This window comes from Papaver somniferum, chromosome 7, assembly GCF_003573695.1.
Source record: "Papaver somniferum cultivar HN1 chromosome 7, ASM357369v1, whole genome shotgun sequence".
Classification (NCBI taxonomy): domain Eukaryota; kingdom Viridiplantae; phylum Streptophyta; class Magnoliopsida; order Ranunculales; family Papaveraceae; genus Papaver; species Papaver somniferum.
In genome coordinates, this window is record NC_039364.1 from 38,129,910 (window position 1) to 38,201,998 (window position 72,089).

The 72,089-nt window shown below is 36.7% G+C and overlaps 3 protein-coding genes and 1 long non-coding RNA gene across 8 annotated transcripts; all 4 read left to right on the forward strand.

Annotated features, from left to right (window-relative positions):
• The first annotated feature begins 30,374 nt into the window (after nt 1-30,374).
• Nucleotides 30,375-33,495, forward strand: LOC113297015. Of its 3 annotated transcripts, none has more exons than XR_003333248.1 (5): nt 30,375-30,776; nt 31,398-31,775; nt 31,876-31,900; nt 32,070-32,141; nt 32,217-33,495. It is a non-coding gene; the product is annotated as an uncharacterized LOC113297015 (long non-coding RNA). The 3 variants fall into 3 exon arrangements; XR_003333249.1 differs by having other exon boundaries at nt 31,879-31,900; XR_003333247.1 differs by lacking the exon at nt 31,876-31,900 and having other exon boundaries at nt 30,376-30,776.
• A 10,617-nt stretch (nt 33,496-44,112) lies between these two features.
• Nucleotides 44,113-53,423, forward strand: LOC113294535. Its single transcript, XM_026542929.1, has 3 exons — nt 44,113-44,225; nt 46,595-46,870; nt 53,126-53,423. Exons 1-3 carry the CDS (start codon nt 44,113-44,115, stop codon nt 53,421-53,423), a joined length of 687 nt encoding a protein of 228 aa, XP_026398714.1.
• Nucleotides 53,424-58,500: 5,077 nt separating this feature from the next.
• Nucleotides 58,501-59,752, forward strand: LOC113297016 (putative HVA22-like protein g). Its single transcript, XM_026545398.1, has one exon. The coding sequence runs from the start codon at nt 58,761-58,763 to the stop codon at nt 59,571-59,573; it is 813 nt and encodes a 270-aa protein (XP_026401183.1). The 5' UTR covers nt 58,501-58,760; the 3' UTR covers nt 59,574-59,752.
• Nucleotides 59,753-61,985: 2,233 nt separating this feature from the next.
• Nucleotides 61,986-68,797, forward strand: LOC113297017 (SCAR-like protein 2). 3 transcript variants are annotated; one of them, XM_026545400.1, is made up of 9 exons: nt 61,986-62,355; nt 63,220-63,383; nt 64,317-64,440; nt 64,519-64,651; nt 64,827-64,882; nt 65,051-67,442; nt 67,589-67,648; nt 68,135-68,242; nt 68,483-68,797. In XM_026545400.1, the coding sequence occupies exons 1-9, from the start codon at nt 62,192-62,194 to the stop codon at nt 68,531-68,533; spliced, it is 3,252 nt and encodes a 1,083-aa protein (XP_026401185.1). In that variant the 5' UTR covers nt 61,986-62,191; the 3' UTR covers nt 68,534-68,797. The 3 variants fall into 3 exon arrangements, with proteins under 3 accessions (XP_026401185.1, XP_026401184.1, XP_026401186.1); XM_026545399.1 differs by having other exon boundaries at nt 61,988-62,355; nt 67,550-67,648; XM_026545401.1 differs by lacking the exon at nt 61,986-62,355 and having other exon boundaries at nt 63,253-63,383; nt 64,306-64,440; nt 67,550-67,648; nt 68,483-68,754.
• Nucleotides 68,798-72,089: the final 3,292 nt, after the last annotated feature.

Consider the following 72,089-nt stretch of genomic DNA (forward strand, 5'->3'; position numbering starts at 1 on the left):
TGATGGAAGATAGAATGAATCCTTGTGTATTCCACAGTATTGATCTTTACTGATCCATATTTTATGTAATACTGTGAGGCTCCGTAATGTGTCTTATGTTGAGCACTAAACAACCAAGTTGATTATTTTTGATTGGCTTTGTTGTTGCTTCGTAAGGTACTATATGTCGAGCATTATGAACTAAATTAATCATCTTGTTTGGTTATTTAGTTATTACTCCATAAGTTTTTCTTGCGTTGGGCATATGAATGGTTAATCTAATCATTCCTTATGGTTAAACTTAGTCGTAGCTCCGTAAGTTTACTTATGTTGCGAATAATCAATTAAATTGATCACTTTTTGTGTTTAATTTGGTTGTGTATTCCGATTAAATTAATCATGGGTTTACTTGTGATTAATTTGATTGAGTTTTTGGATATAAAAATCATTCTTATGGTTTTGGTGCCAATAGAAATCCTTCTTTTCTTTTGAAATTAAGGTCGCTCGTTGTTGTTCTCTCGGGAATGACATCATATGGGGGAGAGTTCTTTTTGAACTTGCGCTTAATTGCCATATCTTTGTGGGGAGTGCGGCTGTGGAATATTATAGGTGTTATCCTGTATCTTTATAAACTCCTTGATGAATGCATTTAACTTCGGCTTTATAATTGCATCTAAAGAACAAGTTGATATTTTTGCTTTCTTTTGGTCATGAAATGTCTCTTTCAGAAATTTCATTAGGATCCCGTTCTTGTATCTTTGCCAATTTTATTGACAAAAAAGGGGAGAATTAATATGTAGTTCATATTACAAATACATATGGGTTTCGGATCATTATGTAAGGGGGAGTGGTTTCCATGTGAGATGGAGTATTAACTAAGGGGGAGTGATACATATCACCATAGTATTGTTGTTGAAGTTGTGATACAATTGAACTTTGACGCTATATACTGATACTATGACACTGTATAACAATGATGGAGAACTATTGTTTTCTTGTTGTTATAGCTACGAATTTTCAACAACGATGATGCTAAACTTACAACCTTTGGGATCATTAGAGTACTTGGAAGTGACGAAGATTTCGAGTAATGTTGAAGATTAGGCATGTGGAATAGGAGTTACAAAAGTTAATTTATTTATTTTTTGTATTTCATATGTATTAATAGTTTTTCCACTAAAATTGACAAAGGGGGAGATTGTTAGATCATTGCTCGGTCGAACTCGCATGCGTTGCTATCTCAAGCATGTTTGTCAATATTAGTGATCAAAACTATAAGTCTTGATTTCTATCCTACATAGCTAAAGGTCTCGGACTAGGATAGAAAGTGTAGTTGAGCTTAAGAACTCCATGGCAATCATCATACAAGACGAAGGACTACTCAAGGAACTGGTGGATCTTCATCGACTAAAAGATATGTGGAGACTTGAACTTATCTGTCACTCAAAAGTCTATCTATTCTATCTCCTACTCTTGAGACAAAAGTTGTTTTCATATATAGACTTTCTTCATGCACATTTGCTATTTCGAGTCGAGTTTATCTCGCCTATCTATTTCTCGAAATATGTGGTGGTAAGCTTTCGCTTTAGCCGAATTCATCTTTACTTAGTGTCGGAAGTCATGTTATGTTTCAATCACTTTGAAAATTTCTCTGACGAAAAATGGTTTGTGAATAACGGCTATATCCGTCCTCTGAGAATGTTTCAATGATTGAAATGAGAGTTTAGATTACATAACCATTGGTAGGATATAAGCATTGTTGTGGAAACACATAAATGTATAAGTCCTTATTCCTTGAACCAAAGCTTGCGAACTTTGTTGATCAAGAAAGTTGGAAGTGGCGTGAGCCAAGTCCGCGAACTTGCGGAACTTCTCGGCCCGAGATTTTTGGCTGGAGTTCGTTTACTCCTTCCATGAGCTGAAGTCCGCGAACCCAGTCCGCGAACTTGAGCAGGTTATATCTAAAGTCGGTTGTTCTTGAACTAATATTTAAATAAACTAAGGAATGCTTTTGCAAACCGTGACTATAAAGTTCATGAACCGATTCTAGTGAATCAAACCGATTTTGCTTCAATTGTGTCTTGTGTAGTTACATTTTGCAATTGAAAAACTCTCTAACTAGTTAATTTGAGTCATTTGAACTAATTATGGTGAAGAAGAATAAGGTTGATATGAGAGAAATCATATGGCTAACCATTTGGTTGACTTGTTGAACCAACAAATGTTAATGTTTGGGTACGGTTCATAAACCCAAAATTGGACATTTCATTTGTGTGTGACAAGCTAAGTTTTCGATCTAACGGTTGAGAAATATTAGCTTGAATCTAATCAGGTTGTCATCTAACGATGAATATTGAATGCTTTGTTACTAAGATAACACTGATTGCAAATCCTGATTTGAAAGTGTATATAAGAGAGAACTCTAGCAACTGGTAAACCTAATCCCCACACATTCTATGTGATACTAGTTGTGCTAAGCTAGAGTCGATTCTCCTTTAACCTTTGGTTTCTTCTTCTAAATCAGGTTAACGACTTAAAGACTTCATTGGGATTGTGAAGCCAGACTGATACTACTTTTCTTGTAGTTGTGTGATCTAATCTTGCATCTTCTATCGTACGAGTACAATTGAAATAATTGGCTTGAGATTTTATATCTCCGATAGGCAAGATAGAAAAGTAATCATAAACAAACTTCGTCTCATCGTTTGTGATTCCACAATATCTTTTTTCAATGCTTCGATTAAGATTATTGTGAGGTGATTGATAATACTAAGCTGTTCTTCGGGAATATAAGTCTGGTATTATTGATTGGTTCTTGTTCACCTTGATTTATCAAAAGACAGAACAAAACTCGTAGGTATATTCGTGGGAGATGGATTTATCTATTACCGTAGACTTTTCTTTGTGATACATATTTGTTTATTAAAGTCTTCGACTTTGGGTCGTAGCAACTCTTAGTTGTGGGTGAGATCATCTAAGGGAATCAAGTGCCCAGTATCCTGCTGGGATCAGAGGCGTATGAGCATAATTGTACCTTGAATCAGTGTGAGATTGATTGGGGTTCAACTACAGTCCAGATCGAAGTTAGTTTGGAGTAGGATAGTGTCCGTAGCGGCTTAATACAATGTGTGTTCAATCTGGACTAGGTCCCGTGGTTTTTCTACATTTGCGGTTTCCTCGTTAACAAAATTCTGGTGTCCGTGTTATTTCTTTTCCGCATTATATTTGTTTATATAATTGAAATATCACCGGTTGTGCTTTTTTCAATCAATTAGAATATCCGACCTTTTTGGTTGTTGATATAAATTGATTGACACTTGGATATTGGTCTTTGGTACCATCCAAGTTATCTCTCTTTGATAAAGACTCGCAGATCTCTATTTGCTTGAGTAAAGATCAAATCGAGAGATTGAAATATAAACTCTTTGATATACTTTTCATTGATTGAGTCTAACTGTTTAGTTGATTTTCATAAAAATATATTGGAGTTTGTCCATACAGATTGCTAAGCGAAATATTGTGTGTGGTTGTTAGACCCCCGCTTTTTCAGATGTTGTCTGCTAAGTGCACAAATGGGTATCCCTAGATGTTCACTATTTTTAAATGTTGAAGACGAGAACTTCATAGTGTACTGTAAAAATAACAATTACTCAAACAATAAACTTTGATGTTACAAAGTTCATTAGTTGTCTGTACAAATTATTTAGATGTTAATTTTAGGCTTTTGTTAGCCAAAAAAATGGAAACCTCTTTGAACCCACCAGAGTAAAATTAAAATTAATGGACTTTAATATCTGGTCGTCGATTACCGAATTGAATCAAATTCAAGTTTCTGCCAAACCGTGCTACAACTATACAAACCAATTTTACTATATACATAAGATAATAAGAATATTTGTCTTAAAATTGTTTGCAATCTTGTATATATAGTGGAATAAGAATTAAAAAAAATGCAAACCAAATTTAGACCAAATCAAAGTCGAGGAAAGGATTATATCCTCTAGTCTTAAGACAGATTCACCCTGCACAGGTGCTTACAGATTATTGACGTATATCTCCCAGGATACAACGACTTTCCCTTCGATGTAGTAGCACTCCAAACTTTGAGAAACGACGAACCAAATCTTAAGTGATGAACTCTCTTAATTGTAAAAAACTTAATCAAGGATTTCTAGTGAATGCGATATGATAATTATTATTTTTCTAATTTTAATATTAACTTAATTGAGTGCATGGTATTTATAGACATTACTAGTACCTCATCAATAAAGAGTCATGATGCTTCAAGTACCTCTTCAATAAAGAATCATGATGCTTTAAGGATTTTTCCAAGGTTGAGTCTTTTGAATTCCCTTCACGTTATTTGATTTTAGGTTTCGCTTAGTTTCAAATGTAAAACTGAAACTAACTTAACTTAACTGACAGGCCAAAATAAGATTAAATCCAATCCATTTTGTACAACCCAACACCCAAATCCAAACCGGTACTAGACCAAGGATTTTCCATTCATATATATAGGAAAATTGTATTCAAATTTCCAACAATACCTTTAATATCATCTTCATGACAACGTGGGAAAGCTTTACATCCTTTTCCTTCTTTAAAGCAGTCCAAATTCCAATGAACTCTCATTCACATACAAATGGATGTGTAAAGACCCGTAATCTCGTCAACACTATTGGACCGGTCAAGATATGATTTAACCGTTAATGACTTGATTAATTAAAATATAAATATTAATTAATAAAAATTAAAAAACAATAACTTGGGCATGAAACTAATACTAATGGATAGATTTTGAAAATATACTCAAAATAGACTACTTAAAAGTGTCTTTCGGACACCGGACGAAGAAGAAATCATTTAATTAGTAAGTAGTTTTCATCTAATTACCACGCCTAAGTCTAAGTTTATCAACCAAAATTAAAAATTTTACGGAAATATTCTTAAAAGGTGTAACAAGTTTTAGATCATATGTCAAAGCCATAATAACATGACTCAAACATAATTCAACTGACATATAACACTACTCGGTGGAGGCATATACATACTTAATTTTTATTCACAATCTGGCAATGAATCAAATCAAAAAGAACTAAAATTTGACTAGTAAAAAGGAATAAATTATGAACATTAGCTTCTCTTTGGTTTTCATTTAAAATATAGAAACTGGTTGGGATTCTCATTAGATTTACTGCTTCAATATACAATCAATTGATTTACCCCTATACAAACAAGTGGTCACAACCTACAAACAAATAAAATATTATGTCTCTGAAAAGACGAGGGTACCCAAATATACCTCAATCTAAAACTTTTCAACCTATAAATCCTTTCTTGTCTATGGACTGAGTCGAGACAATACAAAGAATCGGTTCACACTTCGTGTGATCGTCTATGGATACAAGATCGAGACAATATGACAACAAGATAACTTGTGTGATTAACTATGGATTCAAGATCGAGACAATACAACAACGAAGTATGATTACTTGATATTAGGTTCGGACTTAACCAAATATTATAGGATTGCTATCAGGTAATTAGGAACTAACGTTTGTGTATTTTACTTCTAATTATAATAAAAACAATTATAATTGCGGAAATAGAAAAGTAAAAGACATAACAAGATTTTGTTAACGAGGAACCGTAAATGCAGAAAAACCCCGGGACCTTGTCTAGAATTGAATACTCTCGAATTAAGCTGTTGTACAAAATCTAAACCAACTTCGGATAGTTGAGACCAAGCAACTAAACCTATAGTTCACCTAGTTCCCTCAGTATCCCTGCGCCTTGATAAGTGCATAATTCATATGATTTTAGTGTCCATTCCATACTTGTTTTAGCTATTATTCTTGCATGTATTCGTGTTATTACTCTTGTTTTCTCTTATTTGCCTCTTGTTTTGGGGTAAAAACTGTTTTTGTTGGTTTTGGTAATTTGGGTGTGTTGATGAGAAACGAATCTAAACCTTAAACAAATGCACTGCACGGGAGTACTTTAGATTCGAGAGATCAATCTGTACAATCCTGGCCTAAACCAAGAAATGGTCGTTCCAGTCTTGCTCCGGTCATAAAGTGAAGGAGAAGGGTTGGTCTTAGGGAGGGAAGCGAATAAGGTGTTGAGACCAGGATGGTTAATTCTGAAGGTGTGGCTATTTTATGACTTGTATCAGAATGCAGAACAGGCTTTCGGAATATAAGCTATCAGTTCTTTTGTGTTTTTCTGGATACTTGTGTTGTTGTTAACCAAAATTGTTGTCCTTTAGTCGAAATAGGTAGAAACCTATTTATACAAGTCATAATTGAACGCACCCTGATCTCATAGGAAGTGGGAGTGGTTGAGTGATGGAGAAGTGGGGTAATGTGTAAATGCTAGAAACCACGTCCCCACTTGTTGATGGTGGATTTTCAACAAAGAACAAAACCGTAAAATCATGATACTGCATGTTTCTGAGTTGGCTTCAGGAATGTGACGATTCATATTTTATGAAGCCATGATGAATATGTTTCCTGAAAGGCCTCCACTAGCTGAGCGTTCAGTGCCACGCATTTCATCATGTCCTCTATGTAGAATAACATAATTGGGCGGTTCTCCGTAAGATTGAGAGCAACAATGCCTTCAGAACGTCGGTGACACTCACTGTTCCCTGACTACATGAGAGAGACCCGCCTCTACATAAAAGAACGATTGGGCGGTTCTCCATAGATTGAGAGCAACAACGCCTTCAGGACGTCCGTGACACTCACTGTTCTCTGACTATGTAGAGAGACCATGTATAGATCCAGGAGGTTCTCCGTAGATTGAGAGCAACAACGTCTTCAGGACTTCGGCAACTCGCTGTCTTCTGACTATGCACCTTCGGAATGGGTATGGCGTTTTAACTGCTAATATCCCTTCTGTAATAGGTTAATTATGTCGTGACATTTACCACTGAATTCCCAGAATGATCTATTATTGCTCCTATTCCATGGTCGAATCCACGGCCTGATCCCATGGAATGGCAATAACAATTGCTCCTATTCCATGGTCGAATCCACGGCCTGATCCCATGGAATTGCAATAACAATTGCTCCTATTCCATGGTCAAATCTACGGCCTGATCCCATGGAATGGCAATAAACAATTGTATCATCTCATTATTCGGATTTCATGATCGAATTCACGGCTAATCTCATGGAATGATAATAGATAATTTTATTACTCCGGTTTCATGATCGAATCCACGGCTGGTCTCATGAAATGGTAATATTTAATTACTCCGATTCTATGGTCGAATCCACGATCCCATGGAATGGTAATATTCGACTCTATTATTCCGAATTCATGGTCGAATGCACGGATGATCCTATGGATTGATAATAAACAACTACTCACTTTTATTACTCTGTTTCATGAATCATTCTCCACCAAATTTCATAAATCAGTAATAAATAATCAATAATCGGGCATCTGGATCATCACCGAGTAAGCCCCACAAAAATGGTGTAAGTGTACTCGACAATGATGCACGACTGAGCACCCGGATGCACAAACGAGCATTCAAAAATATGGACAGATGAGGAATCCTACGCAACAGGAGAAAAATAAGAAATAATAATAAAATAATAAGAGGCGCTCAGGGTCGGGCCCACCGGCCGGCCGGTCGTGCCCTGGCCGTGGCCAGTCCCATGCCTCTTCCATTATTTTTCCTATTTTGTTATTTTCATGAACTCATGAAAACTCCTTGATTTTAGCAACTTTCCTTGTTTGAGCAAAACTCATGAATTCTCCATAACTTCATGGATTCGTGAAAAATAATATCATAAAATAGGGAAAGGTGTGCGGGACCAGGCAACCTAGCCGTCCGGCCATGCCCAAGCTGTGGCCGGCCCCATACCTCACAATCCCTAGTTTTTTATAATTATTATTCCCTAAACTCATGAAACTTCTTTGTTTCAACGAAAACTCATGGATTCTCCATAATATCATGGTTTCATGAAAAAATAATAATATAAAATTAGGGAAAGGCGTGCGGGACTGGGCAACATAGCCGTCCGGCCATGCCCTAGCCGTGGCCGGCCCCACTCCTTGTAATCCCTAGTCTTTTATAATTATTATTTTCTTCAATTCATGAAACTCCTTGGTTTGAGCAAAATTCATGATTCCTTCGTATTTTCTCAAATTTTGCTCGAATCATGGAAAACCAAAAGCCAACATGGTCACATGACCGGCTAGCCTCTCACGACAATTTTAAATGTTAAAATACTCTTATTTTAATATTTACAAAATACTGATCAATTGAGCATACATGCTCATTCCAACAAAAATCAAGAATTTCAGTTAAGATGAAACTCTTCTGAAAATTCACAATGTTGCTCGAACGCACGTCATAAAATACTGAAACTCTCAGTACAGAGACATGGACACCACGACAACATGTGCATGCCTTCATGACCGACCAGAGTCATCCCTAGGGCTTGCACAAATCCGGTCCCACATTATTTCATAATTCTGACCTAATTTGCTATTGGGCCCAAACTCTCTCCAACCAACCTGAGGATTGCTCAAACGACCAACAACTGGTCCTGTGACCACCAAGACCCGGTCCCATGCTATCTTGGTAGGTCCCCATCTCACATACCTAGGTTTTATCACCTAATGTTGAACCCAACAATATTTCAGTAAATGATGAAACCGACATTAATCATCATTCCTTCACCGACTGGTCAACTCAAGACCCTGGTGCACGCTAACTCGAGCATTCAGGAACCACACGGTCGTCCATCATCCCATGTGGTCGGTCCCTCTTCACTCATGACCAATTTTCAGCAATTCCTCAATTGATGAAGGATTGATCAAAAAATTAGGGTTTCGAATAAATGCTCCACGAATCATCATTCTGAGCAAGATTCAAACACTAATGAATTTATGTTGATTCAACAATCAACATCTGAATTAATCATATAATATTTGGTAATCTACCACTATTTTAATATTTTATTGGGTCACGTCACCAATAAATAATTCGTCGAATTGAGCAATACTTGTTTAGTTGCTCAAATATTGATCTAGCTATCAATATTTAGTAATTTATCAGTAATTCGTCGAATGTTCAGTTTCTCAAATATTGATCTAGCTATCAATATTTAGTAATTTATTAGTAATTCGTCGAATTAAGCAATACTTTCTCAGTTGCTCAAATATTGATCCGGCTATCAATATTTAGTAATTATCAATAATCATTAATTTGTCGAATTGAGCAATACTTGCTCAGTTTCTCGTCAAATTCTCAATATTCAGTAATTCGCCGAATTGAGCAATACTTACTCAGTCGCTCAAATACTGGTCAATATTTCATCACCGAATCTATAATATTGACATCATTTCAGAGAACTACATGTTCGATCCATGAATCGCTGAGCATTCATCACTCATGCTCGATTCAACAAAACCTAGACTCACTGTCTAATCAGTCAACAACTGACTAATTAATACACGTCTGTCATGCAGACCCCACGATTTGTGAGACATTAATCACGTCAAATTGGGGGATATCAATTAGGGTTTTGGTATGGAGGCCTACAACACGTGGATTCATCCACAACGAGAAATGTGAGTAAGTCGTTTCAACGGTTGAAGGAGTTAGCAAAGTAGTGGGTAAATGATCAACCAAGTCTCCGCACAATCTGGAACTGGTTTCACCATGATCTCCCACTTTTCCATTATTTCACTCAAGAAACCGTCACAATTACAGGGATCAAAGTGTTCACGACTCTGACAATATAAATAAGTCTCTGAATCCATGATTGAAGACGGCAAGGGATCACTAGCTATCAGCAATTGTCGAATTTCTCAAGTAACTACTCTCAAGAATTCATCAATCTATCAGAACTTATTCGAACTCATCAGTTCACCAAAATTTGCAAAAACCTTCAACACATCCACAATCCTTGATCATCACTGATCCCACATAATTCTCAGCTTCCCTCCTACAGATCAACCCATCTCCCTCTTTGCGACCGAATTGACTCTGTAACGGCCATTGACTTGGCTTAGGCCGGAGTCCTACAGATTGATCTCTCGAATCTAAGCACTCCCTTTGTAGTGCATCTGTGTGAGTTTAAGCAGTTCGCTCAGTTGAGGAGTCTCGGCAACACGCTCGTCTGCTCAATTCCGTAAAAACCAGCGAATCGTTTTTCCCCATCTACAGATTGGCGACCACAGTGGGAGATTAATCTCTTGGTTGCAATCTCACATTTTCACAAAATGCCTGGTCTTATTCTGGGTTAGTTACAAATGCGAACGACGCTATCACTAGCAACAATAAAAATGATGGCATTCCAGAAAGCGTTCCTGCTTCCAACAATGGTGGTGACACCACTCCTCCTCAAACCAATATCGAAAATCATCCTCTCTTCGGCCGACATCCTGAAGAAGTCAGAGAAAATCCACCCACCATCGCCGATCTCATGAGATTCCAGGAGGTTCTCGCCAAAAATCAAATTGATATGGCTGCTACTCAGAAGGAGCTATGCAATCATCTCAAAACACTGGCAGACAAAATGTCAGAGAAAACTAAGGAAGGGTCAGAAAAGGGAAAAGCCAAAGAAGTCGACCCTGAAGTTTCACCAATCCATGTGGTAGATGATGATGAAGTCTGCAGAACTGCAGAAAATCCACCAGAGAAGGAGTCTGCAGGTTTCATCACTCGTGAAGATTTGGAGCGTTTCATGGAGACTCGCGGAAAAAGCAACGCGCCATCTGTTCATCGTCATCAACCTCCATACCCAGATGTTACGCAAAGGATCCCTCTCCCAAAAGGATACACCTCTCCAACGTTCACACTCTACAATAGAACGGGGAATGCTCGGGAACATGTCTCTCGGTTCTTGAAAGCATTAAGAGAGCATGAACACAACCATGTTGTCCGTATGAAAGAATTCTCGAAATCTCTGACAGGCCGAGCATACACCTGGTACGACAACATTGCACCTGGGAGCATCGCTAACTGGGGAGAAATGGTTAACGCCTTCAACAGGAAGTACTTCTTCGTCTCTGAGCAGATTACTCTTTCTGACTGAAGAAGGATGGATGAGAAGGACAATGAACATCCGAACGATTATGTGAAGAGGTTCAGAATTCACGCTTTGGATTGCCATGATCCCAACGTTACTGAACAACAACTGGTGGATTTTTGCATCAACGGGATGATCCCAGTCTACAGAGCTTTGCTGGAAAATCTCCGGTTCCATACTTTATCAGAACTCCATGAAGCAGCAAAGCGATCAACAACTACTGCACCTGCTTTACTAGAAAGCGAAAAGTCTGCAAGGTCGAGGAATCTCGAAGCATCCGACGCCTAGTCAAAAATCACTACAATCTCCAACCTTCCATGAACGTTGTTGCTGGACGGAGCAAAAGGAAAGCCGAGCCACCACAACACAAGCATGCTTCTCAAATCTCTCAGGTTTACCCGGAAGCGCAAAGAGAGGATGAACAATCCTGAAATGCACAATATTCAACCCTACATCAACAAATGGGGAAATGATCAGACAGACTCAAATTTCTCTCTTCTAACCGAAGAAGTGATCGAGTTACTGGAAGTCTAGATTAAAATTATGCAACCAAATTTCCATTCACCAGGAGAGAGCCGACCGAAGAATAAATGGAGAATCATAGAACTTTAATCTCTCCGAACAACCTTCCGACGAAGCGGTTCAATCATTGATCGAGCACATCTGCGAATTGATTTATCTGTCAAGAGCTCAAAAGAAAGACATGCTCACAACTCTGAATCACATCGTGTCACCAAATCCATTCCGGAAATACTTCCTGAGCCTTTAGCCACAGACAAAGAGATGTACGACTGGGGACTACTTACCGCAGCCAATCTCCAAGAAAATGAATTTGAGAGAACGTTGATCGATGATGTCACTTCTATCAACACTATTCCACTGAAAACCCTCAGAGCCGCAGGCATCACTCGAAAAGAAGCTACTCGCCATCCCATCATCAGAACACTTGGAGAAATTTCGAACTTTGACGAGGTTGAAGCAAGAACCTGCAAAAGATGCATAGACATTCATCAAGAGGTTCCTCACTCAGGCAAGTCTCATTCCTTCTGTGTCTATGTCATTTATTTCCTCACATGCTATCCTAGCATGGGGACTCAATTCTGCTAGCAACTCTGCAATACATTATAAATGGTAGATTCACCGCATTAGTATTTCACCAAGTGGTTGAATCTGACATCACTTCGAATCGAGCATCTCACCGAGATATTCACTACTGAGAGATGAAGAAGCATGGAAAAGAACACTTTGGGAATTTCTATATAGACTTGTAGGAACGTCCACGAGTATCAGCTATCTCTGATGTATGCACAAGTGTTGAATCCCACTATCGCAGCGGAATGCCGAATCAACAGAAGATACACGGCAATACGATCAAGCCTAAGATATTCGACGCTTCAGCGCTCAAGCATATAAGAAGCCTTCGAATTATACTCCCAATCAAAGAGTACACCTTCGATGATAGCGCCTCTAGCTTCAACACAATATCTCGATGGTGACACACTGGTTCAACACCGACACGATCAAAGTGCAGCTGAATTACAATCGATAAGTCTTCACTATCCAATGGTAAGACTTCTGAAGCAGATGCAACATCATTCATTAATGGACGCTACAAACTCCTTCAACTCTGCTAAGTGGATGAGGGATGCACTGGGGACTTGATTTTATTAGAAATATCAATTCAATATATTTCAATAAATGTTATCCACAGAACAAGTCATTACAACCTAATGTGTTTACATGAAACCTCATCAAACGAAACCTCTCTACATCACAAGCCCCTGCACGACTGGGGAACTTCCTTTCTTCACCAATCATATCCAGAATGAAGACTGTTGCTTCCATTTACCGCGCAACAAGATATATTCCATGACGAAGCCACTTCATAGTAAAGTCATATTCAGGAGAATTTGGGTTGAAATCCTAGTAGACCTTCATCTTAGGAATGCTCAACTCACCAATTAGTTCGTGCATGTAAAGGCTCACTGGATGGAAGACCAAAGACTATCATCTTCGGTCTCTGTAGCAACTCCAACCATAGTATCGGCATCAACAAGGATATGTGTAGGAACTCCATTCATGGTCTCAGCATCAACAAGGATTTCTGGAGAAAATTTAATTGTGATCTCAGCATCAGTCTCAGGCGCAACATCCGGCTTCATCAACTATCCATTCTCTGAAGCGTTACTCTATGGATTACTTCTTCAAGCCCTAATGATTCATGGTACAAGAGATTGTTTCCACATGCTCCGACCTGGATGAATTAGTAAAGTGGAGAAGTATTCATCACTTATCAGTGGCTCTATCCTTTGCAGGATGTCAGCGCATAATTTTTTGGCTTTTTACAATTTTAGCCTTAAATGAAAATCCACCATCAACAATGATCCACAAAGATTGTCTGGAAGCTCTGAAAAATCTCAGCAATGTTATTTGGTCAGAAGTCCTTTGGAAACACTAATGGTTTAGGATTTAAAAGCAAGTGTGCATGCATTTTCAACCCCGTTGCTTCTATTGATCAGGGAAAAATAAAAGTTTACTATTGTGTTAAGCAGAAGGTACCTCAACAAGACAAAGAAGCCTTGATCTGCTCGTTTTGTGGACACGCAAATCATGTTCAAAGTACGTGTTGGAGATTCATAAGGAGCAATAAGAATCTCTCTAAACTGCAGAAGAACATGCAAAAGATGAGTCTAGATAATCAACGTGGCTCCCATAAAACCAGTGTTTCCAGAATCAAAAGAGGTAGGAATTCTGTTTACACAACAAACCTTGGTAAATCACTATGTGATAAACAAGGAGAGAGTTCAGCTCACAACGCCTCTATCTAATACGAGAGACGTTCGCATCCTCATTTTTAACTTGATAAAATGGGGCTCTGCGTCTTTGTGGCTCAAATAGTGTGTTTATTGTTGTTAAGAAAATATTCTCCTAACAATATAGATATTGATTCTCTAAACTACGGAAGACTTGTTCTTCTAGGGTTTAGACGCTCTCTAGTCTATTTATTTCATTTGTATACTTTTTTCCTTTCTTTCATAAAAAGATACAACTTTATGGCTCCTGTAACTAGAGGCATCACAAGCAGAGATGCAGTCGAAGAAATCAATGTGTATCTTTGTAAGGGAATCTCTTCCTCAAGGGTGAAGAAAGTGAAGACTACAAATTGTGCATAAGGTTCTTCCTCTAACTACCTCTTGTCATTCTATCAACTTTATGATAACTTCAGGGGTTTGGTGAAAGATTTCATCAACAGAAGAAACAATTTAAAATCTCAAATTGTTTCGCCTTTAGAAGAGATAGCTCACTATGAACAAATGTTGTCTCCTTCAAAGAACACCTTACGAGAGCTAAAGAGAGAACTTAGTGAGTTAACTGATATATCTGAAGATTTGGAAGAATTGAACGATCCCATAATCAATGGGTTTTTCAATAATGAGAAGGAATTCTCTGTAGAGGCTCTGAGAAAGATCTACAACGATTAGTAAGTCTTCGGATAAGAATTCTATTTTTCTTGTTTTTATTAGAAGAATAACTAGTGTTTGAAATAGCCTTTATTGTGATTACACATAGCTATGTCCAACGTTTTCATCTTCATGTTTTTAAATTTATTGGTTTAAATTCTAAACTTGTTTGGAAGATGATTTTTGTAGTATTAATCTTTATGGTTTTATATATTGCAAATTTATGGGATATGTGTGTTTAGTCTGTGAACTATGATTGTCCCATACATTGTTAAAAGTAAAGTCTTTCGTATATCGATATGCATGTATTGATAAAAGAATGAATAGACTTTTGACAAATACAAAAGTTAAGCCTATTATGTCAATTATTGATGGAAGATAGGTTAAAATCTTTTGTTTGCAAGGATTATGTCTATTGAATGTCGTTATGCGAATAGTGATGGAAAATAGAATGAACCCTTGTGTATTTCGCAGTATTGATCTTCCCTGATCCATATTTTATGTACTACTGTGAGGCTCCGTAAAGTGTATTATATTGAACATTGAACGACCAAGTTGATTATTTTTATGATTAGCTATGTTGTTGTTCCGTGAGGTACTTTATGTCGAGCATATTCAACTAAATTAATCATCTTGTTTGGTTATTTAGTTGTTGCTCCGTAAGTTTTCTTATGTCGAGCATGACCAATTAAATTGATTACTTTTGTGATTAGTTTGGTTGTGTATTTCGATTAGATTAATTATGGGTTCTCTTGTGATTAATCTAATTGTATGTTTTTAAGTCTCCATAAGTTCACTTATGTTGAGCATTTGTCGATTAAATTAATCATGGGTTCTCTTGTGGTTAGTTTAATTGAATATTTTTGGATTCAAATTCATACTTGTATGAATTTGTTATGTCCAAAGAAATCCTTCTTTTCTTTCGAAATTAAGGTCGCTCTTGTTGTTCCTTTGGGAATGACATTATATGGGGGAGAGTTCTTAATTGAACTTGTGCTTAATTGCCAAATCTTTGTGGGGAGTGCGGTTGTGGAATATTATCGGGGTTATCTTGTATCTTTACAAACTCCTTGATAAATGCATTTAACTTCGGCTTTATGATTGCATCTAAATAAGATGATATATTTTTGCTTTCTCTTGGTCAAGAAATGTCTCTTTCGGAAATTTCATTAGGATCCCGTTCTTGTACCTTTGCCAATTTTATTGACAAAAAGGGGGAGAATTAATATGTAGTTCACACTACAAATACATATGGTTTTCGGATCATTATGTAAGGGGGAGTAGTTTCCATGTGAGATGGAGTATTGACTAAGGGGGAGTGATACATATCACCATAGTATTGTTGCTGAAATTGTGATACAATTGGACTTTGACGTTGTGTAATGATACTATGACACTGTATAACAATGATTGAGAACTCTTGTTTTCTTGTTGTTATAGCTATGGATTTTCAACAACGATGATGCTGAACTTACAACCTTTGGGATCATTGGAGTACTTGGAAGTGACGAAGATTTCAAGTAATGTTGAAGATTAGGTGTATGGAACAGGAGCTACAAAAGTTAATTTATTTATTTTTTGTATTCCATATGTATTGATAGTTTTGTCACTAAAATTGAAAAAGGGGGAGATTGTTAGAGCATTGCTCGGTCGAACTCGCATGCGTTACTATCTCAAGCATGTTTGTCAATGTTAGTGATCAAAACTATAAGTCTTGATTTCTAGTCTACTATAGCTAAGGTCTCGGACTAGGATAGAAAGTGTAGTTGAGCTCAAGAACTCCATGGAAATCATCATACAAGATGAAGGACTACTCAAGGAACCGGTGGATCTTCATCGACTAAAAAGGTATGTGGAGACTTGAACTTATCTATCACTCAAAAGTTTATTTATCTCCTATCTTGAAACAAAAGTCGTTTTGCTATATAGACTTAGATTATACACATTTGCTATTTCGAGCCGAGTTTATCTCGCTTATCTATTTCTCGAAATATGTGTTGGTAAGCTTTCGGTTTAACCAAGTTCATCTTTACCTAGTGACGAAAGTCATGACAAGTTTCAATCACTTTGGAAATTGCTTACTTTGACGAAAAATAGTTTGTGAATAACAATAATAGAATATCAACGTCCTCTAAGAATGTTCCAATGATTGAAACGAGAGTTTAGATTATATAACCATTGGAGGATATAAGCATTATTGTGGAAACACATATATGTATAAGTCCTTATTCCTTGAACCGAAGTTTGTGAACTTTGTTGATCAAGAGAACCGGAATAGTTGTGTGATCTAAGTCCGCGAACTGGCGAAAGTTCTCGACCCGAGAAATTCTGCTGGAGTTTGTGAACTCCATCCGGGAACTTAAATCCGCGAACTTGAGTAGGTTATATCTAAAAACGATGTTTGTGAACTTATTCTTATACAAACTAAGGAATGCAAATGCAAACCGTGGCTATATAGTTCATGAACCGGTTCAAGTGAATCAAATCGTTTTTGCTTCGATTGTGTCTTATGTAGTTACATAAGATTTCCTTGCAATTGAACGACTCTCTAACTAGTTCATTTGAGTCACTTGAACTAGTTATGGTGAAGAAGAATATGGTTGATATGAAAGTGATCATATGGCTAACCATTTGGTTGACTATTGTTGAACCAACAAATGTACAAGTTTGGGTACGGTTACACAAGCCTAGAAACGTGCATTTCATTTGTGTGTAACAAGCTAGTTTTCGATCTAATGGTTGAAAGATATTAGCTTGAAACTAAATCAGGTTTTCATCTAACAATAAATATTGAATGCTTTGTTACCAAGCTAACATTGATTGCAAACCCTGGTTTAAAAGACTATATAAGGGAGAACTCTAGCAACTGGGAAACCTAATCCCCACACCTTCTGTGTGATACTAGTTGTGCTAAGCTAGAGTCGATTCTCCTTTAACCTTTGGTTTCTTCTTCTAAACCAGGTTAACGACTTAAAGACTTCATTGGGATTGTGAAGCCATACTGATACTACTTTCTCGTAGTTGTGTGATCTGATCTTGTTGTTTCTATCGTACGAGTACAATTGTAATAATTGGATTGAGATTGATATCTCCGATAGGCAAGATATAAAAGAAATCACAAACACTCCGTCTTATCGTTTGTGATTCCACAATATCTTTTTTCGCTGCGTCGATTAGGATTAGTGTGAGGTGATTGATATTACTAAGTTGTTCTTCGGGAATATAAGTCTGGTTTATCAATTGGTTCATGTTCACCTTGATTTATCAAAAGACGGAACAAAACTCGTAGGTATATTCGTGGGAGACGGATTTATCTATTACCCTAGACTTTTCTGTGTGATACAGATTTGTTTATTAAAGTCTTCGACTTTGGGTCGTAGCAACTCTTGGTTGTGGGTGAGATCAGCTAAGGGAATCAAGTACGTAGTATCCTGTTGGGATCAGAGACATAGGAGCATAACTGTACCTTGGATAAGTTTGAGATTGATTAGGGTTCAACTACAGTCCATACCGAAGTTAGTTTAGAGTAGGCTAGTGTCTGTAGCGGCTTAATACAGTGTGTGTTCAATCTGGACTAGGTCCCGGAGTTTTTCTTTCTTTGTGGTTTCCTCGTTAACAAAATTATGGTGTCTGTGTTATTTCTTTTCCGCATTATATTTTGTTATATAATTGAAATATCACAGGTTGTGCTTTGTTCAATCAATTAGAATATCCAACCTTTTGGTTGTATTTAAATTGATTGACACTTGGATATTGGTCTTTGGTACCATCCAAGTTATCTCTCTAGTATTTAATAAAGATTCGCAGATTTCTATTTTCTTGAGTATATATCAAATCGAGAGATTGAGATATAAACTCTTTGATATGCTTTTTATCTAGATTGAGCCTGACTGTCTAGTTGATTCTCTAGAAATTATATTGGAGTTAGTCCATACAGATTGCTAAGCGAAATATTGGGTGTGGATGTTGTACCCCCACTTTTTCACTTACCAACACGTATTTTGAGAAATAGATAGGCGAGATTGTTAGAGCATATCTCGGTCGACCTCGCATGCGTTGTTATCTCAAGCATGTTTGTCAATGTTAGTGATCAAAACTATGAGTCTTGATTTCTTGCCTACATAGCTAAGTCTCGGACTAGGATAGAAAAGTGTAGTTGAGCTCAAGGACTTCATGGTGATTCATCATATAACGACGAAGATATACTCAAGGAACCGTGGAACTTCATCAACAAAAAGGTATGTGGAGACTTGAACTTGTCTATCACTCAAAAGTCTATCTCTTCTATCTCCTACTTCTTATGAGACAAAAGTCGTATGTTATATAGACTGGATCATACACATTTGATATTTCGAGCCGAGTATATCTCGTCTATCTATATCTCGAAATCATGTGTTGGTAAAGCGTTTCGCTTTGATCAAGTTTATCTTCACCTAGTGACGAAAGTCATGAAAAGTTTCAATTACTTTGAGAATTGATCTGACGCGAAACGCTCTGTGAATAACGGCTATATAACGTCCTCTGAGAATGTCTCAATGATTGGAATGATAGTTTAGATTACATAACCATGTATTCCTTAATCCGAAGTTTTCGAACTTTGTTGATTGAGAGAAACCCGAGGAATTGGCTTTGCCAAGTCCGCGAACTGACGGAAGTTCTTGTTCCGAGAATTTCTGCTGGGATTTTCCAAAAACTCGTTTGCGTGTAAGTCCGCGAACCTAGTACGCGAACTGGCGAAAGTCTCTTTGCCGAGATTTTCTGCTGAGTTTCGAAAACTCCACCAGTTGTCTTAAGTCCGCGAACTTGTTTGTGAGCTTAAGAGGTTATGATCTAAAGATGTGCTCTGAACATGAAACTTAAATTACTAAGGAATGCTTTATGCAAACAGTGGCTATAAAGTTCTTGAGCCGATTCAATCGAATCGAATCATCTTTGTTTCAATTGTGTCTTGTGTAGTTACATAAGATCTCATAGAAATTGAACAACTCTTTAACTAGTTCATTTGAGTCAATTAAACTAGTTATGGTGAAGAAGAACAAGGTTAATATGAAATGCTCATATGGTTAACCTTTTGGGTTACTATGTTAAACCAACATACACGTACACTTTTGGGCATGGTTTTCACAAACCAAGTAAACGTCTACCCAAGTGTGTGTGACAAGCTAAGTTCTCGATCTAACGGTTGAGAAATATTAGCTTGAATCTAAATCAGGTTTTCATCTAACGGTGGATATGGATTGCTTTGTAACTAAGGAAAAACCCTGATTTTAATATTATATAAAGGAGACATCTAGCATTGTGCAAAACTAATCCCCACACGTCTGTGTGATACTAGTGCGCTCACTAGAGTCGATTCTCCTTTAACCTTTGGTTTTCTTATCTAAAACCAGGTTAATGACTTAAAGACTTCATTGGGATTGTGAAGCCAGACCGATACTACTTTTATCGTAGTTGTGTGATCTGATCTTGCATCTTCTATCGTCCGATTACAATCTTTGATTGGCTTGAGATCGTGAGAGTTCTCCAATAGGCAAGATAAAGAAGTCACAAATATCTTCGTCTCACTTTTTGTGATTCCTCGACAAACTACCTGTGTAGTCAGGAAGGATTTTAGAGAGGTGATTGATTAATCTAGACTCTTCTTCGGGAATATAAGACCGGATTATCAAATGGTTCCTGTTCACCTTGATTTCATATCTTAAAACGGAACAAAACCTAGGGTTTACTTGTGGTAGACAGATTTATCCTTTGGTAGACTTTTCTGTGTGAGACAAATTTGTTTATTATCAACTCTGCGATTTTGGGTTGCAGCAACTTTTGGTTGTGGGTGAGATCAGCTAAGGGAATCAAGTGCGCAGTATCCTGCTGGGATCAGAGGCGTAGGAGTACAAATGTACCTTGGATCGGTGGGAAACTGATTGGAGTTCAATTATAGTCCAGTCCGAAGTTAGCTTGGAGTAGGCTAGTGTCTGTAGCGGCTTAATACAGTGTGTATTCAATCTGGTCTATGTCCCGGGGTTTTTCTGCATTTGCGGTTTCCTCGTTAACAAAACTTCTGGTGTCTGTGTTATTTCTTTTCCGCATTATATTTTATATAATTGAAATAATATAGGTTGTGTGTTCGTGATCATCAATTGGAAATCCAACCTTTGGTTGTTGATTGATATTGATTGATCCTTGGACATTGGTCTTTGGTACCGTCCAAGTTATTCCTTGTATTCGATAAAGACTCGCTATTGATTTTAGCTTGCGTAAAAATCAAATCAAGAGAGGGATATTAACTCCTTGAGATACTTTTATCTATATTGAGTCTGACTGTCTAGTTGATTCTCTAGCAAAGTATTTCGGAGTTAGTCCATACAGATTGCTAAGCGAAATATTGGGTGGTGATGTTAGACCCCCGCTTTTTCAATTGGTATCAGAGCAGGCAAACACGTTTAAGACCTAACAAGTCTGTGTTTGTAGCGATCTGACTCTATGGACATAGGTGTTATCTCTATTAACGTACTACCAGTCTTCGATGGCTCCAATTACTTATGGTGGAAAATTGTCTTGGGAGCTTTTCTTCAATCGCGTGATTTTCAATCATGGGTATATGTGGTTAATGGCTATGATGCTCCCGTTGTGGCAGTCGGTGATGTAAACGTTCCCAAACCTATTGGTGAATACACCGTTGTCGAGATAACAGTTGCAAAGTAAAATTCCGACAGTTTGAATGCTATCATACATGCCATTACCCCAAATCTTCAGCATCACGTGACAAACTGCACTAGATCTAAAGATGCTTGGGATATCTTAGAAACCGTATTTGAAGGCAACTCCAGTGAAAAGGATGATAGGCTTCAAAACCTTAATTCCGATTGGGAGAATCTTCGTATGGCAGATGAAGAAACATTTGATGAGTTTAATCACAAAGTGTCTGAAATTGTTAATGCATCTTTTGTATTGGGTAAGACTATTCCTGAAAAGGACACTGTGATGAAAATTCTCAGATCGCTGCCATCTAGATACGAGTCTAAGAAGCATGCCATCGTTGAGGGGAATAACCTCGATAATCTTTCCAGAAACACCTTGGTTGGAAAGCTTAAGATCTTTGACCATGAGCATACATCCAAAGTCGGTAAGGATGTTGCCTTTAAAGAACCCGAAGAACACTAAATTACTAGTCAAAGGTAAGAGTTTTCATGTCTCTGAGGATGATCAGTCTAAGGATGATTTTTCATATGAAGATCTTGACAAATCAGTCTCCTTGATCACAAGACAGTTTAGGGATCTTCTGTTGAATAAAAGTAAACGGTTTTCAAGAGACAAACCTAAGTCATCAGACAAACCTCACGGTCGCGTACCTCCTAAAAACAAGGATGCTGACGAGGCTGATGACGAGGACATGCCTCAATGCTTTAACTGTAAGGGTTTTGGCCATTTTGCTAACGAATGCCCAAATCGTAGAAAATACACTGGGAACAAAGGTCTAGCTGTAACACTTGATGAAATGTCTGAAACCTATGATTCCGATGAAGATAGGAAATCAAGTGTAGGGCTTCTTTGTGAAAACATCGATTTTGATACTTGTAGCAATACATATATCAACCTCAATGGGTTCGAAGAAGAGGGAAACCCAATCAAGCTGGAAGATTCGTTGAATCCGATAACTGGAAACCCTGTCAGTGATGTTTCAGGATCAACTGTATGTTTGTCTGCTTGCACATCTCAGATGCCTGAATACTATCCAAGTTTGACGTGCTCGTTTTGTTCGATGAAGGGACACGAACTATCAAGGTGTTACAAATACAAGCACCAAATAAGGCACGCCAGCAAACTTCAACGAAGAGCAGATCGATTAGCAAGGAAGCTGAAACTTGCTCAGAAGACCGCCGAGGTATGTAGGATCTTATCTTCGTCTAAGAAGTTGGTTTCCAAGGATAGAATAAGACCATTTGAAAAGAAAATATGGTCAAATCGTTTTGATAGACAAAGATCAGAGGATTCCTCCCATGAGGAAAAAGATGGACAAATCGTTGTTCATCGCAACACAACTTGATTGTGTTGTTGGGAAAATCTTGTCTCATGTGCCTGTTCGAAAAGAGACAAGATTGAGTGCTGATCCAGGCTTCAGAAGAGTTTTTCCTTTTTCTTAGTTTGTTATTTTTTGTCTATCAAATAAAAGAAAGGGTTATTATCGACAATTCTACTCTTTATAGGGTTTTAGAGTTGGGCGTATACGAACCTGTCAATAGGTTTCGAACCCTACATTCCTTTTTCCTTTGACATCCTATAAGACTGCTTGTTGAGTTAAGTGATTCAATCACACAAATCCAGTTGTTATAACTGTTCTCAAAGCACTATGTCGTCAGATGGAAAGGATGTCAACATGATTGTTAAGTCTTCAATCAAGGAAAAAGAAAATCTCTTCTAAGTCCCTGAAAAGAAAAAGAAGGAATACAAGAAAACCCAGGGTTGTTCCTTCTAACTCTCAGAAGTTTTCCGATGTTCTTGATGAGTTAAAGGAAATAAGAAGGGAGATTTATGAAATAAAGACGTTCGTGTCTAAATCTTTGGAAATTCAGAGGACCCTAATTCGACCTCTTCAGCCAAGACAGTTCGTGGGTATTGACACTTATCTCCGTGAACCTTATGTCCCGATGGTTGTCGATAACAAGGAGTTCGGGAATGATAAAGAATTTCTCAAAGGAATTGTTGCCTAGTAATCTTTTTTGGATTAGTTGGAAGAATAACTAGTGCTTTCAATAGCGATGATTGTGACTACACATAGCTTTTTGTTTTCATTCTTATGTTATTTTTTAGGTTTATTGGTTTTTAAATTCTAAAAATATTTGGAGGATGATGTTATTGCAGTATTGATCGTTATGATTTTGTGATATTGCAATTTTTATGGGATATGTATTGTTTGCGTCCGTGAACTTGAAGGTCCCATATGTGTCAAAAGTAAAGTCGTTCATGAATTGTATTCGTATTGATGAAAGGACGAATGGACTTTTGACAATTACAAAAGTTATGCCTATGCAGTCATGTATTTGATGGAAAATAGGATAAAATCTTTTGTTTGACAAGGATAAAGTCTATTATGTCATATGATGGAAAATAGAATAGATCCTTGTATGTTATCCACGGTATTGATCTTCATTGATCCATTTTGTTATGTTTTACCGTGAAGGCTCCATTGTGTGTCTTATGTTGAGCACGATACAACTAAGTCGATTATTCTTATTGGCTTGTTGGTTGTTCCATAAGATGCTATATGTTGAGCATTATGAACTAAATTAATCATCTTGGTTGGTTATTTAGTTATTTGCTCCGAAAGTCTTCTTTTGTCGAGCAAATCTTTGACAATTAAATTGATTATTTGTGATTAGTTTGGTTGTTTGTATTCCAATTAGATTAATTATAGTTCTCTTGTAATTAGTCTAGTTGAGTTTTCATATATTCCACAAGTTCTTGTGTTGAGTATATGAACGGCTATACTAATCATGTTCTATTGGTTGATGTAGTCGTATATTCCGTAAGGTTTTCCTTATGTTGAGTATGTGAACGATTAAGTTAGTCGTCTCCGTATGATTACTTAGTCGTAGCTCCGTGAGTTTACTTATGTTGAGCACTTCAATTAAATTGATCACTTTTGTGGTTTGATTTAGTTGCGTATTCCAATTAAATTAATCATGGGTTTTCTTGTGATTAATTTGGTTGAGTTTTGGATATAGAAAATCATTTCATGGTTTTTGGTGTCCAATTAAAAATCCTTCTTTTTTTCGAAATTAAGGTCGCTCTTGTTGTTCTTTCGGGAATGACATCAAATGGGGGAGAGTTCTTTTGAACTTGTGCTTAATGGTAATATCTTGCGGGGTGTGCGGCTGTGGAATTTTATAGGGGTTATCTTGTATCTTAAAACTCCTTGATGAATGCATTTAGCTTCGGCTTTATGATTGCATCTAAATTAAGTTGGTATGTATTTTTCTTTTAGTCTATGAAATGTCTCTTGTGGAAATTTCATTATGATCCCGTTCTTTACCTTTGCCAATTTTATTGACAAAAAGGGGGAGAAATTGTAGTTCACACTACAAATACATATGGTTTTGGATCATTGTGTAAGGGGGAGTGGTTTCCATGATCGAGATGGAGTATTGACTAAGGGGGAGTGATACATATCACCATAGTATTATTGTTAAAGTCGTGATACAATTGGACTTTGATGTTACATAATAATACTATGACACTGTATAATAATGATCGAGAATCTCGATTTCTCTCATTGTTATAGCTACGGATCTTCAACAACGGTGATGCTAAACTTACAACCTTTGGGATCATTGGAGTACTTGGAAGGACGAAGATTTCAGGGAACGTTGAAGATTAGACTATGGAATAGGAGCCACTAAAGTTTATCTTTTTGTATTCCATATGTATTAATAGTTTTGTCACTAAAATTGACAAAGGGGGAGATTGTTAGAGCATAGCTCGGTCGACCTCGCATGCGTTGCTATCTCAAGCATGTTTGTCAATGTTAGTGATCAAAACTATGAGTCTTGATTTCTAGCCTACATAGCTAAGTCTCGGACTAGGATAGAAAAGTGTAGTTGAGCTCAAGGACTTCATGGCGATTCATCATACAACGACGAAGATCTACTCAAGGAACCGTGGAACTTCATCAAAAAAAGGTATGTGGAGACTTGAACTTATCTATCACTCAAAAGTCTATCTCTTCTATCTCCTACTTCTTATGAGACAAAAGTCGTATGCTATATAGACTGGATCATACACATTTGATATTTCGAGCCGAGTATATCTCGCCTATCTATATCTCGAAATCATGTGTTGGTAAAGCGTTTCGCTTTGATCAAGTTTATCTTCACCTAGTGACGAAAGTCATGAAAAGTTTCAATTACTTTGAGAATTGCTCTGACGCGAAACAGACTGTGTATAATGGCTATATAATTTCCTCTGAGAATGTCTCAATGATTGGAATGAGAGTTTAGATTACATAACCATGTATTCCTTAATCCGAAGTTTTCGAACTTTGTTGATTGAGAGAAACCGAAGGAATTGGCTTTGCCAAGTCCGCGAACTGACGGAAGTTCTTGTACCGAGAATTTCTGTTGGGATTTTCCAAAAACTCGTTTGCGTGTAAGTCCGCGAACTTAGTCCACGAACCTAGTCCGCGAACTGGCGAAAGTCTCTTTGCTGAGATTTTCTGCTGAGTTTGGAAAACTCCACCGGTTGTCTAAAGTCGGCGAACTTGTTTGTGAGCTTAAGAGGTTATGATCTAAAGATGTGCTCTGAACATGAAACTTAAATTACTAAGGAATTCTGTATGCAAACCGTGGCTATAAAGTTCATGAGCCGATTCAATATAATCGAATCATCTTTGTTTCAATTGTGTCTTATGTAGTTACATAAGATCTCATAGCAATTGAACAACTCTTTAACTAGTTCATTTGAGTCAATTGAACTAGTTATGGTGAAGAAGAACAAGGTTAATATGAAATGCTCATATGGTTAACCTTTTGGGTTACTATGTTGAACCAACATACACGTACACGTTTGGGCATGGTTTTCACAAACGCAGTAAACGTCTACCCAAGTGTGTGTGACAAGCTAAGTTTTCGATCTAACGGTTGAGAAATTTTATCTTGAATCTAAATCAGGTTTTCATCTAACGGTGAATATGGATTGCTTTGTAACTAAGGCAAAACCCTGATTTGATGACTATATAAAGGAGACATCTAGAATTGTGCAAAACTAATCCCCACACGTCTGTGTGATACTAGTGCGCTCGCTAGAGTCGATTCTCCTTTAACCTTTGGTTTTCTTCTCTAAAACCAGGTTAACGACTTAAAGACTTCATTGGGATTGTGAAGCCAGACCGATACTACTTTTATCATAGTTGTGTGATCTGATCTTGAATCTTCTATCGTACGAGTACAATCTTTGATTAGCTTGAGATCGTGAGAGTTCTCCAATAGGCAAGATAAAGAAGTCACAAACATCTTCGTCTCACTGTTTGTGATTCCTCGACAAACCGCATGTGTAGTCAGGAAGGATTGCAGAGAGGTGATTGATTAACCTAGGCTGTTCTTCGGGAATATAAGAACGGATTATCAATTGGTTCCTGTTCACCTTGATTTCATATCTTAAGACGGAACAAAATCTAGGGTTTATCTGTGGGAGACAGATTTATCCTTTGATAGACTTTTCCGTGTGAGACAGATTTGTTTATTATCAAGTCTGCGATTTTGGGTTGCAGCAACTCTTGGTTGTGGGTGAGATCAGCTAAGGGAATCAAGTGCGCAGTATCCTGCTGGGATCAGAGGCGTAGGAGTACAACTATACCTTGGATCGGTGGGAGAATGATTGGGGTTCAACTATAGTCCAGTCCGAAGTTAGCTTGGAGTAGGCTAGTGTCTGTAGCGGCTTAATACAGTGTGTATTCAATCTGGACTAGGTCCGGGGGTTTTCTGCATTTGTGGTTTCCTCGTTAACAAAACTTTTGGTGTCTGTGTTATTTCTTTTCCGCATTATATTTTATATAATTGAAATAATATAGGTTGTGCGTTCGTGATCATCAATTGGAAATCCAACCTTTGGTTGTTGATTGATATTGATTGATCCTTGGACATTGGTCTCTGGTACCGTCCAAGTTATTCCTTGTATTTTATAAAGACTCGTTGTTGATTTTAGCTTGAGTAAAAATCAAATCAAGAGAGAGATATTAACTCCTTGAGATACTTTTATCTAGATTGAGTCTGACTGTCTAGTTGATTCTCTAGCAAAGTATTTCGGAGTTAGTCCATACAGATTGCTAAGCGAAATATTGGGTGGTGTTGTTAGACCCCCGCTTTTTCAGAGATAAACTCTGCTCGAAATAGCAAATGTGTATGTATGAAAACTATCATACTTATACGACTTTTTTCTCAAGAGTAGGAGATAGAGTAGATAGACCTTTGAGTGATAGATAAGTTCAAGTCTCCACATACCTTTTAGTCAGATGAAGTTCCACTAGTTCCTTGAGTAGTTCTTCGTTTTCGTAAGATGATTGCGGTGGAGTTTGGATCTCAATTACACTTAATTATCCTAGTCCGAGACTTAGCTATAAGTAGACTGGAAATCAAGACATATAGTTTTGACAACTAAATTTGACAAACAAGCTTGAGATAGCAACGCATGCGAGTTCGACCGAGCAATGCTCTAACAAGTTAGACCTTTCACTTTAAACAAGACAAGTACTAGGTTAGTTCACTAGTATTTCTTTTTAAGTCATTCGATTAACCGAATCCTACACTTTGATAAGTCTAACTAAGATCGCAACTAACTTAGTTTCTCTTATCCGGAATTGAATTGGACTAAACAATTGATCCCGAAAACCCTTTTTTTTAAGCCATGAACAATTCATACAAACCAAATTAATCAACTTGCATAATTATTTATCTCAACCGGAAGCAATTGAAACAAATATAGTCATTAAAGTACTGCAATTGCACCGAAATTTCGTTAAGCCTAAACTGAAAAGACGAGGGTACCCAAATATACCTCAATCTAAAACTTTTCCACATATAAGTCCTTTCTCCGAAAGTGATTGTCTATGGACTGAGTCGAGACAATACAACTAATCGGTTCACACTTCGTGTGATCGTCTATGGATACGAGATCAAGACAATATAACAATGAAGTATGTTTACTTGATAAAAGGTTCGGACTTAACCAAACATAATAGGACTACTATCAAGTAAATAGGAATTAACGTTTGTGTAATTTACTTTAAATTATAATAACAACAATTATAATTGCGAAAAATAAAAGTAAATGACACAACAAGATTTTGTTAACGAGGAAACCGCAAATGCAGAAAAATCCCGGGACCTTGTCCAAAAGTGAATACTCTCAGGATTAAGCCGCTATACAAAATTAAACCAACTTCGTATAGTTGGAACTAATCAACTAAACTTATAGTTCACCTAGTTCCGTCTGTATCCCTGCGCCTCCAATTTGTTGATAAGTCACACACTTGGAACAATTCCTTTGGTTCGTATTCCAAACAGTAAAGGAACAACAAATATGTTCGGTAACAACTCTTTTCAATCAAGTGATATGAGTTCGACAAAAGGTTCTTCCGTTTATCCCAATAAACTCCTTTGTCAGGTCCTTAGATCTATCTAACAACACCTACCAAAGTAATTACTAAAGATTTTGCAATCAATACTTTTAATCACAAATAATTGTATTAATGCCGATCTACTCAACTAATCAATCAAATCTACCACAAGGATAAACCAATTATAGCTGGATCCTCTTTACCCGAAACAAGTATTGTGCACACCAAAGATTATGAACCCAAATCAAAAATCTTCTTCGTCTTCAAATCTTCTTAGATCTTCAATAAACATCTGCACACAATCAACTTGAATCTCTTATGATCAATCACGCACAGAACGGAGTCTGTTAACAATGGATTATCACAAGACGTACTTTAGATCTACAAACAGTCTAAAGATCCCCGTCGAAACTTCGATCTAGTTTGAATGAATCTTATATCAGAAGAGAAGATTCTCAAGCATAAACAAACTAGGTGCAATCAAAGTTCAACAACCGTTAGTCAATCAAATCAATCGAAAACTAATAATAAACCGCAATTATCTAGTTTCCCACCAACGGTACTAATAGAGCTTCTCAATCCCGAAGAAGTCTTTAAACCGAGCGGTCGTAAGTGATTTCGCCTAATTAGATTGCTTTCCTCTCCGAATACGCGGCTCCACCAGTAACAACACAACTAGGTAGTTTTGCTGGCTCTGAGGATTCGTTTGCTTGACATGCAAACTTTGATATTTATAGACCAAGGAAGTTTGGACACCAAGGAATTTCCAAAACCGAAACAAGTTTAGAATTGGTTCATCTGACTTCCAAGAACTATGTGATTGATTATCCTATCAAATCATCAAACATGGGTTTAACGGTTCCAGCAAAACAAGTTTCGGCTATACCTCCATGTGGGTACTAAAATTAGTCATGCTAGTTACCAAAACTTGGTTGCCTAGGTACTAGGATCGGTTCCCACATATATATGGTATCTAACTTGTATTTGGTACACATGTCCATAGGATCGGTTTCCAATGTCTAAAAACGTGTTGCACATGTTCATAGGATCGGTTCCCAATAACTAGAAACTTGTTGCACCTCTTACAAGGATCGATTCCCCTTTGTGAATGGTTGCACCTCTTACTAGGATCGGTTCCCATTTGCCTAGAGTTGGTCATACCAATAACATTAAATCGATCATACCATCTTAGGTGATTACTTAAGATCGGTTTCACTAGTAAAAGTCATACCAATCAAAAGTCAGGCCTTGTTGAATAGTTTTACCAAGAACATAAGCAAGTCATGAGCGGTTATACTAATCACATATATTGGTAGTTCAAAATATATGGAATGAATAACAATACCAATAAGCCTAGCGATTTCCCTTTCGATTCACAAAACAAGTTCATGAATTTACTTCCTTTAAACGAATGTAAAACATTGTTTACTAGGATGAAATCTTCACCTCATACTCATACATAATCACAATAGCATTCATACTATTATGTCGATGTCTTATATACGAAGTTCAAAAGATAGACGTTAGACTTCGTATTGTATTCCTTAATTGGGCCGACCGAGCGAAGCGATGGAGGACCTTATATGGCCACTTTTTTGTAAAATCTAAGTCATCAAATTGAAACAAAAAGATTGGAAATGGTTAGGGCCGAAAAATCAAAAATGTCCCTCATATAACTGGTATTTTTGTCAAACCGACACAAAGGTCGCGGGACCGAATCTTGGCCACCTCCAAATTTTAGTTTCTTTTTTTTTTTTTTTCTCTTTTTCTTCCTTCTCCTTCGATCTTTTTTCCTCCAAACATTTTCTTTTCGTAAAAAGCTAATGCCTACTTCATTTTCTGCCGTTGCTTACTACGGAATTGAGAGATTTCGAGAGAGAAATCAGTAAAGCACCGATGGTAATAGAGATCTAATGATCGTTTTAGACTGAATTTGAACCAGATCAAGAAGAAAATGATGTCTCTATGGTTCTGATATGGATTATGTTGATTAATGGGTTTGACTCAGATTCGTTGAGTGGAAGAAAGAGATTTCCGATTCAAATTTGAACCACCAGCAACACCATCACCATCAGTAACACAACCAATTTCATTCCCACCAAAAGAACCTAATCTTTAAGTCGAATCCGCTTTCCCTTTTCCGTCCGAACCCTAATTTGTTGATCCTGGGGAGAGGTAAATTAAGGTTACAATCCCCTTGGTTTTGATTGTTTCTTCGCAATTAGAGGCAAGGGTTACTCTTAAAATCAACCAATTCTTTACTTTATTTAATTTTTCAGTTTTGAAAATCTTATTTCAATTAGTCTAACAAATTAATAAATTTTGGCAAGAACTTTGTTCTCAAGATTTATGAGGTGAAATTTCCTCTCCAAAAACTGTTAAACTTTGTTGCATAAAGTATAGTTCATAAAGTTCACCTTCAAGTATTTAGTGCACTTAGAATTGAGGATAGTGCTCAATTTACAACTGAATTGGCATAAATGATCTTTATTGAAATCATAAAGGATCCAAGTGCGAAGTTGTTTATAATGGTTGATAGTTGATTCTATGGTTATGTTTATGTTTTCCTATTTTGGTGTCGCTTAAGATGTTTATAATGTTGTTTAGGAACCGATTATGCTTGCTTTATATGTGTTCTCAAGTATGATAATGCTAAGATCGAATCTGTTTCGGCATAAGATTATCTTTCTAAACATGTTTAAGTGCATGTCATGATGATGACCGAATGCTCAGTGCTTCCTTATTTGGTAACATGGACTTTCTCTAGGATTAAATGTGTACTTTATCTTTTTGCAGCGTAACAAACAACACTAAGGAACGTGAACATTTGCACCTCTTGAACACGTGACCACTAGTACCAAGTTGCGGAGACACATTACTATTCAAACACTGAATAGAGAAAGAGTTTGACTGCTAGTGTGGTTGTTGTTTAGGTTACAACATAAATTAACTAGATACCATTCAATTTCAGTCGAGATTTTATAGGGTTCGTTTTTGTTCTTGAATAAATATTTCAGGGTTAGATTTTCCTCATTGATTGTTAAAGACGATATGCGTGAGATTTTGGGTAAAGGAACAGAGGGGAGTCCCACCGTGGCAGTGGTCATCTCGTATTTCAATTAGTTTAACAAATTAACAAATTTTGGAAAGAACTTTGTTCTCAAGATTTATGAGGTGAAATTTCCTTTTCAGAAACTGTTAAACTTTGCTGCATATTGGATAATTCTGGGCAAATCCTAATTAGGATTTTTTTTTTCTTCCTTTTGCTGTTTAGAAGGTTGAAGAATTAATCTATGATGGTTAGTACAAAGATGATGTTAAAACTGATGATGGTTATTAGTATGGTTATTAGTATGTTTTGTCTATTGAGAAGGCAAAACAGCAAGCTGGCTCATTTAGTTCTTATACTCTTTTATTATGAATAGTTATCAGATGATTATCTAACCAAAAGCTCATATTCCAAATCAGATTTGGAGGGTAAAACAATCTGGGCATGGCGTTCGCCTTCAGATGTCATCATGAAATGCTTCAAAGTGTAGGGTGGGTAACAGTGCTTCAATTCAATAGGGTCTGTAAGTTTTTACTCTGATTTTATTCTGATTGTTACCATTGTAGATGAGAAGTCCTCGACTTCGAGAGCTAGCTCGACTTCGAGAGCTAGCTGAGAATGAGAAAGATGAACAAAGAAAGGCGTGTAATGAAAGGTGACTGGGGTTTCCTGTCAATTTGGTTCGTTTCGAATTTGAAATGGGAAATGGTGATACTGCGAATGGATCCTTGTGGTGATTTATGTCAGGGAAAGAATTAAGAGTAGTGTTGTTGTTGTTGTAAACAGAAGTGAGGCTGGAGTTTGAGGTGTTGCAGGTGGTGGTTTGTTGCTCAAGATGGATTAGAAGCTTGGGTATGAATGGTTGCAGGTACTGGAATTAACTGGCCTGAGCTGGTGTTACTGGTGTTGCAGATAGTGGAATTGATGCCGCTGAATTGTGTGGAAAGATGGAGTTGATGTCATGTGCAATACAGGGAGGACTGGGAAGTTGAGAGCGGAGATGCTATGAAGCTACGGATATTTGATGCTGGTATTTAGATGTATGCAAGAATGCATGTGCAGAAACTGATGTTGGTGGTGAACTTAGATGTATGATTAGGTTTCAGATATAAAGTTCAGGTGCAAGACAGATGGAATTGAAGCAGGAAATGGATGCAGCGATGCAACTGTTGAGTTAGAGTTACAGTAAGAGCTGGTGAGGACAATTGCAGTTGAAGCTACAAGATGGCAGTAGTGATCTGGTACAGTTCTGATAATACTACAATATAGAGTTGAGTTGGTAGAAGCAACTGAAAGAAGAGTTGAGAAGAATTAACAGTGAAATGGGCATGGTGTCGCTGTTGCAGACAATAAGGAGAAGTGGATTGATATTGTAGCTGAAGTGCAGGCTATGGATTGAGGTGGTACTGAGATGAAGATGTTGTTGTTGCAGGATGAACAACCACTATGGCTGGAAGTGAAGTAGTGATGCACCATGATGGTGCAACACGGACTTTGGCCCTTGCAAATTGGCAGTTGGCCTGGCAATTCTCTCCACCCAGATGAGTCAGTTAGCTGACTCTAGTTAGCATTAGCTGACTCAATTCCCTGACTCACCCGATGATGTCACTGAGTTGATTCATCTTGACTCGGTTTAACTTTGATCGAGATGACTCGATTGACCGGTGCGGCGGTGACTGTTTAACTTGCCGGTCATCTGAGTTATTTTCTGATACCTCTTCCGGCAAGGTTCTGGTGACTGAAGAATCTCTAAAAAATTGAATAGATTTTTTTTTTCACATTGTCAACTTAATACAATTTTGTTTTACAAATTAGAATTATGATAAAATTTGTCTGAACATCTCTTTTACAATTTTTTTTTTATTTTACAAATTTGAATCCGTGCAATCACGCAGCGGTATCGCTTCGTCAAGTTCTCGGCCGGCACGTAGTGGTGTCGTTTCGTCGAGTTTTTCGGTCGGCCTCCCACTGTGTCAATGGTTGTACTAGTACTATGTCTAACTAGAGTATAATCATTCATGCTTCGCAGTTATGTTTTCAATATGCATGGCTTGAAAGATACGTTAGGGAACGAAATAGTTCAAGTCAAATATTACTAACCTCAAGAGGAAGGATGATGTCGTCGTTGTAGCTCCTTACTTCTTCACATTCTTCAAGTCTTCACGTAATACTTGTAATGTCTCATATCCTAATACTTTCAAGCTAACCTATACGAAGTTGACTCTAGCATATAATCAAGCGACTCTTTAAATGAGTTTTGGTTCACTAAAATATGACAACCAAACTTGACATACCAACGTTTGGTGGGTTCAACCGAGCTATGCTCTAACATAAACAATTGATACCAAACAATAAAGAAAGATAACAATAGTTTTTATCAACCGGAAACAATTGAATCACACACATACATCCATACACACATAATGGAATAAACATCAATTGTACCAAAATTTTGTTAAGAAAAAACAAAATATATGAAATAAAATCAGGCTTTTCTTAAACAGGAAAACGATTAACTAAAAAATTTGTTACCTCAAGTTCCGCATCCTCTTCTCCCCAGAAAGATATATCATTAAGCGCAAGTTCAAGTTAGAACTCTCTCACGTTGTGTTGTCATCCTCTTGCAAGACAAAAGAACAACAACAAACACTAAAATTTTACCAGAGAAAGGTTGAAAATCGGTTTTAACTAATGCATAGCAAAAGTTGAAAACCCGAAACACGTATGCTTTTATGCTAAACCAAAATCGATTCAACATATTGTGACTTTTCACACATGAGTTTCAATCGGAACCCCTTATGATCCTTTGATAAAGCCTACTAACATGGGCTAGAACTTAATCCTGCTAAACCAAAAAGTCACCCAAACCATAAGGGTTCACACAATATGAGATCGAAGGACCGAAATCAAACATCCCATAAACACATAACAGTAATATAAAGCATTCAAGCACATGCTATGTAATCGAAAAACTATCACAATAAAATAATAATTTTATTCAAAATAGACTTTACATAATTATTTAAAGAAATCAAAAACTGATGTTTATTCTCTTTCTAATCTCAATTCTTGTGAAGATTGCTTTCAAAAACTGGATTCAAATTCTTCTGAGCACTTCCTTTCCCAGTAGACGATTTGTTCATCTCAAACAGTTGAGAATGAAGATCAGCTAGTATTTCTTTTGAATCCTTTATCATCAGCTCATGATGTCTAATGCAACTTCTAACAATAAGAATTTGTTTTCTTAGAGAATCTTGAGGGTTATCATGCTGAGATACATCATGAGTTTCAGTCAGAATTGATGCATAGAGTGCTAAATCATCAAGAGATGATCCTTCTTTTGCCGAATTCTCCATTAAAACAATATAGTCTTCTTTCGGACAAGAACAATATATATACAATGGAAGAAAATCAAGGGATAATTTGGTTTATGGAAACCGAATATATTTTTCCCAAAAGTAAAAGATATCGGTTGAGACTATTTTTACTTAAGGAAAAAATATGTACATCCTGCCCAGATTTATGCTTCCTCACAATCAGAATTTTGGGCAACGAGTGAGGATGCATTTTTCAACACAATCAGTGTGTGTTGAGATGAGAATTACTCTCACCATAGGTAACAAATACATCCTTAGGATGACTTATAAATACAATAGACTGTGTTTCCTTACGTTTTTTCTTTCTCTTGTAATTATAAGAGCTTGCAATTTCCTTTTGATATCTAATAAACTTATCAGCCTTCAAAATCTTTATCTCCTTGCGAAGTGCCTTGATAAATTTATTTCCATGGAAGATTGCAGTGTGGTTATTTCCTCCACATGAAGAACTTAGTATATTATCGGAACAACTAGTTTCTGACCCTCTTGGTTTTTCAACCAATTTTTCTTGCTCAGATTTCACCTTTCGGGTTTTATCTGACAGGAATTTCAAAAGGTTTTCAAGTTCTAGGTTTAACCTTATATTTTCCTTAATTCCCAACTCAAGTTTTTCTAGGAGTTGATTAGACTCACAGGGTTCAACACAGTTAGAGTTGGCAAGAAGTGCATTACAGCTAGATATTCCTTTATAGGAATCCTCCTCCGGAATATTATCGAGAGTAGAGACATAAGCCCTGTTGCACTTGTGAGATCTTCTGCTGGAACAATGTTTTGCCATATGTCCGAATCTACGACACTTGAAACATTGGATTTCTTCACTACCCTTTTTATGACAAAAATATAATGTTTCAGGATCATATTTATCATTAGATAAGATGTCCTTAATTCGTTGCGCTAGAAGCACAATTGTTGAGTCAAGCTCCTTTTCAACAAGTACCTTGTCCTCTTGACAACGTTTCTCAGTTTGATTCTTCAGCATAATTTCTTTATCAAGGATTTTTAACTTTCCTACAAGAGAGCTTCAAGAAAGTATAGAAATATCATTTGCTTCTATTATGGCATGTTTCTTAGACTCGTATCTGAATGGTAACGATCTGAGAATTTTGCATATTATTTCCTTATCAGGTATAGTCTTTCCTAGTAAGAAAGAAGCATTGACAATCTCAAAAAGTTTAGTATTAAACTCCTCAAAGGTATCGTTATCATCCATTTTTAAGGTATTCCCATTCAGATGAAAGGGACAGAAGTCGTGCTTCTTTTTTAGAAATCATTACCTTCGAATGCAGTCTCAAGAGTATCCCATGCCTCTTTAGAAGTTTTACATGACAGCACATGATGTAGAAGATCATGACTAACTGCATGCATGATGGCATTCAAACCATCAGAATTTTGCTTTGCAAGAACTCTTTCTTCACGAGTATAGAACGCTAAGCGTTTGAACTCTGTCATCGAATAATCCATCGTTTGTTGATTATCCGTCTTCGATTAATAACCAAGTATTAAAATCTCGGGATTGAGAAAAGCTTTCATAGCAGATTTCCATAATGGATAGTTTGTCCCATTGAATCTTGGCGGTACGTTAACTGAATCACTCATTAGATTCATTTCTTATAGATTGGATCGCACCAAACACAGATTGTTAGATCTTTTCTTGTTTGCCTGCTCTGATACCAATTGAAAAGACGAGGGTACCCAAATATACCTCAATCTAAAACTTTTCCACCTATCAGTCCTTTCTCCGAAAGTGATTGTCTATGGACTGAGTCGAGACAATACAACGAATCGGTTCACACTTCGTGTGATCGTCTATGGATACAAGATCGAGACAATACAACAACAAGATAACTTGTGTGATTGACTATGGATTCAAGATCGAGACAATACAACAAGGAAGTATGATTACTTGATATTAGGTTCGGACTTAACCAAACACTATAGGATTGCTATCAAGTAATTAGGAATTAACGTTTGTGTATTTTACTTCTAATTATAATAAAAACAATTATAATTGCGGAAATAGAGTAGTAAAAGACACAACAAGATTTTGTTAACGAGGAAACCGCAAATGCAGAAAAATCCTGGGACCTTGTCCAGAATTGAATACTCTCAGAATTAAGCCGCTATACAAAATCTAAACCAACTTATTATAGTTGAGACCAAGCAACTAAACCTATAGTTCACCTAGTTCCCTCAGTATACCTGCGCCTCCAACTTGTAGTAAGTCATGCACTTGGAACAATTCCTTTGGTTCGTATTCCAAACAGTAAAGGAATAACAAATCTGTTCGGTAACAACTCTTTTCAAACAAGTGATAAGAGTTTGACAAAAGGATCTTCCGATTATCCCAATAAACTCCTTTGTCAGGTTCTTAGATCAATCTATTTAACAACTACCTACCAAAGTAATTGTTTAGACTGTGCAATCAATACTATGAATCACAAAGAAATGATGATGCCGATCTACTCAATTAATCAATCCAATCTATCGAAAGATAAACCAATTATAGTTAGATCCCCAGCCGATCAAGTTTTGTGCACACCAAAGATTATAAACTCAAATAAGAAATCTTCTTTGTCTTCAAATCTTCTTAGATCTTCAATAAACCTGCACACAAATAACTTGAATCTCCTGTGATCAATCACACACAGAACGGAGTCTGTTAACGATGGATTCACAAGACGTCTTTAGATCACTAGTCCAGAATGCGGAATTTAGGACAGGCCAATTCTGTCGTAAATCAAGTTATAAGACCAATATTGCCCGTCCTAAAGTCTGTCCTATTTTTGGTGTGCTATTTATTATAGGACGGTTAGTATTTGTCTAAAATTAACAACAAATTTGTTTTGTCCAGAAATAATGACTGATGATGAGTGTAGAAATTCTATAATCAGATATTCAGTCTAATCTGGTTTAGGTGAGTCCGTTCAGCTAAATCTGAGTCTACGAGAATGTACATTTCCCCCTTTTTTTTTCCTTATTGTAATTTGATTAATACTATAGATAGACAAGATAATGTATGAATTTTATAAGATTCATTCTGTTAACATTAACTTTGAATTCAGTTAACAACTTAACAACCCAAACATCTTTAAATTCAACAACAAAAGTTGCTTCATGTTCAAAACAACAAAGAAGAAGAAAAAAAAAGTATGAATATGCACGTCCATGAGTTACGTATTGCTTTGGCCATTCAATCGTCTCGTCGGGATCAATACCTTCAACTGTTCCATAGGGATATCGATAACTTCATCGATAAGGACTTCATAATTTTCATCATTTGGTGGCGTACTACAGTTAAAACGTCCAACTGCTTTGTTCTTTAAATTCCTCAAGAGGCATCCAATTACTAGATTCTGTCCACCAGCAGTATGGGACCAAAGTTGATAGTAATCTATAAAGAGAAAATGAACAAAGTAAGTACATTACAGTAAATCATCAACGTTAAGCAATTAAAAGAATTAAGAATCTTCAAACATTCTTTTGAGTTAAGAAGGTGTAACTCATGCCCAGATCTTGTAGGTGTTGCCGGAAATCAACTGAAAGTTATTGTACGTCTGCACAAATCAACTGAGGTCAGACGCACACTCAGCAAGTGAAAACTCTGCAAGATTGTATCTGAATCTGAAACCTGTGTGAATATAAAAATTCAATTATTTGCTACCTCCTCAGCCAAGATTATTGAAGGGATCAACAAGATGTTGAAGAGCATGTATTACATTGCAAGAACAGATGCTCAAGAAATATAGACATATCTTCTCATGCTTATGGGGTTTATCTGAGTAAGGGAGGAAACAATCACTTAAAACCAAATTAAAGACCAGATATTTCATGGTTTAGAAAGGGGAAAAATGATAAGCCGTGATTAAGAACAGAAATTCTCAATCCCCTCATGACCAGAAAATATCACATATAGACTCAAGAATAAGCTCCTTACCCATGGTCGTTGAGGATTTTGTCAGAGTTGGAGAGACCTGCTGATGCTCCTTGCAATCCTTTCAACTGTTGAACGGGGGATATAGCATAATCCCTATGACTTCTTCTACCTCGTCATCAGTTGTCTCATCGACAGGTGTGTCTTGGCTTGAAATCGTAGGCTGGAATAACAACGGAGGTTAATGTTGTAATCTTGCTTGAAATTCTTCCATCAGCATCAACAATGCCATTGTTTCAAGCAAGTTTATGAAAGTCGGAGAAATGAGATAGATGATTTTCAAATATAAGCTGAACTGATTATAGAAATTGAGGATTCAAATTTGCAAAAGATTAAAGAAAAATGATTGGAGGAGATTATCCCAGATAAATCACTTAGATTAACTCTTTGTGCAAGACCAATTGCAACCAATAATTGCAAAAGGCAGAGAGTTGAAAGCATATATTGTACTTTCCAATCCAATATAAAACGATCATACTTGATTCCATATTATAGATGGTAGCTAGTTTGTTTTTTTGTTGGTACGGGAAGCACCTAACAGCTTCCACTCACTAGATTTTAGGCTGTAAAGGTTTTAAAACTAACGAGATAGAAAGCAATGCTGATACGTTATCCTCCTCAAACATTTCAGAATCAACCAAAAGATCACATTTATGCAGATCAGATGTGGCCAATAACTTTCAGCTGTACTGTAGAGGTGATAAAATTGTGCAGAATTAATAAAATTGTATGGAATCAGGTGTTAAAATTCTTCAAACTACAGATGACTACATATAACATAAATTAAGAATTAATGCTAAAATACGATTTTGGTTTGTATTACGTAGGAAATACCCTACCTGTTACGCAATCCAAAAAAAATCAATTGAATCCAAGCAATCCGAGCAGGTCTAAAATGAATTACAAAATTTTGCAGTGACCAATTTTCCATCATTGGTCCTGATATCTATATGTTAAAAGTTGGATTTTGCACATTAACGAAAATATAAAGGGTCCTGACACTTACTGCCATCACATTATCACTGTTCCTTCCTATTTTAGTGACCAATTTTCCATCACTCCAGGTACCTGCACTACCCTGCCATTCCATATGTCCTCAATAATTGACTAGTGCATAGCAAAAAACAAGAACAACCAAATATAAAGCGCAATTGACATCAACTACATAAACATCTAAGTAAATCTATCAAAACTTTTTCCGCCTCTTTTCCCAGAGGCAGCATAAAAGGGTAATGTAGATTTCAGTTCACCTTGTTTTTGCCTTTGCTCCTTAGTATCTTCTTTAACCTTCTTCCTAAAACAGAAAACAAGATTATTTAGAATGGGAGCATCATAAGCTCCAAAAATCGTTACTGAGATAACAAGATTTTGCTGTAGATGGTATGAACTGGTTTAGGGTATGAGGAACCGGTGGTGGAACATGAGGGTTAATCTGATTGTGAAAGTTGTGCATTTAAGGGGCTTATCTAAATCCTACAAGAACTCAAATCACCATTTCAAATAAAAGGATTCGAAAAATTTCAATCAACTAGGGGTTATAGCACCCGTGATTTTGGGGGTTTTATCTTCTTTTGAATGCAAAATTCAAAATACCGAAAACCCTAAATTCGAATTTGAATCAAAGAAGGATTAAAGTCCCATAGATGAAAACCCTCGATTTAATTAGAAGTTCATAAAAAACTAAGATGATTGAATTAAAATCACAAAAACCCTTACCAATTTCGCCTCCAGCTCTATCCATAGTTTCTTCACTTGAAATGTTTAAGGTTATGAGAAGGATATCTTTAATAAACCCACGATCCGGTGGAAGTTATTTCTCAATCTGATTCGAGTTCTCACTCTAGTTTCAAGGTTTTTAGGAGTTAGGTTGGCCATAGGATCACTTTTATCAAAGGTCTCAGATGAGTGTAGTTTTCATTCGGATTCTAATATAATTCCAATCCCAAATATCAGCCGCCGGATCTTTAATTATCAACGGCATAGGGATTTTTTTTTTCGGTTAAAAAATCTAAATTATTTTCGTGGGAATTATTGTTGGGGTGGAACTTACAGGTAACAGGGGAAAATAGATACCAAATAAAATAACAGATTATTGGTGTAGGTTATCAGATTCAAAATATTCGACAAATCCAAACTGTAAAATATTCTACGACACATGGAATCTGTCGTTTTCGGAGAACTCCAAATGTCATAAAAACCTGATTTTGGACTAGTGGATCTACAAACAGTTTAAAGATCTTCGTCGATACTTTGATCTAGTTTGAGTGAATCTTATATCAGAAGAGAAGATTCTCAAGCATAAACAAACTAGGTGCAATCAAAGTTCAACAACCGTTAGTCAATCAAATCAACCGAAAACTAATAATAAACTGTAATTATCCAGTTTCCCACCAACGGTACTCGTAGAGATTCTCAATCCTAAAGAAGTCTTTAAAACGAACGGTCATAAGAGATTTCGCCTAATTAGGTTACTATCCTCTCCGAATAGACGGCTCCACCAGTACAACTAAGTAGTTTTGCTGGCTCTGAGGATTAGTTTGCTCGAAATGCAAACTTCAATATTTATAGACTGAGGAAGTTTGGACACCAAGGAATTTCCAAAACCGAATATTCTCAAAGATATGCAATAAAGCCAAAATCGGTTTTCATAATTCCTGGAAATGCTCCGTTCAAATATAGACCGAAATCTCGGTAGAAAATATCCAATTAGTAAATGCACATTACTAATTTTTATTTTCTAAAGATATGCATTTAATTGCTGGAAATTAAAAGCATATAAAACTAAAAACCGTAATTAAAAGATTCTCAATTTATTTCGACCCGGGATTCTCCTTTAGTTATTAAGGAATATCTTTGAACAATAATAGATAAGAATTATTGTACATGTTCAAAGTATGTCGACGTCTTTACTTTGTAAATCCTTTTTCATATTTACAAAATTGGAACCGATTTGCTACACTTCCAAACGAGTTTAGAATTGGTTCATCTGATTTCCAAGAACTATGTGACTGATCAAAAACATCCAATCACCATTCATGGGTTTAATGGTTCTGCCAAACACAAGTTCGGTTCTACCTCCAAGTGGCTACTAGGATCGGTCACATTAGTTTCCAAAACTTTGTTAACTAAGTACCAGGATCGGTTACCACCATTTATGGTACTTACTTGTGATCGGTTGCACAAGTTATAGGATCGGTTACACCAATTACGAAAACTTGTTAACCTACTAAAGGATCGATTACACATCTTGTGATTAGTCCTGCCAAGTTCTAGGATCGGTTATCCAATGACTAGGAATGGGCACACCAATTACAAATATTAATGATACCATCTCAGGTGATTACTTAAGATTAGTTTCACTAATAAAAGTCATACCGATACATAAGTCAGGCATTGTGAATAGTTTTACCAAGATACATATAAACAAGTTTATGAGCGGTTATACTATACACACATATTGGTAATACAAATATTTGCAATGAATAACAATACCAATAAGCCTAGCGATTTCCTTTCGATTCACAAAACAAGTTTATGAATTGTACTTCCTTTAAACGAATGTAAAACATTGTTTCCTAGGTCTTCACCCATACCCATACATAATCATAATAGCATTCATACGATTATGTCGATGTCTTATATACGAAGTTCAAAAGATAGGCGTTATACTTCGTATTATAATTCCTTAATACTACGTCTAACTAGAGTATAATCATTCACATCTTCACAGTTATGTTTTTAATATAGCACGACTTGATGAAACAGTTCAAGTCAAAATATTACTAACCTCAAGAGGAAGGATGATGTCGTCGTTGTAGTTCTTTACTTCTTCACATTCTTCAAGTCTTCGAGTAATACTTGTATGTCTCATATCCTAATAACTTTCTAGCTAACCTATACGAAGTTGACTCTAGTAAATAATCAAGCGATTCTTTAAATGAGTTTTGATTCACTAAAATATGACAACAAAACTTGAGATACCAACGCTTGGTGGGTTCAACCGAGCTATGCTTTAACAGTCTCGCTCAGTTTAATTATCAACTAAACCAACAAATTTCATCGAGATATTCTCAAAACAGAGTACAATGTAGTGCAAAAACTACAGTCACATATACAAATCTTCTTAATCGCAATCAACAAACACAAAAGCCATAAACCTAAAATCTACAACTACGTATAAATTTGAAAGATATAGATATTCATAATCACCATCAAAAATTGCATCATTCAAAATCAATAGTTTGTAACCTCCAATGTGTAAAATTATTAATCCCCCAAATTTCGAAAATTTTGAATCAAATAAAAATGAATGATTGGAATACCTTGGATGAAAATAACTCATATTTGGATTTCCAATATTTTGAATCAGTGCTTCTATGAGAGATCGGCTAAACTTAAATCTAGACTTAAATAGATGTTTCACATAAGTAGTAATAACTGATTATAATTCTTGATAAAGTTTTTGGAAGTTTACTGAAGTTGAATCTCAAAGTTTTCTTAAGCTCAAATCGATGGAATGAGATGAAATCAGAAATGCATAGAGTAATATCTTAGGATCTCAATTGTTCCCGATATATTGTCAGTTTTCTATTATAATTATCAAACATTTTAAATGAAAAACTAATTTCAGTTGATTTTGATTTTGTTTCTGATTTTTGGTAATTAAAGAGTTGTAATAAGAAACACTATTGAAGAAAAGAAAGAGAATTGTTGGGATATTGAAACTTATCTTGAGCGTGAGAAGAAATTGGGCGCAAGTGGTAGTAATAGAGGGTAACTAGGTAACTTGACATTTTAAGTTGAGGATACGAAGGTAATTGCCCACAACCTTCCTGGAACTAAGTAACAAATACCAATTATTGCAACGATCTTTCAATTTTAGAAATTTTGTAACGTTGATACGAAGTTACAAAAAAAAAAATTATTGGCTGTTAAAAGTTCCCTAATTTCTTGTAGTGAATGGCACTCCAATTAGGAATAAAATTAGGAAAAGCAGTGTTTCACTATGCACAATTCAAGAGACGAAAAATGAAAATTTTGAAGAGTCTCTTATTAGAACTTTATGGGAAAACAATGATTATGAGCAGGTTTTTCTTCATTTTTATTAGACTATCAGGTGGAAGATTAGTGCTTTGGAACATAAATCTATTATCAATGGAAGATCCTTTATTGAATATTATTTCGGTTTATGACGCTTCTGACCCTTTTGGTTATGACCAATTTTGGCAGGAGGTTAAGGATATTAGAATTCTATTTCAAAATCCTTGGTGAGTGGAGGAATATATACTCGGAAAAATTCGCAGAATCCACCTATTTTAAGCAGGTTGGACAGATTTGGTTGGAATGCATATTTGGAAGAAAGATGTTTAAAGTGGTGCAATACAAGTTGAGAAGGCCCATTTCTGATCATGCCCCGAACATGATTTGCAACAATGTTGGTATTTCTCATAAACCTCCTTTTCGATTTGAAAATTACTCTCTTGCACATCCTTAATTTCTAGAAAATATGAAAATATGATGGTCGATTTGACATTTTTTGGAAGACGTAGTTTCATTTTGGCTAAGAAATTACAAGAGCTAAAATTCTTTATCAAGAAATGAAGTAGAGAAGTTTTTTGTTCTTTAAAAGAACTTACATTTAGGGGATTTCCCCAAATATGGAATCCTTTACGAGCTGAGTTATATCGTCTAGAAAACCTAATTGATGTGTTTGACAGTCTGATAGTTTGAAGGAGACCAATTCTCTATATGCATGAGACTATACTGACATAGAAGCAACGTTAGTTAAATATAAAGTTGCATCCCTTAATTTGGGGTAGAAAAATGGCATGATATGACCAAAAATCAGTCGCTGACAGACATAGAGAGAAGTTCTAGTTATTTTTCATAGGATTTCTTCTAGCAGATAGAGAACAAATTACATTAATTCACTTCTCATAGATAAGCACGTATTACATGATAGACAAAATCATTCAAGAAGAGGCAATGAATTTTTATTCCAATCTTTTTAGGAACAACAGTATTACAAACCGAAATTTGATGACTTATTGATGCCATGTATTTTAATTCAACAAATGATTATACTTGAAAGACCTTTTGAAGAGAATGAAGTAATTTAATTAAAGAAGGTAATATGACATTTTGGAAAAAACAGATCAATGAGACTTGATGGGTATATCATGGGATTTCTTATAGCATCTTAAGAAATCATTAAACCTGAAATTATGGCAGTAACAAAGGAGTTTCAGTTGTCTGGAAATTTGGATTGTAGGTGTTTGTTAATATGAAAAATTATATGCCCATAATTCTAATTTGAGGTATTTATAAAATTATTTCGAAGTTGTTGGCTGAGAGATTGAAGCTTGTAATGTCTTCTATCATATTTGAATTTCAGGTTGCATTTTTGGATGAGAGGAAAATTACATTTGATAACTTCTGAGCTTATTGATGCTAGAGAGAGAGAGAGAGATGGTGAGTTTGGTGATGAAGATGGATCTAGAGAAAACTTCCGATAATATAAGCTGTCCTTGTTTAAATAATACAACGATTTTTTTTTCTTTTGGGAATGTAGAGGAAATTATTGTTAGATTATTTATGGTTGTGAATGGGTAGGGTTCTAGACTTTTTAGAAGTGAAAAAGGGGTTAGGCAAGGTGAATACCACCATTCTTGTTTATTATGGTGGTTGAAGTCGTATCCTTAATGATTAAGAAAAATGCATCTTTGGATCTTATTTCTGATTTCAAGACCTATGTGAATAAAAGTGTTATCAACCATTTGCAATCTGCATATAACCTTATTGTTTTCTTGGATGACAGCATTGAACGAATCAAAACCCTTAAAGAATGTTCTCATTGCTTTTGAACTTGTTTCCGGTTTAAGAGTTAATTTTAGGAAGAGTGATTTGGTGTGTAAGTGAATTTTGTTTCTTTGTAGTATAATGAAGGTTTTGGGAGTCAAAAAGTAGATTAATTTCCTATCAATCATTATTGGGGGATTCCTTTAGGTAGATAGTCGAAATCTGTTGGAGTGTGGATGTTATACTTTAGAAATTTCAGAATAGGCTTATGGTGGGTTTGGATGTAAAATTTTAAACGTGGGATTTATGGGTCCATGGGTTTGGTGGAATTAAGTTTCCTTGGATATGTTTGGTTGTCCAAATCCCTGGAACCATGTTTCCCATGGGAATCAGTGATGGGCCCGGAAGAGTGTATAAAAATGATGCGATAAAAACGGGCCTACAGTAATACCGCAAGTGCACGGTCGTCAGTTGTAGCTCGTGCAAGTACGGGTCGATCCACAGAGATCGGGTGTGTTTCGGAAGTGTTTTAGCTAAATTGGGTTCCTAGATTTGCTTTGGGCTTAGAAGCCCTTTGGAAGTGTTGGGCTTAATGTACTACTGGGTTTGAATACCCTTTGAATGGATTGGGCTTAGTTGGTTTGTTAAACATAAAATGAACTGAGCTTGGGCTCAGTTATATTTAAAGTGCAAATGGGCTTTGGTTCTTTGTTTAAGCTTTGGGCTCAATCTCACCTGAACAGTGAAATGGCCTTTTACAGTAATTGGGCTTTGGTTATGGTCTTCTGATGAGCCCAATTTGTGCTCTGGGCTTTTGGAAGTGAGCTGGACTTGGCAGGAGAAGAAGTGGCAGGGCAGAGTGGAGTTGCAGCTTGGTAGTGGCAGCAGCAACAGCAACTGCAGCAGCACAAGCAACAGCAGCCACAGCAGCACAAGTAGCAGCAGTTGCAAGGGAAGAAAAGCAGCAACCCTGCAGCTGCAGAAGCAGTGCACAGAAAGAAGGCAGCAGCACTGTAGTGCAGCAGCAGAAGTGCAACAGTAGGGGAAACAGAAATGCAGTAGAAGAAAATGTAGAAAAGCAACAGAGTTGCAAGGCATGGAAGAAACAATCAAGGCAAAAACAAAACAAAGCATGAACAAAGCCAACAGTTGATGATGAAAATGTGGATGACAGGGAGCTAGGGGTTGAATTCACTCTAATGTTTACTGTGTATTCTCCTATAGGAAGTTAAACACAACTATGGTATAATTTCCAAAGCACTAATTGTCTTTCTACAGCACAACTAGTCAAGAGATTATGAATTCAGCTTGAGTTGCAGCTTATCAGCAGCTCATGATCCTAACTACAAAGTATACATGGCATACATTGTGAAAGTGAGGTGATGATGAGCTAAGTTCAGGTTTTACCTAAACTTGTTTAGCTTTCTAGAGCAATGTGGTCAATATACTGCACAATACAACAATAAAGCTTCATCAAGTCCCTAGCAGGGTGATTTAGAACATGATAAGCAGCATAACACTGAGCTAGGGGTGGCACTAACAAGACATTTGCACATTAACAGGCATAATTACACATGAACAGGAGCACTGAACTAACAATACATCAAAACAATTACACAACATGGCAACAAATGCATATTACAACATCATACACAGTACAATAACAAGAAGAAACATATGCAGATGATTAACAGTGCAGCAAAAATTAACATCAAACTTAACCCAATTAGGGGGAAACTTGGCTAGCCCAAGAACAGTTTTCTCTCTACACATCAGTTCCTATTTATACCCAAATTATCAAATTAGGGTTTACACCCCTTTTCCCAAATCAGAAAATTAGGGCTTTTTTAAATTACACAAAATTTACTTACAAACTCCCAAAATTTGCTCGACCCATGCCTCCTCTAGTCCTTGCTGCTCTTCCTCTGCTCCTATTGTCCCCTAATTTCGAGTTATTTTACTCACCCCAAAACCTAGGGTTTCAGAGGTTGTGAGATGAGGAAAATAACTAGGCTAGGGATATGGGGGTGTTGTCGGTGAAGAGATAGTAGTGGCAGTGATGGAACTGGTGGTGGTGAAGGAAGCGACAGCGGCAGAGAGGGGAGGTGGTGGAGTTGCAGAGCTCTGCAACTGTCGGGTGAAGGAGATGAAGTTTGGGAAGGAGGGAGTGTTTGGGTGGTAGTATAGGGTTTGGTGCTAGGGTGTGAAGCGGGATTATCTGAAGTTGATGAGCAGCGATCTGGTCCGTAGGATGTGACGATGGTAGGTAGATCGGACGGCTAAGAGAGAAGCAGTTTGTAGCGACCGTTGGATGCGGAACACAACGAAGTCAACGGTGCTAGATAGGTTAGGTGCTGTAGTGTTGGGCGGAACCATCAGGATTTGATGCACAGTGATGAGGTGACCGCTGGATTCAACTACCATCTAATCTGAAGGCTTGGAATTTCAGCGCTGTGGTGCTCGGCAGAGACTTCCGATTTTGATGCTCTATGAAGGAGCGACCGTTGGATGCTCCCGAGAACTGATCTGATGGCTGAGAACGGAGGCGCTTTTGTATGTAGAAAATGAGGTTGTGCGCACCATTCTTCGCGGCTTCCTTGCATAATTCCTCCCGGCTTTTCACTACTTTTCTGCTCTTTCCGCTCCACGACTCATCCGAACTTTATTTATTACCTAAAAATGCAAAATTAATTAATAAAAATATTTATTCTTGAAAACAATGAAATACAGAATATGGGATAAAATGTAGAATTAATGCATAAAAGATGAGTTAAAATGCCAACAAAAAGGGATAAATATATACAATATTTGGCACTCATCAAATACCCCCAAACCTGAATTTTACTTGTCCTCAAGTAAAAACAAACTAAGGAAATCCTAACTATACCACTGTCGCTGGTCTCTCGAATGCATTTAGCGTATGCACTAAGCCTTTTAAACCACTAAGTGTCCCTAGTGGACGAGTTGAAGTCTCGTGAAGGTTTACCAGAGGTGTGCCTACAAAACCTAAGGACAAAATATAAGCTCATATTCCATCAAACGTGACATGTGCAAAACAGTTAAGCTCACAGCAAAATGGAGATGTCAATCTAGCTATCGAAGGCACAATCCTAGCACTGATAACAAATAAGGACATGTGATAAGAGTGTAAAGTGTATCTACACATGTGTAAAGAAAGATCTGAAGTTATGACTACTAATCACCAAGAGATAGTTTCTCAGGCTAAGAACTGAGGTCGAAATCTAGCTAGCTGTCCGGACTTTACGAGAATTGTGAATGAGTTGGAGGTATTTCACAATTTCTCGCGTTGTACATCAATGGCATACACCCTCCTTGTTTATTACAAAAAACAACAAAATGACTATTTACATGACTCTTATTTACATTGACTATTCTCTTTTATTTTTGGAACAAGAGATGATGGAATTGATAAATACTTGATTTTTTTGGATTTTTCTGATATTTTTTTTCTGAATATATACATCGTTTTTTTTTTTTTTTTTTTTTTTGAATATATACATCGTTTTTTTTTTTTTTTTTTTTTTTTTTTTTTTTTTTTTTTTTTGATTTGGACAAGGAAACACTTTTGATACATAACAAAGAAGAAACAAAAAATTACATGACACTTTGCAAGAGGTAGCCCTTTTTGATGCACCCAGTTAAATTCGATGGTTGTCTTTCTTAATGTAACCTCCACCTTCTATCCCAACCAACCAAAGAACAGCTAGTCAAGTTTCGTTCAGTATTCTAAAGTGATTGGCAATCGTAACTTCCTATCCAACACCTTGAAGATCGAGGCCATACATGTATTGGTAGATCGTGCGCGTGCAAATTTCTTATCACTATGTGAATTGTGCTAGAATCAGGGTGCCTAAATATCTAGACTAAGACTCCTAATAATAATACATATTTGCACAAGAGTCAACATTTCAAGGTAAATGAGCTCCATTTTTTATGATTTTTCATTTCATTTTTTAATTTTTTTTGAATTTTTGATTTTTTCAAAAAGATGGAGTTTTGTTTTCAATTAGAGCAAATATCATGGTATCTACTCTATACCCCCAAACCTAAACTAAACATTGTCCTCAATGTTTCAAAATATGGAAAGAATTAAAATGCAACATATGGAAAGGGACATGCTGAGTAGAGTAAAAGGAGAGAGAATACCCGATTTCGGCGAAAGCAGAATTAAAACTCCGTTATTCAAGGCAAAAATCCAACATATTTCAGCCGAGATCATATTGGATTAGCAAAATATACAAAAGGAACAAAAGGGTTTTTAAAATTTTATCTACTGGATTATATACAAAAAATTCACCATACACTAACAATCTAAAGAGTTGAGGATCAACCCAAAAGACGAAGTGTAGACATTTCAACAGCTTCACACAATAATAACAGGAAAGAAACGCAAGTGAAACTGTGAAACAAAATGAGCTACCCCCAAACCTGGATTTTACAGAAGATATAATTTTGAAAACAAAATCGCGCAGTTTCGGGGGTTCATCATGCAAAAGGTCTAGCTCGAAATGAACTGTGCTAGGGACGGGCAAACATGCTAATTCCAACTGTGGTTCCTCAAATGTATTATATTTGAAGCAAAATAGTCCAAGAGGACTTGGGAAGCACACAGTTCCAAACCTAGGTTAGGAATTTTCAGAAAAATTGGTTTTACAATATTGGTACAAACCAAATCTAGGTTGGGTGGAAGGCCAAGATTGTGACTTAGGTAGAGAATAGGTATCTCATTATCAATCAAATCAAAATCTCTAACTCATCTACACATGTCACATCATGCTCACAATCATCAACATTGGCAAGTTCACACTCAGAATCATCAACATCATCAACAATTCATTCTCATGCATCGGCAAATCAGGAGAAATATCACAATGTGACCTAGGTAGAGAATCAGACACATCAAATATATTTTCATGCATATTAGTGTCTACAGAAGATTCAACTATTCCTATGTCATGCTCATCTTCACAGAATAATTGTACGAATCCCATGTCAATATCAAAATCATATGAATTACAATGAGTATTAGAAAAAACAACATTCATGAAGGTCGAGAAGCCATATGTTATTGAACCAACAGGTTCCACAATATTTTCATGTTCTTCTAACACATCATCATAATCATCATAATCATCATCATGGTAGCATGCATATTGGTCCTCATTAAAAGTGGTGGTGTCGTTAGTCGATTCATGTTCCTCTAAATTAGGTTCATATTCAACATCATTTACATGAATGGGACTAGACACTTCATTAGGGACAACATACATTTCCTCATGAATTTCCTCCTTTTGTAGGTGAAGCAAAATCTGATCTAAATATGCCTGAATTCGTGATGTAGATCTATCGAAGTTTTGCTCACTAAGTCTGAAAGCTTCTGTGGTGGAGTCTAAATTCATGGGAGTACAAAATTCTTCATGTTCAAATTGTGGTGAATGGTACATGTTGCATGGTCATTAGGGTTACAAAATTGATCGCAACCCTCAAAGGATTGATTATGGTCCCAATGACTACCATTCTCACAATTCATGGGCATTTCATACCTTGGATTTTCTCTAGATTGCCTAAAATTATGCAAAATATGACAATTCTCAACATGGTGGTCTAAACTACCACATGCAGGACATGCATAGATTTCAGGTTTCCTAAGAAAATTAGATGTGACAGATTCCTCATGTGATTGCATTTCTAAAGCTGCGATTCGAGCTTCTAATTGATCCACAAGAGATGATTGTGTGAGTGAGGCACTAGCAAAATGTTCATTTTCACGTTGTGGCGAATGATGCATGTGTGAATAGTCATTAGGGTTCATGTATTGAGGCTCGGGACTTTGAAAATGTCCATAATAATTCCTATAACTATTGACATCATGGTCCGTGGGAGGTTCATAACGTGAAGTTTGTCCATACGCAAGTTCTCTAAGGGATTTATTGTATTCCCCAACTGTAGAAAAAGATCTATACATGATTGGGCTCAAAAGCTAAGTAACTATGTTACAAAGCCCAAAATTTGGTTTTTAATGGGTTTGGATTTTTGGGAAAAATTTGGTTTTTATGGGTAACATTTGGTTTTTGTCGGGTTTGAAAAGAAATTTGGTTTTTAATGTTGGGAGCAAGATAAAATTTGGTTTTAAAATCTGGGAGCAAGTAAAATTTGGTTTTTAAAGGGTTTGGATTTTTGGGAAAAATTTGGTTTTGGTGGGAGACATTTGAAAATTTGGTTTAAAATGGGAGTAAAAATAAAAATTTGGTTTAAGATGGGAGCAAGTAAAAATTTGGTTTTAAAATTGGGAGCAAAGTAGAAATATTTTTTTTTTTTTTTTTTTTTTTTAAAGAAAAATAAAATTAAAAAAAATAAAATTTGGTTTTTGAATGGGAGCAAGCCCACTGTGCAAGCCTCTAATGAAATGGAAGGAAGGCTGCGGCCCACAATCGGTTATCAGCTGGGTTTAAACCCAGAGTCCAAAATACAAGTCCAATGGAAGAATTTAAACAAGCCCACACAAAATAAATACAAGCCCACAAATTAAACAACAAGCCCAAAAATAAATTATTACAAACCCAAAATAGAAAAATAAAAAGCCCAAAAAATTGGGTTAATTATTACAAGCCCACAAATAAAAAATTGGAAGCCCACAGGTTGGGTTCTCTCAATTGAATGGGTTTAGGCTTACCTTTTTAGCACAGCCCAGCTGCTCTGATATTGTTGCAAAAACCCAGTTGGGTTTTGGTTCTTTTCCTTAGTGGCGTCCCAGCAGAGGAAAAACAGGTTCAGAATCAGCAGGTCCAATAGCAAATGAAATGAAGCAGATGCAGATGCAAATGCTATGAAATGAAATGCAAAATAGCTAAGAAAAACACAGATAAAACACAGCACCAATCCCCGGCAGCGGCGCCAAAAACTTGATGGGCCCGGAAGAGTGTATAAAAATGATGCGATAAAAACGGGCCTACAGTAATACCGCAAGTGCACGGTCGTCAGTTGTAGCTCGTGCAAGTACGGGTCGATCCACAGAGATCGGGTGTGTTTCGGAAGTGTTTTAGCTAAATTGGGTTCCTAGATTTGCTTTGGGCTTAGAAGCCCTTTGGAAGTGTTGGGCTTAATGTACTACTGGGTTTGAATACCCTTTGAATGGATTGGGCTTAGTTGGTTTGTTAAACATAAAATGAACTGAGCTTGGGCTCAGTTATATTTAAAGTGCAAATGGGCTTTGGTTCTTTGTTTAAGCTTTGGGCTCAATCTCACCTGAACAGTGAAATGGCCTTTTACAGTAATTGGGCTTTGGTTATGGTCTTCTGATGAGCCCAATTTGTGCTCTGGGCTTTTGGAAGTGAGCTGGACTTGGCAGGAGAAGAAGTGGCAGGGCAGAGTGGAGTTGCAGCTTGGTAGTGGCAGCAGCAACAGCAACTGCAGCAGCACAAGCAACAGCAGCCACAGCAGCACAAGTAGCAGCAGTTGCAAGGGAAGAAAAGCAGCAACCCTGCAGCTGCAGAAGCAGTGCACAGAAAGAAGGCAGCAGCACTGTAGTGCAGCAGCAGAAGTGCAACAGTAGGGGAAACAGAAATGCAGTAGAAGAAAATGTAGAAAAGCAACAGAGTTGCAAGGCATGGAAGAAACAATCAAGGCAAAAACAAAACAAAGCATGAACAAAGCCAACAGTTGATGATGAAAATGTGGATGACAGGGAGCTAGGGGTTGAATTCACTCTAATGTTTACTGTGTATTCTCCTATAGGAAGTTAAACACAACTATGGTATAATTTCCAAAGCACTAATTGTCTTTCTACAGCACAACTAGTCAAGAGATTATGAATTCAGCTTGAGTTGCAGCTTATCAGCAGCTCATGATCCTAACTACAAAGTATACATGGCATACATTGTGAAAGTGAGGTGATGATGAGCTAAGTTCAGGTTTTACCTAAACTTGTTTAGCTTTCTAGAGCAATGTGGTCAATATACTGCACAATACAACAATAAAGCTTCATCAAGTCCCTAGCAGGGTGATTTAGAACATGATAAGCAGCATAACACTGAGCTAGGGGTGGCACTAACAAGACATTTGCACATTAACAGGCACAATTACACATGAACAGGAGCACTGAACTAACAATACATCAAAACAATTACACAACATGGCAACAAATGCATATTACAACATCATACACAGTACAATAACAAGAAGAAACATATGCAGATGATTAACAGTGCAGCAAAAATTAACATCAAACTTAACCCAATTAGGGGGAAACTTGGCTAGCCCAAGAACAGTTTTTACATCTCACATCACTTCCCTTTTATACCCAAATTATCAAATTAGGGTTTACACCCCTTTTCCCCAAATCAGAAAATTAGGGCTTTTTTAAATTACACAAAATTTACTTACAAACTCCCAAAATTTGCTCGACCCATGCCTCCTCTAGTCCTTGCTGCTCTTCCTCTGCTCCTATTGTCCCCTAATTTCGAGTTATTTTACTCACCCCAAAACCTAGGGTTTCAGAGGTTGTGAGATGAGGAAAATAACTAGGCTAGGGATATGGGGGTGTTGTCGGTGAAGAGATAGTAGTGGCAGTGATGGAACTGGTGGTGGTGAAGGAAGCGACAGCGGCAGAGAGGGGAGGTGGTGGAGTTGCAGAGCTCTGCAACTGTCGGGTGAAGGAGATGAAGTTTTGGGAAGGAGGGAGTGTTTGGGTGGTAGTATAGGGTTTGGTGCTAGGGTGTGAAGCGGGATTATCTGAAGTTGATGAGCAGCGATCTGGTCCGTAGGATGTGACGATGGTAGGTAGATCGGACGGCTAAGAGAGAAGCAGTTTGTAGCGACCGTTGGATGCGGAACACAACGAAGTCAACGGTGCTAGATTAGGTTAGGTGCTGTAGTGTTGGGCGGAACCATCAGGATTTGATGCACAGTGATGAGGTGACCGCTGGATTCAACTACCATCTAATCTGAAGGCTTGGAATTTCAGCGCTGTGGTGCTCGGCAGAGACTTCCGATTTTGATGCTCTATGAAGGAGCGACCGTTGGATGCTCCCGAGAACTGATCTGATGGCTGAGAACGGAGGCGCTTTTGTATGTAGAAAATGAGGTTGTGCGCACCATTCTTCGCGGCTTCCTTGCGTAATTCCTCCCGGCTTTTCACTACTTTTCTGCTCTTTCCGCTCCACGACTCATCCGAACTTTATTTATTACCTAAAAATGCAAAATTAATTAATAAAAATATTTATTCTTGAAAACAATGAAAATACAGAATATGGGATAAAATGTAGAATTAATGCATAAAAGATGAGTTAAAATGCCAACAAAAAGGGATAAATATATACAATATTTGGCACTCATCAATCAGTATTCTAGCAAATCCTCATATGGAGTCCGATCCCTCCCCCCTAAGATTTGCTGGGAAACTTATCAAGGGATTTATGGACCCATTTTTTTAACTTAAATCTCATAACATACAATTTTAACATTCCGAGGGTAATAGCAAACAGTATATGGACTTTAAAACAAGATAATTCTACGAATACTAATAATTTTAAATGAGTTACCAAACACACGAAGGATTTACATGAAATCCCAGAATTTGTAATCCCATGGAATTATAAATCCTAGAAATCGTGAATTCTGCAAACAAACCCGCCATTAGTACATGGGAAAGAAAATACTTATCTAAAGGTGTAAAACTTACGCTTATCTAAGTATGTATTATTTACCTTACATATTTATTACTTAACTCTTTTTCAGCTCCCTAATTTTGTCTAGACGAAGATGAAGAGGATTATGGGGCAGTCGTTGTGGGAATTATCTAACTCTGTTAAGAAAAATAGTTGGGTTGGATGGGAAAAAGTGTGTCTCCCTAAGGAAAATGGAAGGGCTGGAATCAAAAAAACTAAGACGGATGAATAAAGCTATGCATGCTAAGTAGGTTTAGAGGTATGGTAAAAAGAAAAGGGAATTTTGGAGAAATTTTATTCAACCAAATTCTGGTGGAAATGTGGAGTTTTTTTTTTCCTTAATGGCTTAATCCAACAAACATATCAGTTGGTAGAAGTTTATGTGCTGAAATTCTGAAAATAAGGATTCTGTTGAGCTTTATTCAGCTTTATTCAAATCGTCAAAGAGTAAAGATATTACTTTAAAGAAAATGGTGCTGCATTCTGGAACTTCAATTTTAGTAGGGGTTTAAAGAATCAAAAAGATCTTGATGTATCTATCTTCTTAATATGATACAACATCCTTCTACTCTCGGTATCATAGATATAAGAATCTCGAGACCTGTTAACGCTTTTTTCGTTGCCAGCTTTTATTCAGATGTAAAATGAAAGCTTGTTAGTCTTTCCTCATGAAATGCTATGAAATCCAAGGGTCCTTCAAAAAGTGATTTTTTCACATGAACTTTGTGCTATTAAGCAACTCTCACACTTGATAAATTGAAAGAATACTATTTTGATTAATAGTTGAATTTTGTGTAAGAAGGCACCAAAACTCTCTTCTTCTTTTTTATGCATCGTGAGATAATGAGCCAAATTTGGAATTACCTTTTTTTATTTTGTTACAAATTGGAGCTGTTTTTTTAGAAATCGATCAAAAGTGGAAGAAAACCAAGAAAAAGGCGAGGAAGAAAAACAATAAAAAAGGCGAGGAAATGGCAGGTTTGGGACGTCATCCCTTTTGCTGTCTTGTGGACAGTTTGGCTTGAAAGAAATATGAGAATGTTTTCGGAAAACTATAAAACAACTGATAGGCTTATTGATGGCATTAAGTATTTACTGTACAATTCGTCTACGAAGTCCAAATTTTTTGAAGGTTTGTCTATTGACATGGTGATTAGAAATTGACAAGCCGCCATTGCGTAAAAGCTTGTGTTTTCATTTTTATTTTGCTAGCAGTAGTTTCACTTTTATGTGAAGCTTATAACTCTTTTCAACATATATTGCCAATTTCTGATTAAAAAGAAAAAAAATTCATATCATGGCGTGCTTTCTTTGCATATTATATTGTTCCACGTATTATGTTGTGCTGATGTGCGTATTTGTCCGGCACAACACACTGAGCTAATGTGTCGTGCCCGTGCCATGCATGTTGTGCTCAAATTTTAGCACGTTGTGTTGCAAACATGCTAACACGACACATTTTACATCTCTAATCATAATTGAAAAATATCACATAAGAAATAGGGAGTGATAATTTAAAACCATACACGAAGTTCGCTTGTGGATAAAAATTGAATCACAGGTATGCATGTGGCCAATCCTGAAGTACAAGCCCCTTTAACCCATTGAAATAATTTCTTCTATAAATTTCCGATTTGAGTGACAATTAGCGGATGGAGTGGTTTTACATAGGAAAATAAAGAGGAAGAGAGAAGAGAAAGGTGCATCGAGCTCTCTTGTATACAATATGGTCCAATGCGCTCTCTCCTGGTCAAGCACTGAATCATTCCATGCTGGCCCATTTTTCTGTTACGCAAAATGGTTTCTTGCTCATGCGTTATACTCCCTTCGCCTATAGTAAAAAATCTCTTAGATTAAGAATTTTTTTTTGATTTCATAAATAATCATGGCTTTCATGTTTTACCCTTTATTATATTCCCCATGTTAGAGACATAAACTTAATTGTGAGGATAACCAAGCAACATAAATATGGGTAAAGTGGACAAAAGCCATCTTGAAATTGCCACTCCGCATATCTAATGGTACAAAGAAAATGTCATATTCTGCCTATATAATAGGTACGGAGGGAGTATCATTTATCACTATTGGAGTTCACAGTTTCATAACCGTAAGAAAAAGTATCCTAGTGATGTGGTTGTGGTTGTGAAGCTTTGTGAACATCACGTAATACTAACACCTCGTTTGGCTGGAAGAATTGTGTTTCTAGGAATCCAATTGTGGGGTAATCCAATTTTTGGAATTGAATTTTAGAGACCAATGTGTCTACTCTCTGTAAGCTTTGTGAACATCACGTAATTCAATTCCAAAAAGTTTGCGTTCGGTTGAGGTAATCCAATTACTTTATTTTTATCCTGGAATCCAATTCCATTGCAGTAATAGACCAATGTAATGGAAATTTATCATTTTAGAGGGAATTGAATTCCTAGAAATCAAAATTCTTAATTACATAGAGTTGATTTGAGTCGTTTGATTCAATGAATCGGTCACATTCCCCGGAATTGAATTACCAAGAATTCAATTCCTTCAACCAAACATGTTGTCTAATAGCATTAAACTTCCAAGAGCGTCATAAAAAGAAATAAGAAAACAATAATGCATACAGACAATGATGGCTGATGAGTATAGCAACTTTACAGGTATTAAAGTCGAGATTACTACTTGATTTAAGTGTACCAAACAGCCAATGGCCTCATTCTATATCCTATCTTGATTTCTTTCGCTTTGTTTTCTTGCTCCCGTTCTCTTTGGAAATGAAATCTATAGAGATCTTTCAAAGGTGACACTTGAAAAGCATATCATGTTTAATTTGTGTCTTGTCAAGTACAATCAATTCCATTAAATTACATTCTAATTGGTGTAGGCCGTAGGGATTTTGTACAAGGTCTTTGTTTTCCTTTTTTTTTTTTTTTGTGGGTCAAAGGATATCTAACATTCATCAATTATGATCAAAATCTTGTACCAACAGTCGGTCTTAATTAATTATCAAACCAAACAGAAAACGATTAAGTAATTCTAGATTTGTTCTTCTCCTTTTGGAGAAGACTACTACTTCCAACAACATGTAATAGTCTTGCAAATTATCAACTGGCGGATTTGAACCTTCGTTGTTTACATTTGCATTTTCACTGCGGACTTGCATATATGACGTTGCCTATGTATATATAATGAGCGCTACAAATTGTCTAGCTTATATATCAAATTTTGTTTTCTTGTTTCAAAATAAAAAATTCTCGGAATTTCCTTTCAGTTCTTGTTTTTAGAAGCTTGGGAAGTTTTAGTTGGAGTTGGTGTTGTCTTTTTTCATGTTAAGAATTCAAAATGATGGGATCATTTCTGACCAGAGGGCTCATTATGGCTTTTGGATACGCATATCCAGCTTATGAGTGCTATAAAGTCGTAGAAAAGAACAAACCAGAGATTGAGCAACTTCGATTTTGGTGCCAATACTGGATCTTAGCCGCAATGCTTACCATTTTTGAAAGGTTAGCAGACATTTTCGTCTCATGGGTGCCAATGTACTGTGAAGCCAAGTTCGCCTTGTTCATATATTTGTGGTATCCTAAAACGAAGGGAGCAACGTATGTTTATGATTCTTTTTTTCGCCCATATATTGCACAGCATGAGAAGGAAATTGATCGCAACCTACTGGAGCTAAAGACTAGTGCCGGAGACTTGGCAATTCATTATGGCCAAACGGCTGTGGCCTATGGCCAGACAAGATTTTTTGAGATTATGCATTATATTGCTTCACAGACAACCTCTAGACCTCGTCTATCGCAGCAACAACAGGCTATAGAGGTTCATGAACCTCCTCCCTATGTAAGACCTCGGGTACCAGCTACCCCCGCTGCACAACAGCCGTCACGTACTTCCAGTACAGGTATGGCGCCTCAGACATCCAGTACTGGTGCGGCTGAATATCAACAGGAGACAGCCGTCCATGCACATTCAACACTTGATGCTCTACTTGCCCGTGAGTCTACTGACATGGAAGCAGAAACAAGTAAGAACGAACCAGTTCCATCAGCGGCAACTTATGAAAATTCAAACGAAACTCAGGAAGACATATTCATGGATGAAGCCATTCAAGAGACACGTGCCAGGTTGAGGAATACCGGAATCCGACAATAAAAACTTCTTCTTGCCTACACCAGTATTGTTATTTTATGTCTGATACGAGAACCAGGAAAAATGGATATAACAAGTTGATATTGGTGTAAACGTAATGGTGTTGTACATTTTACTTTTCCTACACTTGTTCAAAATAAACAAATGAAATGCAACAGACTGCTTAAAGCATTTTATCATTTCAAAGTGCAGCTGATTAATCACCTAATATCTGTTCAAAAATATTTGTCTTTATCATTGTGGCTTTCAATAAACCATTTTAAGTTATTTCAGCTGTTCTTTCATAAACATATTACTACTTGCTTCTCACTTCTCGCATATGCCTTACATTTTCAGAGAGTGGCATTTTGTTATGTTTGGTTTCAACCAAAGCTTCCCGTTGCGGTATGCATACAGTAAGTCTACCATGTTTAGTTTAAGATTTAGTTAGATATGTTTAAGATAAACTCTAACAAAGATTCTCTTTTGAAAATGAAACGTAAGAAGCTTCTTCGTTTACTGCATTCCCATGTGCTGCAGCAAGTAAACCAGTAATTCTTGCTTCTTTTTTCTTGTTTTACTATTTTATTCGAAATTACAGAACCCGAGTTTGAACTACCAGTTTTCAGTACTGAAAACCTGGAGTTTATCATAAAATAACGATACAGAGACTGGATTAGGATCGAAGAATCTTCCTCTTCACTAGTCAACTTTGCTACTTGGAGCCAGTTGATTAAGCATTGATCTGTCTAAGCATTGATCACAATTTCATCATCAAATTTTGTTTATCCCTCGCACCATTTACGTCTGTGGGTCCCACCCCTACACGTGCCACGTGCTATTAAATCTTTGGACCTACCAAGCCACAGAGTTGGTAACTTGGTAGTTGGTAAGTTGTTAAAAGCACCTCTCTTCATTGAAGCGATTAGGTCTTCATTTAAACCTAGTATTTTTAACATATCATGGTCCACCTTAATGGCGGTCCTTGCGGATTGCAATTGACATTACTAGGACTACTGCCAAACCAAGTGTATACTCAACCAGCTAGTCTTGTTTATCCCCGCACCCACAGTTGCTTCTAAAATGTCGTTTATTTAATTCACCCTTGCACTTTCCCTTTCCCTATCCCTATCAGGTTGGGCTGTATCTCAAAGTACTGCTGCACTAAAAACATTGTTTTAAATGAACGTTGATTAGGATGCAAAACTCAGAAAAACATAAGGTACAACTTATTTTGAGCATAGGCTGTACTTTTATGTTAAGGGGTGCTGATTTTATGGCTAATGCCTTTATGGCGTTTTTGTATAGCTAAGAAGTCGAACGGGAGTTTTCCCAGAAAATTGTATTTGATTGCTTGGTGACTCAATTGATGTTTGGTTTCAACTTATCTTTATAAACATAAAATTGATTGTCATTTTCAGTTAGATATCAAGATCAACTAGAAAGCTATGTTAATTAGGAGAATAAGATTGGTGGAAGTGCAACCAAAAGGTCCAAACCTATGTAGTCGATTTCGGCCATCTCGGCCGAAATTTCGGCGAAATTCCGGATTTCGGTCCAAGAAGACGAGATTTTGTTAATTTCGGCCTGACGAAATCTTTGCGAAAATTTCGGCCGGAAACGCGTTTTTCGGTCGGAATTTCGGCCGGAATATATATATATATAATTTCTTTTTAAATTAAGTGGATTAATCTCAAGTACAAAAATTAAACAGATTAATTCACTCACTAGTATTATTGCTTGTTGTTGTGTTTGAATTTCTTGACCTAAAATTATCATTTGGTGTTGATGATGAGGAAGGTGAACAACCAGATTTACTAATACTATGTTTCTTTTAAATGGGTCAATACTCCCTCAATTTTCTAGTCTGACTCAAACTAAGATTGGAATTAATTGAACCTGGCAACAAACACTTCTTATTATAAAAGTTGGAACCGAAATTACACCGAAATTTGAAAACGGAATCTCCCCGAGACAACGTTGTACCAGTGTCTCGTTCGGGACCGAGATAAACCGGAATCCAAAATTAACTACCTTGGTCCAAACCTATTTAGCTCCTAAAACTACTTTTACCAGAAATTAAGTAACCTTTAACGGGGAGAAAGTGTCCCTTAACAAGAAAGTTCTTAGTATAACCAATTTTAATTAGAAAAATACTAAAAAAAATTAAATTAAATAATCTCCCTCGCCATTCACCGCAATCATGCGACCCACGTCCAACGGTCAGTCTCCCATATGCCTCTTTAAACAAAAAGGGTAATTAAGGCATTATAAAGTGTACAATCACAGGACAATAATGTCATTAGTTACCTAGATGAAGGGTAATGTAAGTAAATAAATAAAGTACATTTTCCTCTGAAGGGGTGAACTGTTTGATGTCCTGTCACCTGTGGTTTGTTTGTTTGTTTTTGTTTCTTAAAACAAAATTTCTTTAACTTTCTACATTCTAATAGAATTTTTTTCTTAAAAAGTTGGCAATGTTTTTACATCAAAGCAGGTAACATGTTCCAATCCCAATTAACCTAATCAATCAAACACACCCTAATCTTCTTTTTCATCATTTCAGTTTCATTTTTTTGATTATTACCACAATTTATTTAGTGATCAATTCAATTCAATTCTGTAAAAACATCAAAGAGAGAATGCCTTTGGTAAGATTTGAAGTAAAGAATGAATATGGATTGGGTTCAGAAGAGATGTATAGAAGAAGAGGAGGAGTAAATGATGAAGATCCTAAAGCTATACTTGAAGGTCTTACTGTGGCTGGTCTTGTTGGGATCTTAAGACAATTAGGTGATCTTGCTGAGTAAGTCTTCTGCTTCTTTTTTTTTTCTTTTTTTTTTTTTCAATCTGAGCTGAGGAGTTGTTTTTTTACTACCCATTCTATATTAGCTTTGAAAGAAGAGTAAAAAGATAGATATTGTTTTTACTCTTTTTGTAGTGATGAATGTAAAAGGGAGTGACTACACTGAATTTGCTTTTCAGAATTGACCTACCTATTGATTCATTTTTAATAATGTCTTCTACTACTGTATGTGGATTGATGAGGAAATGATTTAAGTACTCAAATGGTTTTGGGTTAGTAATCATTTCTTTTTTTATCACTAAATCATTCTACTTAAGTATGAGGAAGATACCAATTTCTTTTTAAGTAAACAAAATTGGAAAAATCAACTTTATTTAGTGACTAATGAGAGTATAATCCTATGATACAGTACAATGTTACATTTTCTGAGATGAAAGTTTCGCAGTCAGTCCTTGTTAAATCAAACATATGGAGTAATGAGTCATTGGGATTGAGAGACTGTTTGTGATCAGATGAATAGTTTTAGGTCTACATTGATTGTTTGTGAACCCCATATGTGTATGTCTGTTGCAAAAATGTGAATCATGTGTTTGTATATTTATTATATCTGTCTACCAAGAGCATGTCAGAAAAAGTGACTCCTCTAGCACATACAGGTAAATGGATATTGCTTCTAGAAATGGTTAGTGAATGCAGTTGCTTAGTAACTGGTCCATATAGGAGGTTTTGTGGAGTTTAAACAAGATAAAGTTTAAGTAAGCAGTCGTTGATTCGTCGTAAACTTTATATGAAAATTGAATTTGTTAATGCTGGATTTTGCATGCATATTTTGCGAGGTTTACTGAATCATTATAACATATGCAGGTTCGCATCAGAGATTTTCCATGATTTGCAAGAGGAAGTGATGGTGATAGCTGCGAGAAGTCATAAAATGATAGCTCGTGTAAAAAACCTGGAAGCATCCATCCCACCAATTGAGAAGGCTATTCTCGCCCAAAAGAGCCACATTCACTTTGCTTACATAGATGGTATGTGTACACACTCTGGGGACTGGGATACTGTCATTCTTGATACTTTCAAATTCTTCTTGTCAATTACTTAACGCCAATCTTCTACATTCGTCCTATTTTTTGTGATTAAAGCCAAACAAGTTCTTTCTCTATCATTGTTTCCCATGTAGATTTTATTAAGCTAAGCTAGTGAACTCATGTTATTCTAAGTTTCTTGAAGGATTTCAATAAAATTTCGATTAACTGACTTCAAATCTTATGGTGAACAAATTTGTCTTAGAGAGCCGAATGAACATTTCTCTTTTAAAGTCATCCTTTTGAGCTATGAAATTCCGTCATTCACAACCATAAAGCTGGAAAGAACTTGACTGGCTCAAAATTATAATTACGTTAACCTGAGTGGGAATTTGTCTGCATAAATTATTGCATCCGCACCTACACGTAATAAAGTCAGATTCTCTTATGGAGAAAAACTTCTCGTTTCAGCGCGGTTGAAAGTGGCCTATATGTTTCCACATCTAATGTTATATGTGTTCAGCTTCTTTCTTTTTTTCTAGATCAGTCTCACTTCTTGTTATTAGTTTAAGAGAAATTAGTTGCTCCATTGAGAGCTTAATGCTTAGTCACCAACGATCCCAGATTTTAGTATTGCCGCATATCTGACACGGGAAAAACTCAAACTATTCCAGAATGTCTTTGGTTAACCATTTTTGAGGAAAGTGGGTTGGAACCTTTTTCTTCAAGCAATCCTCAAACCTTGGATTTGTATTGGATATATATGAAAGGCTAGTTTTTGAATGCTTAAGCTATAGATCAAAATCCTCGACTTCTTTAAGTTGCCCTGGAGTAACTTCGCCTGTTATAATCTTGGCCAAGGTTTTATTATCTTCATGGTACCATACTTTCATTTACTGGATTTTCAAAATTTGATAGAAAGCAGGTAATTTGCAGGTACTGAATGGCATCCCAAAATTCAAACTCGCAAAAATCAAATCGTCTATAGTTACTTGCCACGATTCATCATGGATACCTATGAGGAATGCCGCAATCCACCTGATTTTCACGTGCTTGATAAGTATGATTTTACTTCTATAGTTATTAGTTTGGTTCTGCTTTTCTTAGAGATACTAAAACTTTCAATTGTGCTGCATAGGTTTGATAAGGGTGGTCCTGGATCTTGTGTGAGGAGATATTCAGATCCATCATATTTTAAAAGAGCACTTGCTAACTCTGAAATGCTGTCTAGTGTGAAGGGTGAGAGGGAGAAGAAAGCTCAGAAAAGCGGGGTATAATGCGACTCTCTTTTTCTTTTTATAGAGTAGATCTATCTAAATGAAGCAAAAAAAATGGATGGTAGATCTATCAGTTGAACAATTTATGTTGTTTCTCTTATAAAGCTCAAGTACTGTCTTCCGTGTTCATTGGTCTTAAAGTCTCTTCTTATGCTGTTTTGCTGGTTAGAAAAAAGGAGGGCGGGGTAGGAATGGAGTATCTTACAGTGTCTCGGCATCTGGCAGGTACTTTCATTTTGTTTGCTTATAGTCTCTACATGCACCAATGGAAAATGTTAGATGGTAAATAATGCGTCCTATAGATCCTATACTGGACGTATGAAATCTGACCAGTTTGGATACAATAAATTTTCATGTACAGAGGGTTAACAGTTATTTTATCTGATTTATTAGAATTCAGTCCGAATCTCCAACAAGTTATAGTGAAAGTTCTGCTGCTGAGACTATATCTACAGTCAATATGAGATCAAAGTCTGAATTGGGTAATCGATCCAAATATTTTGATCCAAGAATTATGGAAGTTCGATCTACATCTTTGAATATGGGAAACAAGCTGGGGTACCATGAGTATGTATTTGACGGAAGTTCATCCAATCAGCATGAAGATCAGGAGGACAGTGAACTATCTAGCCCCAGGTCAAACCTGCAAACTGATGGTACTGGTTCTATCCTTGCCGAGGAACGAGAAAAGGCTGAATATTATGATGACCTTTCAAATAGGTCTTCCCTAGCTCCAAGTGTCCGAAAGTCATCTTCTGTAACTTGGGATGAAAAGATAGAAATTATGAAGCCTATGCATCAAAAGTTGCATGGATTACGTATAAATGAGAAGAAAGCTTCAAATGCACTGCCATTGAGGTCTGACCTAATTAAGTTGGAGAAAAGATCTCCTACACGCAGTGACATTGGTGCAGTACGTACCTTATCTGATTTTGTTAACATATCAGGATCAGTTTTTTATGATAACGAGTCTGATGAGCTTGAAAGTGAGGCGGACAGTTATGTAGATGCACTTAACACTATGGAATCAGAAATTGAGACAGATGCCGATTGCCAAGCCAAACAAGAAGTAGAACTGTCCTTTGCCAAGTTCAAAAATGAAGGAATACTGGACACCAAAGCAGCTCCAACCCGCGATTCGAATGCTCGGACATCGGAATCATCTGATGTTGAAGCTGATACTGCATCCTATACTTTCCCGAATAAGCCAATACCATGGAACTTTTCTAGATTCGTTGATTCAGAGGATTTGAGCTGTGCACATCCACTCCAAATCTACATCACTTCTGTCAATGATCCATCCTCTTCAGGCTCTAACATTTCAAATTCAGAAGGCCCATTAGTTGTTAACCAGTCCGTAAAGTCTGGCGAATCACAGGCACCTGCTAAAGATTCTGATGCACCATCGGTAACATTTTGGACAAACGGAGGCCTGTTGGGGCTTCAGCCATCAAAACCTCCAGATTATCGCGAGAAAAGCACTGAGATTAAGTGTAGGAGTGGTACTAAGAATGATAAATATCCTCTTCCAAGTGAAACCTTTGTCCCCAAGTCTCGTTCTGATGGGTTGGATATGCTACTTAAGGCGCCTGAACACGAAAAGAAGAACCACAAATGTGGCACAGGTTATGCTGGTTCTGAGGATAATATGAACCTAAATGGTGGTATCATGAAACAAAATATTGATAGCTCTGCCCATTTTAAACCACTCCGTAATAAGCTTGAAGATGCTTTGTCGGAAAAGAACCCAATGTCACTAGCCAAGATTGAGAAATCTGGTGATTCACACAATAACAATGTGGTTCAGGGGAATGGGTTGTCAGAAACTAGTAGGCTGAAAGCTGGCCTTGTGAAGTTGCAGGATCATCACATTAGGCTAGAAGGCCGAAACAGAGTTGCATATCAAACCTCTCCCGAGAAGAATCTTAAGAAACCGACTGACTGCAGATCTCCGGTGAACTCGGCCTGTTCTTCGCCACCACTAGAACACATGAAGATCTCTGTTCACCCCATGAATGTATCAGAAACTTCTTTTCTGAAGCTAAAATTTCCTGATGGGAAACATCTTCGGGAAAGCAGTGAGGATTTTATGTTTCCTACTTTCCAGTTACTTCCGGAGCTTTCTAATTCTCTGCAGGGTATTGGTGATGAATCTGATGATGACACATTCTATAGATCATCTCCGGACATGTCTGAGGAACATATGAGCCAGTGCTCAGCTTCAAACTCTGACCAGTGGGATTCTGATGAAATACATGGAGCTGGTAATCATGACCCTAAGTTATATGATTCCTTACGTAGAATTTCATCAGATGAATCCATATCTAGCTTTTTTGAACATGAGGGGAAGAGAGCTAATGACGATGACACCTATCGAAAACCTGATGGAGTTCCCAACAATTTGAACAGAATTCAATCAATGCCAGATGGTCCTGTACTTGATTGTCAAAGTTTTGATGTCGGGAGCCAGTTATTAAGTGAGCATGAACAGAAGATGGACTCTCATCCGAAAGACTACCTGGATTTAGATTTGGTCTTGCTGTATAATAGCATACCAACTCCAATGCGTCCTGGTGAACTTGCCCCACCACTACCTCCACTTCCTCCACTGGAATGGAGATTAGTGAAACCCCCTACTCAAGAAAATGAAGAAGCTTCTGTATCTAAAGTTGCCGGTGGTTTAAAATGTATACAAGTTTCAGAAACTACTCCTATCCAGAAACCTAAGCCAAATCAGTCCGAAAAAATTCCGGTTGAGATCACTGCAGCTCCACCATACAGCCAGGTATTCATGAGGATTTCGTGTTCATCTGTCTTCTCTTTTCTTTTCCTTGTAGAATTGGAGTTGTTAACTTTGTATAAACAACTGATGGTATTCAATTAATTTTGCAGCATAAGCAACATATGATGGGTAGAAGTGTAACTATGCAGGATTCAAATGGCAAGGGTCTGAATGAAAGGGAGGGTTTAATGCAACAAATCAGAAGCAAGGTGTGTTTCGTTCTCTTTTTGTTAAAACTTTTGTAGCTTTGGAAACCCCAGTTTACTGAACTGTATGAATGAAATAACCAGAGTCAAATAGCATGTGGAACATCTAAATTCAGCGGTGTAGTAGTGAGGTGTCATTATCATGTTCTGGTTAGGGGTCATCTTTTAATCTCCTATTCTCTCTCCATCATACCTTGAATCTTTATCAGGAAGATCTTATACTGAATCTGTGGGTTTGCCGGCCTTCTGTTTATTACTGCACAGCATATGCTAAACTTTCAGATCCTAATTTTTCTTGATAGATTTAATTTCCAGTTGGGTTGGTTTCTAATTTATTAGTAGTTAGCACAAAAAACTTTTGCATTGGTTTATCTAGGGGTTGATCTATGAAATGCATGTCAAGTCCCAGCAAGTGCTTCATGTCATAATCTTGAGCTCACTCGATAAAATTGATCTAATAATCTATACTTGTCTGTGTTCTACTTCCAGTCTTTCACCCTCAGGCGCACAGTACCAGAAAGGTCAAACCTCATCACAGGTCCCACTTCCAACACCAAAGTTGCTGAAATGCTACAGAAGGCAAATGCAATCCGCCAGGTTCTTAGTTCTTTCCTTTCCTCTTTGAGTGGTGCGTTTGTGTTGCCTTTTAAAGTCAGTAAACAAAATACACCTCTCCCTATTGGTGAAATTGTTAAAATTTTAGCCAGATGCTAGGATCCCACAAGTGGGATCAATGGTGGCAATTTTCTGTTAACTGCAGCTGTAGGCCCAGCTTCTCACTGTCTTGTTCATTTTGTATACATTTGTACAGTGTCTCACTGATTTACTTTTGCTCAGGCATTCGTGGGTAGTGATGACGGGGAAGATGGAAGCTGGAGTGAAAGTTGATCTATGTGAAATCGAGTTTATGATCTTCCTGTGATATCGAGTTTTGTTATATATGTGAATAACCACGGCTCTTTCTTGTAATTAAGGTGGTAGGGTCGTCTAGTATTTCATTAATTTTTTTAGTGCGATTCTATTAGTCATAGGTTCCAGCTAATCTTTAGTCTATGATTTCGGATTAACTTGCCCATTTTTTAATGTAAATCTCTCTAATTAGCAATTAATTTCCGAGAAAATAAAAAAATAAAAGAAGCCGATTTGCGAGAATTGTGACCCTGACTTTGTTTGACTCCTGTCAGGGAATTTCTCCCTCTTTGTGATGGATCAAGATGATCTGAGATAGAGGCCTAGATCAAATATGTTGAGAGCAGCTGAAATTGTAGCATGTGAGTTCGGCAAAACAACACCTACTCTCACCTTTTTGTCAAGCATTCACCTTCTTATCATGTCTGCTTAGTCAGGATTTTTTTTTTCTTTTTCTTTCTCTCTTTTTTTTTTTCAATCCTGTTATAGGGGCGGCATGTTCCATCAGAGGGGCGTCAAGTGTGATAACAATGTCCCTCTAGTTGGTTAGGGGGTCTCCTATAAGGTTGTAAATTGACTAATTTACCCATTCTATTTTGGTTGAAAATACATAATTGTCCTCCCCTATTTCTAAACCTAATGAATCAAAAAAATCAAAACAGTTTTTTTTCATCTTCATCTTCTCTTCTCTTCTTCCATTAAAACTGAAATTTTCATCGTCCTCGATTAATCGGAAATTTAAAAATTGATAATCATTGATTGAAAACTATATTAGAGATGCCGAAGAAGAAGGTTGACGAAGATTAAAGTTAGTTTTGTATCAAAAATCAGGGTTTGGAGCAAAATTGAAATCGAAATTTCTGTGTAGCATGTGAGTTACGGTTGGTAATAACGCCAATTGGAACCGTAACTATAGATTTGGTTGATGTTACGGTTCATTTAACTCAAATACCAACCGTAAGTTCTTGATTTTGAGAAAGAATGTTCAGTTACGATTTTTTTTTGCAGCCGTAATTGATTAACGGTTGGTCTCGATACTTAAGTTACGAACCGTAATTCTTTCTGGATGTTTCATTTTTTTTTACGGTTTGTATTTGCATCACTGTTATCAACCGTAATTGAGTTACGACTTGTAACTCAAATAACCTTACCGACCGTAAAACATACTGTGTCTTAGAAATTTATTCGGTTCAAAAATTAGTTGAAATACCAACCGTAAGTCAGTTACGGTTGGTCTCGATTCATTAGTTACCAACCGTTATTTATTACGGTTGCTATATGATGTCATGTTTCAAACCGTAATTAGGTTACGGTTCGTATCGAAATTTTTTTACCAACCGTAGCTGGTATTCCGATTGGGTTTTCCCCAAATTGAACCAGTTACGGTTGGTATTCGATAATTTATGAACCGTAACACAGAGTTACGGTTGGTCAAGAGCACAATTCCAACCGTAAGTTCTTCTGAAAATGTAAAAGTTTTGATTTATACGTATTTTAGATAGTTTTGAGCGACAAAAAGCTAATGGGAACTAATTTAGAAATATAACTGGTCAGTTTCAGGCTATGGTTCTTCACTTTATTGGCTAATTTCTTCAATTGATTGAGATTGACCTTGACTTTAGGTTAAAACATCTCTACCATCTAACAAATACTCCATATCAGGATCTCCATCAAGAGGTATGTAGTATTTGTTTTCTCTATCGTATAGAGATTCACCCATCTCAAGTTTGCCACTGGAATCACTCATTTTGGTTGAGTGAATCAAAATTTAGGGTTTCACAAATATCACAAAAGTTTCTTTTTTCTTCTCCTTACAACTTTTTTTTTCTAACTCTAAAAATCTGATTTTAGAGTTATTGTAAGTGAAAATTAATTATCAACACTAATTTTAATTATTAATAATAAGGGTTAATTGGTCATTTCTATATTTTTTTTGATAAGGGGTGGCATGAATTACCATGTAATGACCCTTTTTGTCTTATTAGGTTGCCGCCCCACTAATGGATCATGCCTCCCCTCTAATAGGATTGTTTTTTTTTCTTTTTTGGCCAAAAGGTTAAAGTCATATATGTACATGAAGTGCAAGGTCGCAGCCTGTCGCATGAGTTAAAAAGTCCTAAACAGTCGCAGCTTCTTAACTGAAGAGAACGCTGTTTAAAGTAGGGCTGTCAATGGGTGCCCATTATCCGGATCCGGAATCGGACCCGGTATATTAGGGTCCGGTTCCGGGTCCTAAAGTTGGACCCATTAGCTACTTAGGACCCGGCGGGTAATTACCCGATTGGATCCGAATTTAAATGGGTCCAAACGGGTAATACCCATTGGGTACCCGCGGGTACCCGCGGGTATCGGGTACCCGTTTATTCATTCTTTTATTCATGTTTTTAGCAAAATTATAACTATTTTTTCTAGTTTTAGCTTTGATATTTTACTCATTTAAATTTTTTCTCTTACATTTAATCTTTATTTAGTACATTCATAAGAAGTAATAATAATTTTTTATAAAAATTACTTCAATTCAAACGGGTCCGGTTCTGGGTCCACAAATTTAGGAACCGGACCCGGAACCGCTAGGAACCGGACCCGGAACCGCTAGGAACCGGACCCGACCTTTATAAGTAGGGTCCGGGTCTAGTGATACCCGGGAGGACCCGGACCCGTTGACACCCCTAGTTTAAAGATGTTGAGCTAAAACATCAGTGTCAGAAGAACAGAAAAATCATAGACTTTTACATCTGAAATAACATTAACACAAGATTGCTTGATACTCCCAAACAATCTAGAGTTTCGGAGAGGAAGAAGTATATACTACTCGTAAGAATCTATTACGGACAAATGAGAGGCCCACTAAAGAGCTCCCATTTCTTAAGCTTATTATAATGAATTATGTTATAAACGTGTAATTATGTTAAGAATATCTATGAAGAATCTCATTTATTACTGAGATGTCCTTGTATCTAGCCTTATAAATAGAGCTCTAATGTTTGTCAATATCCACATGAATAGAGTTTATCCCTTCCTTTTCTCTCTATTTTATGTGTCTTTCTTTATAATTCATAACATCAGCACGTACCTCTAATCACCGAGCAATTTTATTATAATTTTTTTTCTTCATAAGTGGTCGGTTTTTTGATGGTTTTGTAAAAATCATACTCTATTTAATCAGTAGTATTTGGTTCCATGATTTTGATACAACATCAAAATATACCAAAATACGAGTAGTCATTGCAAAGCCACGGAATGAACTGTTATGCAGTAAAGTTTTCTTTTATAGGATATTAATCTATTAATATTTAATGTTTTAACAGTTTTTTATTATCTAGTATACGAAACTTTACTATTATATGGGTAATCAATTTTTTCTAGTAAGTTTGATTTCCCTCTTCTCTAATCTTTTTCATAAGAATAAAATAAAGAAAATTCATCAAAAGACGGAGACGGTTTATAGTTTCTATTCCTTCCTCTAATGAAGCTATAATCACCAAAAATTGGTGTTATCACATATTTGATTACCTTTATAGTAACTATAACCTCA

Excerpts from the sequence above, each read along its gene's own strand:
- LOC113297016 (XM_026545398.1), top strand. The coding sequence starts at position 58,761 with ATGATGGGATCATTTCTGACCAGAGGGCTCATTATGGCTTTTGGATAC.
- LOC113294535 (XM_026542929.1), top strand. The coding sequence starts at position 44,113 with ATGGAAGATCCTTTATTGAATATTATTTCGGTTTATGACGCTTCTGAC. Across the intron at positions 44,226-46,594 it reads ATTCTATTTCAAAATCCTTG|GAGAAGAAGTGGCAGGGCAG; the intron begins GTGAGTGGAGGA and ends TGGACTTGGCAG. Across the intron at positions 46,871-53,125 it reads GCATGGAAGAAACAATCAAG|GAGAAGAAGTGGCAGGGCAG; the intron begins GCAAAAACAAAA and ends TGGACTTGGCAG.
- LOC113297017 (XM_026545399.1), top strand. The coding sequence starts at position 62,192 with ATGCCTTTGGTAAGATTTGAAGTAAAGAATGAATATGGATTGGGTTCA. Across the intron at positions 64,441-64,518 it reads GATTTTCACGTGCTTGATAA|GTTTGATAAGGGTGGTCCTG; the intron begins GTATGATTTTAC and ends TGTGCTGCATAG. Across the intron at positions 67,649-68,134 it reads TGCAACAAATCAGAAGCAAG|TCTTTCACCCTCAGGCGCAC; the intron begins GTGTGTTTCGTT and ends TTCTACTTCCAG.